At 38.0% G+C, this 72,089-nt stretch overlaps 3 protein-coding genes and 1 long non-coding RNA gene across 4 annotated transcripts; all 4 read left to right on the top strand.

The window, feature by feature from the left end:
* The first annotated feature begins 1,080 nt into the window (after positions 1-1,080).
* On the top strand, positions 1,081-1,515 carry LOC118482604. The gene has a single exon (XM_035978153.1). The coding sequence runs from the start codon at positions 1,081-1,083 to the stop codon at positions 1,513-1,515; it is 435 nt and encodes a 144-aa protein (XP_035834046.1).
* Positions 1,516-16,667: 15,152 nt separating this feature from the next.
* Positions 16,668-18,284, top strand: LOC110880800. The gene has a single exon (XM_022129250.1). It carries the CDS (start codon positions 16,668-16,670, stop codon positions 18,282-18,284), a length of 1,617 nt encoding a protein of 538 aa, XP_021984942.1.
* Positions 18,285-21,203: 2,919 nt separating this feature from the next.
* On the top strand, positions 21,204-22,601 carry LOC110880961. Its single transcript, XR_002559525.1, has 3 exons — positions 21,204-21,318; positions 21,783-21,836; positions 22,372-22,601. It is a non-coding gene; the product is annotated as an uncharacterized LOC110880961 (long non-coding RNA).
* Positions 22,602-29,383: 6,782 nt separating this feature from the next.
* Positions 29,384-34,786, top strand: LOC110884225 (potassium transporter 19). The gene is made up of 6 exons (XM_022131907.2): positions 29,384-29,674; positions 29,859-30,078; positions 30,940-31,188; positions 31,266-31,316; positions 32,893-33,576; positions 33,669-34,786. Exons 1-6 carry the CDS (start codon positions 29,417-29,419, stop codon positions 34,526-34,528), a joined length of 2,322 nt encoding a protein of 773 aa, XP_021987599.1. The 5' UTR covers positions 29,384-29,416; the 3' UTR covers positions 34,529-34,786.
* Positions 34,787-72,089: the final 37,303 nt, after the last annotated feature.

Below are 72,089 nucleotides of genomic sequence, written 5' to 3'. Positions count from 1 at the left end.
CCCAAAAGCGCAAGTACATCTCATCACATTGAGAAACCGTACCGTGGGCCCCGAGGAGGCTCCATTACCTCCAACTGAAAAGAGCTGATCTAGCCAAACCACAACTCCACTAATGCCCCAAAAAGAGACGGCTCCTCCACCAAATCAAGAGCCTACCAAGAATCCTCCGGTTCCGTACCCCGGTCGGTTAATTCGCCAAAAGACCGATGAGCAATTCACAAAGTTCAAAAAATTGCTAAAACAATTGCATGTTAATATTCCATTTATTGAAGTCCTAACCCAAATGCCTAAATATTCAAAATTTATGAGGGACTTCCTCACTCACAAAAGGAAAATTGAATCATTGCAATTAGTTAATTTAAGCGGCGAATGCTCCGCCTTGCTACTCAACAAACTCCCGCAAAAGAAGATTGGCCCTGGAAGCTTCACAATCCCTTGTTCGATTGGGGAATCTCCCATTCGCAATGCACTAGCAGACCTCGGGGCTAGCATCAACCTCATGCCGGCATCAATGACAAACAAAAGGTAATAACTTCTTTAGTGTTAATTAATAACTTGCAAATAACTTTGGTTGCAAAATATTAGGATTAATTGCATTTTTTATCACAGGGTCTGATTCCAGCTATGCTAGCTGTTTTTCCTAATGGTGAGCACAGATTTTGTTTGAGGCACATCCATGAGAACATGAAATCCAAGTGGCGTGGAGATCTTTACAAGAATTTGCTTTCGTCAGCCGGAAAGAAGACATCTATTCCATATTTTAATAAAGCTACGGAAGAAATTAAGACAACATAACGAGCTATGTATGACTGGCTGAATGAGATCCCATACACATCTTGGTCAAGAGCACATATTTCTGGAAGAGCTAAATGTGATATGTTACTGAACAACATATGTGAGGTTTTTAACAGACAAATCATAGGAGCAAGGGACAAGCCGATTATCGCATGCCTAGAATTCATTAGGGAGTACATGACCAAGAGGATAGTGAATGTCAAGAAATTGCAAGCAAAGTGTATGGGGCCACTGACACCTCATGCCACTTAGGTCTTCGATGAGATCAAGAAACAGGCTGCTGAAATGTCCGTTTTAATGGTTGATTCAGAAGAGTATCAAGTAACAGGTCCAAGATCACAGTGTGTTGTGAATGTTAAACATAAAACTTGTGCATCCAGGAAGTGGGATTTGACAGGGATGCCTTGCAAACATGCAGTTGAAGCCATATGGGACATGTTAAGGAATAGCATTGATGCTAGCATACCAGAAGAGTGGGTTTCTAATGTGTATTGGTTGTCAACATGGAAGAAAGTTTATGACAATGTGATAGAGCCAATCAACGGGCCGGAGATGTGGACTCCTTCAGAGTGTCCAACAACACTCATCCCACCAAAGTATCATACACAAGTTGGAAGGCCAAAGAAGAAACGAAGGAAGGCATTTGGTGAAAAAGAGCTTGAGCAGGAGTTCGACAAAGGAGGTAAAATGACCAGAAAAGGAACCATCATCAGGGGGTGAACAATCCACTGCTTCACAGGAATCACACACTGCCACTCAAGGTGCACCAATTTACAATCTTTATGAGTGACGGATGGTTTGTAACCTTAGACTATGTTTGTTTGTTTGTCAAGTTTGTTCAAGACAATGTTTGGTTTGTAACTTTAGACTATGTTTGTTTGTTTGTTTGTTCAAGACAATGTTTGGTTTGTCAAGTTTGTTCAAGACAATGTTTGGTTTACAATCGTTATGAGTGACGGATGGTTATGTTGTCATGAACATGTTTGGTTGTTTGAATATAGTTTGTATATGGCTGCTTTAGTACAAATAATGTGTTCAAATAGAATTTTGGCGGAAAGTGATTCGATTACATTGCAACATTTAGTACAAATAAGAGGTCCAAAATACAAACATACAACCAAACAAATCTAGCCTATTTCCAGTGACAATCATCCAAACAAGACCAATCCGAATCAGAACCATGCTCCCCTTCATATGGGTCAAAGTACCAATCATCCTCTTCATCCCAATATGTGTAATCCCATGCATGTTCCAGCACTCCAGGGTCATAATCCTTTGTCGGATCTCCGAATATCTTTTCATAATCAGTTTCTTGCTCCATGTAAGGTCTGAGTATCTCAGAGTCTTGATCCTCAAAGTATACATAACTGTCTGGTTCTTCAGCTGCAACGACGTCTTCATCCTTAGCAATATCTTTCTCATTCTCAACTATATCATTCTCTTTGTCAGCAATACTTACAGAATTACAAGCAGGCTACCAAAACAAACATATAAGAACTTGAAAAGGACCATTGCATAAACTTAAAAACTCATAACTCAAATACAGTTAGAGTCAAAATACACAAACTAATCCAATTTCTCCACATTTAACTACTTAAGCAAAAAAAAAGTAGAACAATCAAGACCCAAGTAATCCCTAAGTACATCTTCAGTTTGAACACATCGCCATTCTTGTATCGAGCCAACTGGTCTTTGCACATAGCCAACTCATCCTTATCTTTAATGCTTTGAATTAAAGCAGGCATTAGCTCTCGACAAATTAGACATCCCTTTTCTTCACCAACATCAGCTCATCTGAGGAATCCACCACAAGGACAGATGATGTCTGAAGCTTGAGTTTTGCCCATTATCTCCTTGAATCGAAGAACAGAGGAAGAAGATGAAGACAGGTTCAGCAAGAGCGATGAATTTGGGGGTCGATTGAAGAATTGGGAGAGAACAACGTTTAGGGCAGTGAATTGAGGGCTTCAAGCTTCTTAATGGGGAAGACAAAGGGTACTTTGGACATTTCAATACACACTAACGGTAATATTAACGTTGACATGGTCCGGGGGTAAAGTTGTGACATAACCCCAAACGTTGGGGGGTAAAATTGCATTTATTTCCTTGGGGGGGGGTAGAGATGCCAATTGCCCTAAACCTCAGGGGGTAAAATTACCGTTTACTCTGAATAGAATCAAACACATAAACTCAAGAACTGTGAAAAATCCATTGAAAACCTCTGTAAATGACAGAGCCTTGAAGAGAGGAAGAGATGACCTTCTTGTAGAGAGGGTATGATGGCGGCTGTTGGAGAAATGTTGAAATACTAGGGTTAATAAGAAGTACCATTTACACCCCTTTAGGAATACAACTTACAACACTTTTAATACTTTCTTATTTATATTTTAAAAATCCAATCCCTTAATATGTTATTTACTTCAATTTAATACAATAAATTAATCGTATGTAATTGCCATAAAATAAGTTTTCACAGAAACACAATATGTTTTTTTCTTTAATATTTACTTTTAGTTAACAAATACTAAAAATCATAAGTTATATTTTAAAAGTTACAATATCTATATAAAGGGTAAATAAATTATTTATAATATCATCCGGTTCTTAAGTCCGGTCCAACCGGTTCAACCGGTCCGACCAATGAACCGGTAAGACGACCAGTTCCATGTCCGGTCCGGTCCTGAAAACATTGGTTATTCCCCTATCGTCTGTCTCTGTTACTCCTCCATCATCTGGCTGTAGTAGTCCTACACACAATTTTTTGAATTTTAATAAGCTAGAATCAAAATCGCATGTTATATCTGACACCGCATGTGTATATGAAATCAAATGTATATATGAAATCGCATGTGTATATGAAATCGCATGTTTACCTTCTGATTCCATGTGTCTCACACTATCCACAACATTGGCTATGACTTCTTGAACTTATGCATTCCCTCTACATTCTTCATTTGCGTTATCTTCTTGATCAACATCTCAAGCTGCAGATTCAGGCTCTCGAACTGAATCAGGCAACACACAAGCTGGTGTATTTCGAAGCGTGTCTTCCCACTGCTTACACACTTGCATAATTTCCAGAACCCAAAAACACTTTGTTTTTGCATCTGAAACCAAGTTGTCCATTTCTTGAACAATTGCATTGTATTTTTTGATATTGCTCATCATTCGTTTCAACAGATTCTGTAATATTTTTGGTACAATAATCCACTTAGAATATCATCAATGTTTGTATGTAAAAATAAATGAAATTAATTTTGATGGGCATACCCGTTTATTGATGTTCGAAGCCTCTCGTTGTTGTTGTTGTTCGGAACCGTAGATTACAGTAAGAGAAAGTTGAACAAGAGTGTTGCAATAGTCCATCATTTTCTGTGTCTGTGTTCCAACTCCCATCACAAGGTTCAATTGAAAAGTTTCCGGCATGTCAATGCTGAAATCAAGTATATCATATGTGTGCCCGCAAGGGTCCTCTTCGTCTTCTATTACAGGCGCAGTTCTTTTTCTGCAAATTTTTGTGGCGTCAATGGGTGGTATTGTATACTCTTCCGTTGAACGACCCTGCTCTTGCTCTGGTTCAGAATCATTTTCGTTTTTATTATCCGTCAGAGGTCCGTTATCGGAAATATGTTCTTCAACTTTATCAATCAGCTCAGATGTGATATAGGCATCTTCTACAACCCTTTTTTTCTTGTTGTTGTTCACTTTCCTCAATGTGGATATAGGCATCTCAAAGTCATCATCATCACCAATTTCTACAAAATCGCATGTTACTCAAAAAAGACTTCGCATATTATAAGAACCACACTAATATTTACACATGTATTTTGCATGTTATAAGAAACCACACTAATAGTTTCGATCACATGTATTTCGCATGTTTTGTAAAAGCATGTTTTAAAAGCACATATATATGCAATGTATAATCAGAATTCGCATATTAGAATAATCCAAACATAATTATTACATCTATTTCGCATATTATAAGAATCATAACCAAGACATAACCTAATAGTTTCACATGTATTTCGCATATATTGTAGAACCCTGTTTTCAGAACACAGATATATGCAACGTATAATCCAAATTCGCATATTACAATAAACCAAACATAATTTTTACATCTATTTCGCATATTATAAGAATTATAACCAAGACATAACCTACTCAAAACCCCCTAATCATATCAAATCGCATGTATCACACTAAACCATTATCAAAACCCCCTAATCATATAAAATCGTATGTGTGAGATAATAACCCTTATCAAAACCCATCATCAAATCGCATGTATCGTACAAAACCCTTATAAAAACCCATTATACAAAATCGCATGTATCGTACAAAACCCTTTTCAAAACCCATTATTAAATCACATGTATAATCAATAACCTGGATTCATCTTCTTCGATTACGGTTGATCATTGTTAGTCTTGCTTCGTTTCTCCTTTACAACTCCCAAATCAGTAGTCCTCATTAAAGTTTGATGAAATCGCACCTGAAGAGTCGAACGGAGGTTTGGGAAGAAGAATGTAAGGTTTTTTATTTTGATTTAGGGTATGATTTTGAAGTATCTTCCCTGATTTACAGGGATTATGATTTCACAATGACGATTTTAACCTTCGCGATTTGATTTATATATATTAATTTGATTAATTTAATTATATAAATTAGTTTCGCCCCCATTTAAATGATAGAAGATCGTACGACTGTGGGCATCGCGTACATATTGTACGATAATGGCCATTGTACAATAATCGGCCTCAATATATATATATATATATATATATATATATATATATATATATATATATACATATATGTATGTATGATGTTTAATTACTTAGATTATGCTTGGTTTTGAAATGATCATCTCCATGCTTGATTTTATGCTTGATCATAATGAAAATTGGTGTTTTGATGGATTATGTATTTGATGTTGTTCATGGGTTTATGCATGAACATGAACACATAAATTGGGTTTGTAAAACTTGAACGTGATTGTCTTGAGAGATTCAAGTCTTCATAACCAAAAAACCAAAAAGTGATTTATAATCTGGAATTTTAAGAATTTCTAAAGTGTTTTTAATCTTACAAAATGATAACGAAACTTGTGTTCCGTGATGATGATCATTATGTATTAAGTGTCCAAAAGTTAACTTTTATGTGATTAAAAGAGTGATTTTGGAATGATTCATTTGATTCTTGAAATATGGACATAAAATGAAGATGTTATGCTTTGATAAACATATTTTTTATAAACAAAAGGAAAAAAAATGGTGGGTTGATACAAAATAGACAACTTTTTATACATAAAACTAAGGCTAAAAAATATGCTAATTTAGTAAAAAATTGAGGGTTTCACTAAGGTCTGGTTTTGGACAGAAATAAACCATGTTTTTCAAAGGATAAAACTTGTATAATATATGTAAAAGTGTTTTATGTGATGTATGTGCTTTAGTATAGGGATGAGCATTTGGGTATCGGGTACCGGTATCTATTTTCCTCGTTTTTTGGGTACTAGTACGGTACGATATTTACGGGCAAAACACCGGTAAATACCGGTATCATACCGGTATATTCGTTACCGTTACCCACTTTTCCCGTTTTTTGGTACTGGCACTTTTGGACCCGAACGGATACCGTGCTCATCCCTATTTTAGTATAGTTGTAACTTGCTTAAGAAGTCGAAAATTCGGCATTTTCAGTATGAAAATACAAGTATCTTAAAAACTGTCTTAAAATAGAAGATAAAACGTATTTTTAAGCATAAGTTTGGTGCTGTAATACATATATTAAGGTCATGGATTAAAATATGAATGTAGACGGTTTTCGTCACATAAGTTGACGCGACAAAGTAAAAAATGGCAAGTATAGGTGATTTTTAACTAAATTTATGTAATACTATTTTTATGGCTAAAATGTAAAATTTGTATGCATTTTATGTGAAAAGATGTTTATTTGACAAAATGATGAATTTTAAATAATAATGTAACACCCCAAAAATATTTAATATACATAAGTTAAATGTAATATTAAAGGATGATGCCTAAATTTAATTATGATGAAAATAGAGGGATCAAAGTTGTAACTATCTAAAATTGGATTGATAAAATAACAATTAATAAAAACCCACACACAGTACGTGTGTGGGAGTTCTGTGCGATCGAATAAGGCAGAGGAGAGGGGAAACCCTAGTTCAAGAAATCAAGCAATCCAATCCAAATTCTTAAGCTAATTTAGTGCATGATCCCTAAATTGTGATTAACTAACCCTAATCTCTTAAGTGCTAAGTTCAATTTCTGAAAATCTTGATTTGTAGAATGAGGGGATTAAACCCAATCTCGATTTCTTGAATCAAAATGGGGAAATCTGAGTTATAATTGCCTTCTAGAGCAAGAATTATGCTTGATTTTAGGTTGTATGAAAAGTGTAGTGAAAACCCACTTTGTAAAGATTATGTTACTAATAGGAAGCTCATAATGATTATGATCATGTGTTAGTTGATATATGAATTTGTTGGTGATGCTTGAATGCTAGATAAACTGATTTAGAATGAAAATCTATGTAAATTCAAAGGAAGGTGATTCTTGTGTTATGATGAACTAGTAGGTATATGCTTAATAGACTTGTACCTTGTACCTTAATTATGATGCCTACCAAGTGTTCGATGAAATACCTAAAAGATGAATGTATATGAAAATGGTAGAATGAATCGATAAACTAAATGAAAGAATGAATGTTCTAATGTAGGCGTAAAGGAAGAAGGTACAAGCACCAAGAAAACGGAAGGAGCGCAAGATCGAGGTATGTTTCGTTGCATACAAACCCTTGTCATATTCTCTTTTTATTTAAATTTGATATAGAACTATCCTTGTATAACAAACGTGACAAATAGCGAGTAAATGACAAATCCTTGTGGATTTGGGTATGCTAACGAAAGTTGTGTTAAGCTATGCATTTTGACCGATTGAAATTGTAGGATCGTTCTCGGCCCTGTTTGAGTCGATCAGAGAAGTTTTTATCCAAATCAAGAGGCGGAAACTAATGATTCGGTGCTATTCTAGCTATATTCACTTTAAACTTGCTGTATTATTGATATTGAACGCGATTACAAGGTTTGACAGCACTTCAGCAGCATGCCGGAACAAAAACACCTTCAACTATGTGTTCTAGGTCCGCTCCAAGGTCCCTATATATAGACAGACATGGTCCGCTTATATGTACATGCACATATAAGCGGATCTACAACGTTCACACGAGCGGATCTACCTACTGGACCTAAGAGCGAATCTGATCTAAACCTGACACATAAGCGAACCTAGAAGTGTACATAAAAGCGGACCTATTCCAAACTAACTTTTCTAGGTTTCCGTGCCATATCCGATCTCTTCATCTCTAAGACTCGATGTAAGACGTAGTCGACAGACGTAAGTGCACCAACAGACTCCCCCTCGGATGTTGACGGAGTCTTCATAGAGTCTTCGCACAAGTCAATCTACAATCTTCATCAGTCATCAATCTTCCTCTGAAATATCTGTCGCTTCAAGAATCCTCATTCTCTATCTTCATCATCAACAAACTCTTCTCTCTTGAAAGTTGACACGGTGTCTTCAGACTCCCCCTCTCATACAGCTGGGATCGTAGTCTGGAATTCACAACTTCATCAGGTTCAAGATCGTAACCTGGCACTTTAGCACATAATTGTCACCTGACTCAAAGCCTGCACAATCTCTACCTAACCATAAGTTTCTTCAAAGATTAAAACTTTCCAACAATTCAGAAACTATATTGATAAGCTTATAATAATGATTTTGCATTCAGAATCAATTACCAGGTTTTTTCAAACAAATTTACCATCTTCACATACACTCTCCCAAACCAGTTCTTCAAGTTTAGCACTTTGAATTTCGAAAATCAGCATCTCAACACCAGTTGTCGAAAATCTTTTTGAATTTTTCAAAAATTTATGCTAAAACACACCAAAAATCTTTTTGAATTTTCTGAATGAAAGTAGAAAAGCAGAAAACAACTATTTACAGACAATATTTTTGTGAGATTGTGCAAGAGGATCATATCCGTTATGAAACATATCACTAACACCGTTAAGCTTGATTACATGTTCAGTTCTAAACAATTTACCTAGATTGTCAGTATGTTTGTCCACTTAAATTTTCACACAGACTTCAATTGATTCGAGATACGATATTAATGTTTTAGAGACTTAAACTTAATTGTGTATCACTCCACTTGAATATACTCCTGTATCCAGATCCCAAATATTCAGTCTTACAGGTGAGTATACCACAGATGATATCTGTAAAGGGGTAGATGCGAAACCGTGAGAGCTCAGGTCAGAACTTCCGTTCAGCAGAGAGATGACGGCTCGACTTTTGGTGAGTCCCCTTTAGAGGATCTTTTATTACAACAGCAAAGATTATCAATTTTATTGTTTAATCAGATTGTTGAGGGCGAGCTTGTATTTCAAAGCTTTTTGCAGAAAGTATTATTCGGGGACTAGGTCAGTATTTCCATACAGCAGAAGTCCCGGAATAATACCCCAGATATCACTGAGTATAAAGACCTAGTATCTCAGAATACGGGACCTTTCAAACAAGATTTCGGGGGTTACCCATATATTCAAGAATAGTTACCCACGAATTAAGTAAGTTTGATTTAGGTTTATATCTCGTTTCAATTTACTAAATGTGTGAAAATCTACTGACACATCCGCAATAAGATTGTTTATCACATTTTGGCTTTACAATTCTTTAGCATGCTGTGATAGTCCACTGATGTACTATCATTTCCTCTTTTATGCAGCAAAACTCATTTTCAATTTTATCATGTTTTTGGCTTTTTCAAATTTTCTGATGTTTTTGGATTTTCTAAAAAATTCTTACTCCCCCTAAAATTCAAATACATCTAATGAAAATTGACAACAAACTGTACAGAACATGACAACTGATATCGAAACACTTCAATTCTCCATCCGTTTGGCTTAAACAATCAGAACTCCCCCTCACAAAAAACTATTTTCCCATAATGATTTCAAAACACTTAAGTTTGTTTTAATCAGAATGGTTTTTCCGGAAAATAAGTTTAGTTGTTTTTACCTTTTGTAAAATTGGGGTTCAAATCATCATATTGTTTTACCAATCTTATGAATGATAGTTAACTCAAGTTCAAATTAATGACCTTGATTTAACCACTTGTACGATCAACTAGTTCTCATTCTGAACTACTTATAACATCCACAAACATACAACTACTTGTAGATTTAGCAATTAAGCTATTCAAACCTGTTTTTCAACCAATTACCATCTCTTGGTTGAATTCTCAAAATGCCGATTCCTACTCCTCGCTTACAAACCTGGGAGTTCCGGCAAGTCCTGCAAAACCTCAAACACAGATTAAGAAGGATGCCGATTCATGATCCACGATACCAACTTGGGATCTCCGGCAAGTCAGGTTTTTATTCTTTGAAAAATATATCCACCCAAGCCTGACCTTCCTTGGGTGTAACAACATCTTCTTTATCTTTACTTTCAACAGGCTTGTAAACACGTCCTTTGGAAGCATAAAAATCTTCGATGCTTTTGGCCTTACCATTGACCATTTTTCCAAAGATACGTTTTACATTTCCGTTGAAAGTTTTTTCAACATCAAATTTCTTCTTGTCAGAATAAAATTGATTTGAAATTTCAACTTTTCCGATTTTAGATTTGTAATTTTTAGCATTTAGTGGCGGAAAATTCACATCGTCCACTATCGGAATTTTCTTTTCAACCTTTTTCTCAACACATGGCACCTCTGATTGTATGGAATCAGATTCATCACCAGAACTATTACCTGAACCTTTCACAACCCATTTCTGATTTGGCACATTTTCTTTCCTTTTTGAAGCACTCTTTGAACATTCTCCTTTTTCAAAAGTTGAATTTTCAAAGCCAGTAAACTTCCGGGTTGACAGTTTAGTCTTTTCAACAACTTTTTCTTTCATTTTCCCAGAGACTTCCTGTTTTGGCTTGAAAGTCTTCGGACAATCCTTTGCCACATGACCACCAATCTTGCACTGAAAACAAGTTCTCTTTTCAATCTTCTTTGGAACTTCATTCTTCTTTAGTTCTTCTTGCTTCTTGGCAAGGAATTCCTGATTTATCTGCTTTCTGAATGATTGTTCTTTTTCAGCCTCTGACGTTTTCCATGAAACAAACATAGTTTTTGGTTTATACATTTTTTCATTTTTATAATTTTTCGGTGGAACAAAACCAAGACCTTTCTTTTTGAAATTACAATTATGGTTTGGTTTCTGTCGGAAACTATAACCACAATTGTAACCCATTTTCTTGTTGATTCTTTGTTGATCTCTTGAAGTGTATTGTTTAGGTTTTCCATTAAGATTAAAATCTTTTATTTCAGAAATATTAATTTCTGTTATTTTGAAAACCTTTTGAATCATTTCAAGTCTGACACTTCTTATTGGAAAACTTTCATCTGAATATAATTTGTCAGAACCTTTCAAAGTATATGCCACTTTGACCGATTCATCATTCAAATTAGATTTCGAAAGTAAAAACTCTTTGTCATAAACCCGTTTGTCCTTTTTATTTGTCGGCTTTGACATATTTGACCCAGACTTTGACTCGGGTTTGGACTCCGGATTTGACTCCTCACTGTCATCTTTATCTAACACCTGATCGACCACACTTTTTATCAACTTTGACTCATGATCAGTGTCTGATGACGTATACGTAATATCAATATTTTCTGGCAAGTTATCCGATGGCCCAGACTCCCATTGCAAATTGATTGCTTTATTGACTCTTTCAGAATTTGGATTTCGAGGTGAATATCCATTTTCGACCGGGGGCGGACATCTGTTATAGACCACACTTGATTTCTTACCAGAAGTCTTTAACTTTTCTTCATCCTTTGTCACGGATTTTCCTTCTTCAGATTTCTTCGTTTCTTCAAACGTCTTCAAATCTTTCACAACTGGATAAATCCTATCAACAACAAAAGTAGAACATGAGTAACTATCTAATAATTTCTTAACTTTCTCAGTTTCTATCTTTTGTGTTGCTAACTCCAGCTCTAGATCTGCACACTTCTTAATATGAAAGTTCGCATCATCAAGCTGTCTAAGGTACGCAATCTTCAGTGTATTCATTGCCTCAGCTTGTTCTCCACTCGAATATGTATACTTGTTGATCTCTCTGTTCATCGTATCATACGATTCTTTCAACTTGTGAATATTGTGCAACAACTCATTGTTTTGTTTGATTAACGAATCACAGTTCAGACACTTTTCTGAAACTTCAACTTGTTCTGCATCAATTTTTACTTCAAATTCAGGAACCTCGTTGACGGTCCTGTATGGTTGTAAGAATTCAGCTCTTCTCCTTCTCTCAGCTTTAGCTTCAGCTTTTAATCGCTCTTCCTCTTCTTCCTCTTCTTTGTTCTTCCTTCGTCTTTCTTCAGCAGCTTCCATGACTTTTCTGCACCTTTCTGCACATTTCAAATCATAAGCATTAGCAAAGAAAGCATGAGAAGTGTTTTTAGACATCTCTTTGGCCATGAGATCTTGATCCGGACAAAAATCATCCCATGTAAAACCTTCAGCCAACTTCTCATCATCTTGTTCAGCCAAACACACTTTGCTGTCTTTTGAAAGATACTTTTCCCAGGTAAAATTATCATATTTACCCTCACTAACAACACATGCCCTTTTATCAACCATATCTCTCCCATGAGCTGTTTGTGCCTGTTGCTGTGCTGGTGGTGTGATTTGATGATAGATGGCCTTCTTGTGATAGTCGTTGTTTCCGAAAGGGTTCTGGGCTCCGGTAGCTTCATGATTTTTACACTCCCTCTTGAAATGCCCCTTCTCCCTGCAACGAAAACACGTAACTTTAGATTTATCAAAACCCAAAGCTGAAACGTTTGCATCACGAAAATCATCACGGCCTGTAATTTGTTTAAACTTTTCAGCACGTCTCATCACACTCGCCATACACCATTTGATATCCATCAATTCCATTTCCTCAGCATCAATTTGATCGTAATCCTCTTTCGTGAGCATTGGATTTCCGATCTTTCCTGCAACAAAGCAACTATAAGACTCTAAAATCATCCCTAACAAAGACATTTGATTTTTTGTAATTTCTTCAGTGTAGTCTTGATCATTTTCAAGGCTTAACACAATATTACACTGAAGTTTTCTACCATTCTTTGTTACAAAAATATTAGGATCGTATGATGAAAATCTTGTGCTGTTTGATTCTTGGGATGTCTTCTTTTCAGGAGAATCCTTAACACTATAAGCAGTTTCAATCTTTGAAGAATACTTTGGAGAATCAGTAGCACCACTCTTGTAGTACAAACTGATATCCTATTCTCCATCATAGTTCTTCATCCTAGCGATCTTTCTTTGCTCCATCTCTGAGCTTCCAGATGCTTGATAAAATCTCCCAATGTCATTTTCTTATATTCTGCTTTGTTTGCTCGCAGCATCATCAGAAATGTTCCCGATGTTTCATATGGTAATGCATCTGCAAGTTTTTCAATTAATTCATCAGTATCTTTCTTAACACCAAGTTTCGTCATATTTCTTACCAAGTTATAATATCGATCAATTATTTGCTTGGTATTTTCATTTTTCAATCCCCTAAACAAATCAAATTCCTTTTTCATGAGAGACATTTTATTCCTGAGCATATCTTCACTTCCAGTAAACTTTGCTTCTAACTCTGTCCAAATCGAATATGCAGTTCCATCATGTTGAAGCAAGATCAAAATATCTTCTTTTATCGCTTGCTGAAGCAGACTCACCATCAATTTCTCATCTCGATATTTCTTTTTATCTGCAGTACTCATCTCTCTAAGTGTTAATGGAGTACCATTCACAACATTGTTCTTTGTGGGCTTAACATATGGTTCCTCAGTGTATTCCCACGCATCAAGGTGATAAGCTTCAACCCAATTTCCAAAACATTCAGACCACACGTTATAGTCATCAATATCCATGAGTTTTGGTGGTTTCTGAGACGTTCCGGTTTCGTTTACAATCAAAGCACTTTGAGTAATCGAAGTCGGAGTAGCAAAAGCGTTATAAAATTCCGTATCCATTGATCAAATGTTCAAATGTCACAAAATTTTCACAACTTATGCAGACTGTTCAAAAGAGCGAAGCTGTTACAAAAGCGAACCAACAAATGTTCCAAGAGCGAACCAAACAAGTGTTGTATGAGCGATACTATCACTGTCCTAAAAGCGAATCACCACAAGTGTCTTATGAGCGAACCACTCTTTAATCACTTGAAGCGAACCAGATGAATGTCCAATAAGCGAACCAGTGATGCTGATCAATGAGCGAACCAAAAGAGATATCTTGGAGCGAACCACAGATAGATCTATGAGCGAACCAGAAATTAGCACTCTTGAGCGAACCAGAAACTGTCACTAAAAGCGAACCAAGCTGAACTTTCGAGCGAACCTAACCCAAAAATGTTCTTTGGAGCGAATCTAACAGGTACACTGGAGCGGACCTAAATGATGATGTCACTATTTGTCCGAGTACGTATGAGCGAACCTATTAAAAAATAGCTTTCTAGGTCGATTTTAGTTCTGAAAACTTCAAGGGTTTGTTAATTCATGATTCCGAGTGCACTGTGTGATTTTGAGCTTGTTTTACCGTGAAAATTTTTGAAAAAATGAAGAAAGTGTAGAAAATCAGAAGAAATGCAGCTAAAATGGCAAGAACTCCTCCTCCTGAGCTCTGATACCAATTGTAGGATCGTTCTCAGCCCTGTTTGAGTCGATCAGAGAAGTTTTTATCCAAATCAAGAGGCGGAAACTAATGATTCGGTGCTATTCTAGCTATATTCACTTTAAACTTGCTGTATTATTGATATTGAACGCGATTACAAGGTTTGACAGCACTTCAGCAGCATTCCGGAACAAAAACACCTTCAACTATGTGTTCTAGGTCCGCTCCAAGGTCCCTATATATAGACAGACATGGTCCGCTTATATGTACATGCACATATAAGCGCATCTACAACGTTCACACGAGCGGATCTACCTACTTGACCTAAGAGCGAACCTGATCTAAACCTGACACATAAGCGAACCTAGAAGTGTACATAAAAGCGGACATATTCCAAACTAACTTTTCTAGGTTTCCGTGCCATATCCGATCTCTTCATCTCTAAGACTCGATGTAAGACGTAGTCGACAGACGTAAGTGCACCAACAGAAATTAAATCGTGTCAAGTAAAGATGAACGCCGATCTTTACGCCATCCGTTCTAACGGATAGCTTTGAATACTATAATGAATGTGAAAGTTATAATCCGTTATGCGGATAGAACAAAAAGTAATGTTGAAAGCAAATAACCCAATTAAACGGGTTGAATGTGTATGCTTAACTCTCAATGAGAGTGTTTATGCTAAACTCAATTAAACGGGTCGAATGTGTATGCTTAACTCTCAATGAGAGTGTTTATGCCTAACCCAACTATTTGGGTAGTCGAATGCGTAAAAGTAAGAATGTTTTTGTATGGATAAAGCTAAAACGAAAGGATTATGATTTAACTAGGGTGATAACTAACCTTTTAAAATTTTGATTGTTAATGTAGGTAAAACTCCGCTATAGGCGATTTGGAGATATGGAGCGAGCACGTGTTCAAGCCTTATTATACCAAGCGCTTCCGCTAGTTTATATGCATACTTTTGGGTCCATGTCTTGTTACTTTTTTAAATCTTGTTAGAAGTCTTACACTTGAAAACTTGTTGTTTTTGTTTGGGGTAGTTTAATGCTAATAGGGTCGTAGGTGAATGTTGTCTATTATGTCAAAAACAGGGGGCATGTCCGTTTTACGAACGGGTCATGCCCAAATTTTGTAAAATTTCTATTATGTGTCAAAGTTGGTATTTTGATGTCCGAAAAATTATTCTTTTGTAAGTAATCTAACATTATGGAAAAGCGGACCTTACAAGTTGGTATCAGAGCCAAGGTTTGAGGGATTCGAACTTTTAACGCCATGCTTGAACTCAAACCGATGGCTCGTTCGAAGTGTGCTCGCTCCAAGATCGCCAATGAGGTAATAATGTACGTTTTCGATGAATGCTAGTATATGTAATGAGTTTGAGATGTAAAGTTGAGTTAAATATGTGAAGTAATAATTATGGGTAGTGAAACAATAAATTCCGGGGACCGTACAGCTGAAAACGGACCCGAAAAAAAAAGAGTTAGAATGCTAAAAAAACGAAGCTGCAGCGGATTAAAGAATGGCTGGCCGACGGCCAGACAACCCGTCGCCGACGCCCCTATGTTGGTAGACGGCTTAAGTTCCTGCCTACGGACTAATGTAGGCGACGCACATATCTGAAGCCCGTCGCCGACGGGGCATGAAGCCGTCGGCGACGGCTAGCGGAATTCAATCCGTTGATTTCTTTTTTTTATTTCACGTATTGTGTTGCCGGGCTATCTGAAAACTTATTTTATGACCACGTAGAGTCCATAAAAGGCTTAATAAGTGTATGTAATCACAATTAGTGATTACAACCAGAATGAACTCGTAATAATAAAAAGTGATGAGCCGAACGACATGAGATGGACTAAGTAAATGTTGATTGAGGAATAATGATATACTGAAAGTCTGTGATTTGTATTAAACAAAAATATAACATTTTGTAGATGGCTGATGCAAGAAATATTAATGATGATAATGATGATAACAATGATGTGGCTAGACAAGAAGCATTTGAAAGCAAAGTTAAAGAAGTAGCGGAAGGGGTCATGCAAGCTAATCTTCCCGATTAGCTCAAGAAGTAGAAAGCCGAGTTTTGGGAGTCGTGGATGCTATGATGACCAGTAAGATCGAGGAGTTGAAAGAACTAACTGAGGGATCCAAAGGTAAAGGCAAGGAGCGAAGGTGCACATATAAAGGCTTTATGGCATGCCATCCGACAACATATGACGGTAAAATCGATCCAATCGAATGTCAAAGATGGATCTCTAATATAGAGGCAGTGTTTATACGAAGTCGGTGCGATAAGGAAGATCAAGTGATGTTCGCTACCGGTCTACTAACCCATCAGGCGAAAGATTGGTGGGATGCGCACAGTAAAGAAGTAGGCGAAGATAGACTTCAAATTATGACTTGGCAAGAGTTTAAGGGGCCCTTCATGAGATATCATTGTCCTCAGTCGGCTATCGATAAGATTCAGGAGGATTTCTTACGCCTCCGGCAGAAAAATGAGTCGGTAAATGAAATCTCAAACGCTTTCATGGATAAGATGAAGTTCTGGTGGGAATTGGTAACAACCGAAAGAATGAAGATAAATCGTTTCTATGGCGTGTTAAAGGCAGAAATTATGGAGTTCATCACTCCCTCAAAATGTGAAACCCTCGATGAGCTCATTAATTTAGCACGGGATAGGGAGATTGAAATTAAAAGGCAAGAAGAGCGAGGTGAAAAGAGACCAAGTGAAAAGGGTGCAAGTTCTAGTCTATCTAAAAAAGGGAAGTTTCAAGATCAAGGAAGGAAGGGTAAGTCGAAAGGTGGAATTACTCCATGCAAGACTTGTGGGAAGCTCCATACCGGAGAGTGTTTGTTAGGCAAAAAGGGATGCTTCAAATGCGGTAAGGAGGGACATTCGTCTTATCAATGCCCGAACAACCCGAAGACTTGTTTCAACTATTTCGAAAGGGGGCATATCAAATCGGAATGCCCGAAGCTTCAGCAAGAGTCAAAGAAAGAAGATAAGAAGCAAGAGGGTTCCAGGGCGAAAGGGAGAATGTTTCAAATCACATCTGAAGAAGCAAAATCCCAGCCGAATGTGGTCTCAGGTATCTTTCTAATAAACTCCATACCGGTTTATGTTTTGTTCGATACTGGAGCCACTATGTCATTTATTTCGAGTGGAATTGTACAACATCCATCATTTAAGACTGAACGAATGCCAATGCCCCTAGAAGTAGAAATAGCCGATAGTAAGGTCTATATGTTACATGAGATTTGTAGAAATTGCAAATTCACCATAGAAGATGAGGAATTCGATATTGACCTTATACCCATGGTTTTGGGGGAATTTAAAATGATAGTGGGAATGGATTGGCTGGCGCGACACCATGTAGAAATTAATTGTGAAAATAAGACCATGCTCGTCCAAGCTCCAAGTGGAAGGCAACTGAGTATTCAAGGAGAAAGAAATGTGGAAACCAAATTGTGCACCCTTGTCCAAGCTTTCAAATACGTACTTAACGGGAATAGTGCATACCTAGCTTATGTAATAGATACCCGACAAACCCTCCCGAGGTTTGAAGACATTGAAGTCGTGAATGAATTTCCGGATGTGTTTCCGGAGGAATTGCCGGGACTTCCTCCCGAGCGAGAAATAGAATTTCGTATCGAATTGAATCCGGGTGCGAAGCCGGTTGCAAAGGCCCCCTATAGGTTGGCTCCCACCGAAATGCGCTAATTAATGACACAACTATAAGATCTTCTAGATAAGGGCTTCATACGCCCGAGTGTGTCACCTTGGGGAGCACCTGTCTTATTTGTTAAGAAGAAAGACGGGTCGATGCGCATGTGTATCGACTATAGAGAGCTAAATAAGCTGACCATAAAGAACCGCTACCCTTTACCTAGAATTGACGACCTTTTTGATCAATTACAAGGGGCGAGTTGGTTCTCCAAGATACACCTACGTTCAGGGTATCATCAGGTTAGAGTACGAGGAGAAGATATTCCAAAGACCGCATTCAGAACCCGTTATGGGCACTATGAATTTCTAGTCATGTCTTTTGGATTAACGAATGCGCCGGCTGCATTTATGGATCTTATGAACCGGGTGTGCCGACCCATGTTAGACAAATCGGTAATCGTGTTCATAGATGATATCTTAGTCTATTCGCGAAGCAAAGCTGAGCATGCAAAGCACTTGCGTGAAGTACTTGAAGTTCTCCGCAAGGAGAAACTTTACGCGAAATTCTCAAAATGCGCCTTTTGGCTCAAAGAAGTACAGTTTCTGGGGCATGTAATCAACTCGGAAGGTGTGTTAGTAGATCCGTCAAAGATCGATGCTGTAATGAAGTGGGTTTCTCCGAAGAACCCGACCGAAATAAGAAGTTTTCTGGGCCTCGCTGGATACTATAGACGGTTCATACAGGATTTTTCAAAAATAGCCTTACCCTTAACAAAACTGACGAGGAAGAAAGAGAAGTTTGTATGGGGTAAAGAACAGGAGGAGGCCTTTCAAACATTAAAAGAAAAACTATCACGTTCGCCGGTCTTGACATTACCAGATGGGACTGAGGACCTGGTGGTCTATTCAGACGCTTCACACCAGGGATTAGGCTGCGTTTTGATGCAAAGGGGAAAGGTTATCGCTTACGCTTCACGACAATTGAAGCCACATGAAGTGAACTACCCAACCCACGATCTAGAATTGGCAGCGGTAGTATTCGCCCTAAAGATATGTAGGCATTATCTATATGGCACGAGATGCACAATTTACTCAGATCACAAAAGCCTCAAGTATTTCTTCGAGCAGAGAGACTTAAACATGAGGCAACGGAGATGGCTGGAACTTATTAAAGATTACGATTGTGATATCCTATATCACCCGGGAAAAGCAAATGTGGTGGCCGATGCGTTAAGTCGAAAAGAATATCCACCTCCCATCCAAGTGAAGTCCATGAAGATGATTGTTACGCCCCGTTTATTTGATATGATAACAAATTCCCAAATAAAGGCTCTCGGAGCGGAAGATTTAAAGAAGGAAAGACTAAAAGGTGTGGTTGATAAGCTAGAAGAAAATTCGACCGGACTCAAAGTAAGGTTCGGCCGAATTTGGATACCTCGTTTCTGTGAAGTCAAGGCAGCGCTACTTGAAGAAGCACACAAATCCCGATACTCGGTTCACCCAGGGGCTACTAAAATGTATCAAGACTTGAAAACCAATTATTGGTGGCCGGGTATGAAACGTGATATTGTTAAGTATGTCAAGAAATGCCTGACTTATTCCCAAGTAAAAGCTGAACATCAAAAACCATACGGGGAATTACAACCTTTGGAAATTCCGGTATGGAAATGGGAGGAACTAACAATGGACCTGGTAACCAAGCTTCCTAGAACAAAACGGGGGCATGATACAATATGGGTAGTCGTAGATCGACTTACGAAAAGCGCACACTTTCTACCCATCAAAGAAGCTTATTCTTCCGAGAAGATGGCAGAGATTTATATGAATGAGATCATATCCCGACATGGCGTGCCTGTGTCAATCGTCTCGGATAGGGATACTATATTTACTTCTCGCTATTGGCAAAAGTTTCATGAGAGTGTGGGTACGAAGTTACACATAAGCACTGCATACCACCCTCAAACTGACGGCCAGTCAGAAAGAACCATTCAAACACTTGTCGATATGTTGAGAGCGTGTGTCTTAGACTTTGGGGGAAATTGGGATGACCACTTACCACTAGTGGAGTTTTCTTATAATAATAGTTACTATAGTGGAATTCGAATGGCACCTTACGAACTGCTTTACGGGAAGAAATGTAGGACCCCGGTGTGTTGGGGGGGAAGTGGGACAAAGAGAAATTGCTCCAATTGACTTGATATCATTAACAAATAAAAAGATTGAATTGGTTAGAGCTCGACTGAAAGCAGCCCAGGACCGACAAAAAGCTTATGCGGACAAAAGGAGGCGTCCTATCGAATTTCAGGTCGGAGATTATGTTCTATTGAAAGTGTCGCCATGGAAAGGTATAATCCGTTTTCGAAAACGGGGTAAGTTAGGCCCTCGGTATATCGGGCCGTTTAAAATCTTGGCTCGAGTTGGGAGGGTTGCATATCGATTAGAATTACCGCCTACTCTAGACGGAATTCACAATACCTTCCACGTATCGCAGCTAAGAAAATGTCTCGCGGATGATACTGCGCTGGTATCACTCGATGATATTGAGTTGGACGAAGGATTGAACTATGTTGAAAGACCGATAGCCATTAAAGACGTCAAGGTGAAGAAACTCCGCAACAAAGCCGTTAAACAAGTGTTGGTCCAATGGCTTCACCGAAAAGGGTCGGAGCTTACGTGGGAATCAGAAGACGAAATGCGTAGACATTACCCTCTCCTTTTTGGTATGTCAATGTTTAAATAGTTATGTGTTCAGGTTTCGGGGACGAAACCTCTTTTAAGGGGGGTAGACTTGTAACACCCCAAAAATATTTAATATACATAAGTTAAACGTAATATTAAAGGATGATGCCTAAATTTAATTATGATGAAAATAGAGGGATCAAAGTTGCAACTATCTAAAATTGGATTGATAAAATAACAATTAATAAAGACCCACACACAGTACGTGTGTGGGAGTTCTGTGCGATCAAACAAGGCAGAGGAGAGGGGAAACCCTAGTTCAAGAAATCAAGCAATCCAATCCAAATTCATAAGCTAATTTAGTGCATGATCCCTAAATTGTGATTAGCTAACCCTAATCTCTTAAGTGGTAAGTTCAATTTCTGAAAATCTTGATTTGTAGAATGAGGGGATTAAACCCAATCTCGATTTCTTGAATCAAAATGGGGAAATCTGAGTTATAATTGCCTTCTAGAGCAAGAATTATGCTTGATTTTAGGTTGTATGAAAAGTGTAGTGAAAACCCACTTTGTAAAGATTATGTTACTAATAGGAAGCTCATAATGATTATGATCATGTGTTAGTTGATATATGAATTTGTTGGTGATGCTTGAATGCTAGATAAACTGATTTAGGATGAAAATCTATGTAAATTCAAAGGAAGGTGATTCTTGTGTTATGATGAACTAGTAGGTATATGCTTAATAGACTTGTACCTTGTACCTTAATTATGATGCCTACCAAGTGTTCGATGAAATGCCTAAAAGATGAATGTATATGAAAATGGTAGAATGAATCGATAAACTACATGAAAGAATGAATTTTCTAATGTAGGCGTAAAGGAAGAAGGTACAAGCACCAAGAAAACGGAAGGAGCGCAAGATCGAGGTTTGTTTCGTTGCATACAAACCCTTGTCATATTCTCTTTTTATTTAAATTTGATATAGAACTATCCTTGTATAACAAACGTGACAAATAGCGAGTAAATGACAAATCCTTGTGGATTTGGGTATGCTAAGGAAAGTTGTGTTAAGCTATGCATTTTGACCGATTGAAATTAAATCGTGTCAAGTAAAGATGAACGCCATCCGTTCTAACGGATAGCTTTGAATGCTATAATGAATGTGAAAGTTATAATCCGTTATGCGGATAGAACAAAAAGTAATGTTGAAAGCAAATAACCCAATTAAACGGGTTGAATGTGTATGCTTAACTCTCAATGAGAGTGTTTATGCTAAACCCAATTAAACGGGTCGAATGTGTAAGCTTAACTCTCAATGAGAGTGTTTATGCCTAACCCAACTATTTGGGTAGTCGAATGCGTAAAAGTAAGAATGTTTTTGTATGGATAAAGCTAAAACGAAAGGATTATGATTTAACTAGGGTGATAACTAACCTTTTAAAATTTTGATTGTTAATGTAGGTAAAACTCCGCTATAGGCGATTTGGAGATATGGAGCGAGCACGTGTTCAAGCCTTATTATACCAAGCGCTTCCGCTAGTTTATATGCATACTTTTGGGTCCATGTCTTGTTACTTTGTTAAATCTTGTTAGAAGTCTTACACTTGAAAACTTGTTGTTTTTGTTTGGGGTAGTTTAATGCTAATAGGGTCGTAGGTGAATGTTGTCTATTATGTCAAAAACAGGGGGCATGTCCGTTTTACGAACGGGTCATGCCCAAATTTTGTAAAATTTCTATTATGTGTCAAAGTTGGTATTTTGATGTCCGAAAAATTATTCTTTTGTAAGTAATCTAACATTATGGAAAAGTGGACCTTACAAGTTGGTATCAGAGCCAAGGTTTGAGGGATTCGAGCTTTTAACGCGATGCTTGAACTCAAACCGATGGCCCGTTCGAAGTGTGCTCGCTCCAAGATCGCCAATGAGGTAATAATGTACGTTTTCGATGAATGCTAGTATATGTAATGAGTTTGAGATGTAAAGTTGAGTTAAATATGTGAAGTAATAATTATGGGTAGTGAAACAATAAATTCCGGGGACCGTACAGCTGAAAACGGACCCAAAAAAAAAAAGAGTTAGAATGCTAAAAAAACGAAGCTGCAGCGGATTAAAGAATGGCTGGCCGTCGCCGACGGCCAGACATCCCGTCGCCGACGCCCCTATGTTGGTAGACGGCTTAAGTTCCTGCCTACGGACTAATGTAGGCGACGCACATATCTGAAGCACGTCGCCGACGGGGCATGAAGCCGTCGGCGACGGCTAGCGGAATTCAATCCGTTGATTACTTTTTTTTTATTTCACGTATTGTGTTGCCGGGCTATCTGAAAACTTATTTTATGACCACGTAGAGTCCATAAAAGGCTTAATAAGTGTATGTAATCACAATTAGTGATTACAACCAGAATGAACTCGTAAAAATAAAAAGTGATGAGCCGAACGACATGAGATGGACTAAGTAAATGTTGATTGAGGAATAATGATATACTGAAAGTCTGTGATTTGCATTCAACAAAAATATAACATTTTGTAGATGGCTGATGCAAGAAATATTAATGATGATAATGATGATAACAATGATGTGGCTAGACAAGAAGCATTTGAAAGCAAAGTTACAGAAGTAGCGGAAGGGGTCATGCAAGCTAATCTTCCCCGATTAGCTCAAGAAGTAGAAAGCCGAGTTTTGGGAGTCGTGGATGCTATGATGACCAGTAAGATCGAGGAGTTGAAAGAACTAATTGAGGGATCCAAAGGTAAAGGCAAGGAGCGAAGGTGCACATATAAAGACTTTATGGCATGCCATCCGACAACATATGACGGTAAAATCGATCCAATCGAATGTCAAAGATGGATCTCTAATATAGAGGCAGTGTTTATACGAAGTCGGTGCGATAAGGAAGATCAAGTGATGTTCGCTACCGGTCTACTAACCCATCAGGCGAAAGATTGGTGGGATGCGCACAGTAAAGAAGTAGGCGAAGATAGACTTCAAATTATGACTTGGCAAGAGTTTAAGGGGCCCTTCATGAGATATCATTGTCCTCAGTCGGCTATCGATAAGATTCAGGAGGATTTCTTACGCCTCCGGCAGAAAAATGAGTCGGTAAATGAAATCTCAAACGCTTTCATGGATAAGATGAAGTTCTGTGGGGAATTGGTAACAACCGAAAGAATGAAGATAAATCGTTTCTATGGCGTGTTAAAGGCAGAAATTAGGGAGTTCATCACTCCCTCAAAATGTTGTCTATTATGTCAAAAACAGGGGGCATGTCCGTTTTACGAACGGGTCATGCCCAAATTTTGTAAAATTTCTATTATGTGTCAAAGTTGGTATTTTGATGTCCGAAAAATTATTCTTTTGTAAGTAATCTAACATTATGGAAAAGAGAACCTTACAAATAAACATTAACCATTTCCCCGCGAACGACTATACAGGAAAAGTAGACCCTAAAAACGTCAAATTTACAAGTTTTGAGAACAATATATATACATTCAATATAAGTATTTGAAACTTAAATTTTAAATGTTTATAAATAAAGTTCATAATATAATTATTAATGATTTAAAAAGGTGATTTTAAGGTTTAATAACAATAGAGTTATAGTAAACATGAATTTTTAAGAAATACAAGTCTAAGGGGGTGTTTGTTTCGTTCTTAGTGGGATTATTAATGGTTCAGATCTTTTACTGGTTTAACACCTAATGGTTCAGACTCTTTGTTTTGTGAGCAGATGTCTGAATAGTTAAGTATTATACTTTGTCTGAATGGTTAAGACATCAAATCTGAATTAGTCAGATATTTTCCTCTTTGCCTCTGAATGGTTAAGCTTTATACTGCCTCTTAATGGTTTAGACCTCTTTCTGGTTCAGCACTTAATGGTTCAGATCTCTTATTGGTTCAATACTTAACCATTTTGAAGTTGCCAAATAGCCTCTAAAATAGTATTTTTTTTTAAGAAACATATATTTATACATAAGCGTGAAATAGGCTTAAATGTGGAATTTTGTGCATAAATATGTGTGTATATATATACCATGTGGTTTACGAATGGTTTTTAAAATAAACGACGGTCCTAAGTATCTTTGTGTGAAATATTAACTTTAACACTTATAAAAATATATACATAAACTTAACCAAAAGTAGAATCACCAACGGGTCGTTTGGATTGTGTTTTTTTTTAAATAAAAACATTATTTTTTATTACAATGTTTTCGAAAGATAAAGCGTTTGTTTCAATATCATAAGTTGGGTGAACAACTTAGAAAATATAATATTAGAATGGTTGTCTAAGTGTACCTTATGCTTAGGATACGAGTCGATCACTTTTATTTGTAGGCTTTTGGAAAATAATTTCTAGGACTAGCTAACGCTATTGAAGGTGATTTTCACGACCCTTATTTTTACTGTTTTTAAACATTTTGGGGGCAAAACATGCTTAAATAGTTTTATAGTCTTTTATTATATTTTATACGTGAGTCTTCATGGCCCCGCTTCAAATAAAGTTTTATAAAAAATTTTGGGGGAAGACACGTAGTTTGAAAATAGATATGTTAAATTTCCAAGTACATAGGAATATATCATTCATAAGCATGAAACCAAATTGTATCCATTGTTTTACCTTCATGGAACCTTCCGGACCGCCATAATTATTTGCCTCGGATGAGGGCAGAAGAAGAATTGATATATCTATCGGGTTTGACCACCCACGCCGCCGACCAGTCACTCTGGTCCCAGTGCGGGAAATACCTTAAAAATTGTCTAGCGGAACTATGGCTTCTGTTGATTATGAGCTTATGGTATAATATATTCTTAGCTAGATTATGAATTTGAAAAGTTGATGTTTAAAAATTTAAATATCACATGCTTTTATTGGAACAAAGAATGATGTGGTTTGCCTAGGCATTTTGTTTAAAAAACGGAATATGCGCTTGATTTGCCTTTGGTTTTAAAAGAGAGTTTCACATAATGAACTTCCTTAAGCCCGTTGATAGGAAAATTTGTATAAAATTTATATATTTTATAAAGGAAAACTTATTATTCATATATATCTTATAAAGGAAAACTTATTATGATACCTATTTAGAAGATTTTCTATTTATTACATGTGCGCTAAAATAATACAATTATGAATGTATACTAGAGCTAGCAATAAGACCCGCGTGCGTTGCAATATGGGTACATCGCAAACATCGAATGAATTAGTCTAAACGTTATGTGACGCGTTAACCATATGAAAATGTGCATTTAGACATATCATAGAAAACGTAACGGCTATAACGGAAAAGCTGATACACATAATCAAAAGAGAATAATTAGAACTTTTGAAAAAGAAAGGAAAAAAAAAGAAATCACAATTTGACTCCACTTGGTTCGAAACAAAATTAACGAAACATTCATAAAATAAGCACAGAAACACATTATATTTGAACTCACTGATTTCTCAAAAAAGTTTACGTTGAAAAATACACCAACTCGAATTTACACTCAAACGCACATAAAAGTAAGCACATAATTTTTTTTTTTAACAAAAAGTATTATATTTGATCTGACTCGTTGCAGAAAAAAGTTTACGACAAATAGAGCAATCGAATTCATACCGACGCGTAAATAAAAATGTACACATAAAAAATTGTTTTTTAAGTAAAGGAGGTATAAGGGTAAACTCGAAACAAATTTTTTTAGTAAAAAAATTAATAGGTTAAAAACGTTTGTAAAATCGCCAAGTAGCCGTATGCCACACCACAAACAACAGAAGAGCTCGTTAAACAAAATAAATAGAAAAAGGAAAAAAAATAACATTGAACGAAAACAGACATAAAATCATTGAATCACGCACACCCGTTGCGACGTGTTAATGCGAAGAAATTAGAACGAAACGTAAAATATAGAAATAAAAACTAAGTCGATTTAGGATCTACACATTGGAATGAACTTGTCAAACGGAGAATAATAGATGCGTTGCGACGGGCCTTTCAAATAGGAAAAACAGACAAAAATGTTGAACCACATACACATGTTGCATCGTGTTGACTAGCAAAATTTTGAACGAAACATAAAACGAAAAAATTGAGAAAGATGAAAATTATAGGTGACCAAAGTTGAAAATAAAAAAGTGTTAAGGTTAAATTGCAACAAATGAAAACTTTTGGTTTAACGTTAAAAAAAGAGTAAACTGCCATTTTGGTCCCTGTGGTTTGAACACTTTTGCCATTTTAGTCCAATTCTCAAACTTTTTAAATTTGGGTCCCTGTGCTTTCACTTTTCTTGCCATTTTGGTCCAAAATTCAAAAACTCTTAATTTTTACTGTTCCAACATGCTTATTTTGTCTTTTTGTTCAGGGGTATTTTTGTTCAAGTGCTTTTCATTTAACATTTTATTAATTATAAAACTAAATTAAATACCCTTATTAATTCTCCTTTCCCCATTTACATCATCTTCAACCCCCAAATCTGAAACTCAGTCTCTCTCTCCTCTCTCTCTCTCTCTCTAAACTCACCAGCCTTAACATCCATCATCTAACACAATATCATCTCCGTAAATCATGCCTCTAAACAAAAGACCCAAAAATCAACTCCAATATTCTCTTCGGTGATCTTTCTCTCCACAAAACCCTAACAATTACCCCCTACAAATCCACTATAATCCTGTTCAATTCACTCAAATGGATCGGAACCAGACGGAGAGTCCGGTGGACACCCGACAGTGGACAGTTAGAGAGAGAAACGAAGGGTTCATCTTCTCCGGCGATGTCACCGGTGAACAGTTAGAGAGAGAAACAAAGGGTTTCGTTTCGCCAGTGAACAGTTAGAGAGAGAAACGAAGGGTTTCACTTGTACCGGAATCACCCACCACCAACGTCTCCCCTCCACCACGGTACACCCACCACCATCGTCTCCCCTCCACCACCGTACACCCTCCACCACCGTACACCCACCACCACCGTACACCCTCAATACCACAGCCTCTACCCTCAGCCGCCGGCATTGAAGCCCTAGTACGCCGCTTATATCCTCAGATCTAGTATCAGAAACCGCATCAATCCACCTAAAAACGCACAGGTAGTTATCGTCATCTAGAGAACCCTTATTTTCACATCGAAACCCTTTCAATCCCTGTTTTCTCAGCCAAATAAACCTCCATTGCCGATAAAACCCTGATTGCTGATAAAACCCCCAGTTGCAGATCTGTTTGTTATCGAAAATTGAAAGATTGCAGGTCTGGGATCTTTGCGATTGAACATTCAGAGATGAAGTTGTTGTTGCGTAATAGTAGTCGCAGAGAGAGAGAGAGAGAGAGAGAGAGAGAGAGAGAGAGAGAGAGAGAGAGAGAGAGAGAGAGAGAGAGAGAGAGAGAGAGAGAGAGAGAGAGAGGATGTGTATGAGAGAGACGGGATTAGTTGTTTATATATAATTGGTTATATATAATTTGATTAGTTATATATATTTATTTTTAATTAATAATATGTTATAATAAAGGTATAATGACCAAATGCCCCTGAAGAAAAGGACAAAACAATCAGCTTTCAACAGTCAAAATATGAGGTTTTTGGATTTTGGACTAAAATGACAATAAAAGTGAAACCACAGGAACCCAGATTTAAAAAGTTTGAAATTTGGACTAAAATGACAAAAGTGCCCAAATCACAGGGATCAAAATGACAGTTTATTCTTAAAAAAAATCAAAGAGGTTAAAATTAAAAAAAAAAATAAAATCTTTGAATCAAAATAAAAAATTAAAATTCTTTTTTGAAAGACCATGCATATGGTACAAAAACATGTAAAACAACATAGCATTGAAGAAACTACAGTATACTCAAATTAAAAATAAAATAGTGGTCTATTTTATGGTGTAAAATTTTGTATATAATATCGTATGAAATGTCATAAATTTTTATGTATATAATATCATATGAAAAGTTATTTACCTATTAAAAAAAGAGAAGAAGTTTCAAAAAGAGTTACAAAGTATACATTAAATATTGGTTTTGTTTCCTTGTCACATGTCACGATAAGATTGCTTATCAGGCTTTGTTAGACTACCTCTATTTTCTTTCATCGTCACATGTCACGATAATCATGCATGTATCCATGTTAGAGTTACATGATAACTGAATGATATATAAGTGTCTAGATTAACGCAAACCATGTGTGGAATATTTTTTTTAATAAAATATATAAATAAGATAATTTAAAATCATTTATAACAAAACCCATTCTATTTTTGCCCATGTAAACATATTTCAAACCGTGTGTTCGTAAATTTATTATCGGATTAAATTTTTGATAGCATGTCATATTTCATCTGTGATCCGATTATATTAAACCGATTTGGATAAAAAAGGAAAAAAGGGTAGTGAGGATACACACAAATACAATGAATTGTCAATATTACCACATTAATATAAATTTATTTTTCTTCATGGTAAAGAAACATCCTATATATAACTACCTATATCTCTAGTCTTTCTCCCACTTCATTCCCATCTCGCCGGAATCCTTACCGCCACCATGTCAACCCCCGGTGGTAGCATAAGGAACTCCACCGTCTCCACTCCTATCGGCAGCAAACGAAACTCCAACGTCTCCACGCCTGGCGGCAGTCGACGAAACTCCAACTTCGAAGAAGAGAATAGCGATCATATCCATTCTGAACGAACACCCGATCATCTACTTTATGAAAGCGAATTCTCAGGCTTGAAGCGTCACGATTCCTTAGATATCGAGGCCGCTAAAATTGGCGGCCACCACGGTCACCATAACACTAAGGTTAGATTTTAATTATGTTGGGTACCATTCTTTTGTATGTATCACAGGAGATAAAATCTTGACCTTGCATGTTTCACTGATGAACGCTCAAGATTTTACCCCTGTGATATGTGATAGTACCCTAAAAAAAAGAAACGTTTTGTAATTTTATAGCTTGTTATTCACAATATAATTTTTTATGAAGGATTGGGGAGTGATACTAAGACTTGCTTTCCAAAGTATCGGAGTGGTCTATGGCGACATCGGGACATCGCCGTTGTACGTGTACTCAAGCACGTTTACGAAAGGGATCAAACACGAAGATGACATCTTGGGTGTTTTGTCACTGATCTTCTACACGATAACCCTAATTCCTGTTATTAAGTACGTGACAATTGTTTTGCATGCCAATGATAACGGTGACGGTGGGTTTTTTCTCTATTGATTAATTTAATTTAATTCTCTTAGGGGCTGTTTGTTTACCTCTTAATGGTTCAGACCTTTTACTGGTTCAGCACTTAATGGTTCAGACTGTTTATTTCACAAGCAGATGCCTGAATGGTTTAAACATTTGCCTCTGAATGGTTAAGATTTATACAGAGTCTGAATGGTTAAGACCTCTAACCTGAATTTGTCAGACATTTGTCTCTGAACGGTTAAGCATTATCCAGGCTCTTAATGGTTCAGATCTTTTACTGGTTCAACACTTAATGGTTCAGACCTCTTAATATTTCAGCACTTAACCATTCAAATGTTGCGAAATAGCCTCTTAGTTGATATGACCAAAGATACATAATATCCCCTAAATATTCGAGTTTATGTTAACGAAAACTATGATAAATTGGAAAAACCAATGGTTATTCTTTAGTGACGAAATAATGCATTATGCATGATAGAAAACTTAAATAATATATTAATATATTATACCTAGATGCAATGCATAATTGAAAACTTAAATAATATATAAATATATTATACCTAGATGCAATCAAAAATTAAGGTTAGATCTATATACTAGAGTAGGTGGTAACTGATTTGTAAAAACTAATAATTTTTTCTAACGAATATTTTGTGATAACGCGTTGACTACGCGAAATCTAAGTCAATAAATAAAAAGAAAAACAAGCCTTTATATATTTTAATTTCTAAATGAGAAGTTTTCATTTGTTTAAAACATAATATTAAACATATACATAAAAATGTATAAAATATAAAAAAAAAATACTGAAAAATTGCGTTAACAATGAATCGACTAGCTATGTTGATTTTTTTTTTTTTGGCAACAGGGGGTACTTTTGCGTTGTACTCGAAATTATGTCGATATGCAAAAATAGGTTTGATCCCAAGCGAACAACCAGAGGACCGGGAGGTTTCGAATTTCCAACTTGAATTGCCAAGCAAACGTAACACAATATCATCAAAGGTCAAAAATAATCTGGAGCAAAGCGGCTTTGCTAAGTTTGCACTTCTTTTCGTTGCGATGCTTGGGACTTCTATGGTCGTTGGTGATGGCATCCTGACTCCTTCAATATCAGGTGAATAGGTTTACCCTTTTTGTTGTTCTCGTGCCGGTGATTTCAATCATCTCTAACATATGTAATTCTCCGTATAGTATTATCCGCTGTATCAGGACTGAAAGAAGCAACGGATTCAATGACAGAAGGTTAGTTTTGGACATTCAACTATGACTCTTGTCTTTTCTTACACGTCAATTTCTTTAATTTGCCATAAAATACAAACAATGTATCGTCTTATTTTTAGATGCGTGTCATCTTACTAGCCTTGTTACATGGCATTTTCCGACGTAAGGTCACATAAAGACGAATAATATGGTTACCAAAAGTGGTTTCAAGTAATGAAACATGGGAAAGAAAATATATTTTGCTAAATTATTAATTATTAATTATTATTAATTAATAGTTAAATAATGAACAGCCAAAGAATATTCCAATCTTTTGAGTCATATTGGTTATGTTCATGCTTTATTGCTCCAATCTAATATTTTGGTCATGAAATTGGTTGGGTGCATTTAATAATAATAATTAATTGTTTAAACTTAGACCCTTGTAATGGGGTGTTATTTGGCCATTTTTTTTATTTATAGCGCCCCATAGCGCCCCGTACACTACGACGGGCGGCGCTATGGGGGATTTTTTTTTTTTTTTTTTTTTTTTGGGGGGGGGGGGAGGCGCTATGCATATAGCGGCATGATGGAGGTTGTTTTAAAAAATTTGACCAATCACAAAAAATCAAGGGTTTTTATAATTAATTAATAAAAACAAAAATTAATAATTAGGTAATGATAAGTAGGGGCTTTATGACGGGCTCTAGTGATATAACGCCCCATAAAGCCCCTGTGTGACGTGGCACGACACGTGTCGCATAACACCCTATAAGGGGCTTTATGATTACGGATGACCTTACAATGGTTAAATTTCAGTGTGAATTATAATTACTTGATTACTAGAGATTAAATATTCAGTTTTAAATAAATAATAGGGTTATTGGATTTTATCACCTCTAACTATTGGCTATTAGCCGCGGTCATCCCCAACTATCACTTTGACGTCCGTCACCCTCAATTTAACACTTAGTATGTTCTGTCACCACGTCGTTAATTGATCACTAACTTTTGATCTTGGTACTATACTTTTCGGAGTGTCATTGGGATCTTAGGAAGGTTTTAAGGATCTTTGTACACCCCAAAAGTATAGTAACAAGATCAAAAGTTAATGATGAGTTAACGACGTGATGACAGAACACACTTGTGGATGTCACTAACTGATCAACAATAGTTGGGGTGATAAAATTTAAAACAAAGTAGTGATCAAATTTCCTATAATAAAATTTTATAATTGATACATACTAAAATCGAATAAAGTGAGATTCAACCGTTACACATTAGGTTAACCCTTGGTTAAGTCCAAGTGTCAGTAATATAATTCTCCGATGAACATGGAAGCGTGGATCTCTAAATCACGTTTCCTTTCATATTATATGATAAAAATCCTTGGAAGTATTTAATTATTATAAGATGTAACTATTTTTTTATATGCTTAAACTAATTAAATCAATTCGTACTCTTTACTTATTGACAATGGTGTATAGTTCACTTTTAATATTTACTACTTAAAAAGTATTTAATTAAATTCATATGTCGCACAATATTTTCTTGATCAAACTCAACTAATTATTATGTGATATAAGTTTTCTAACACCATGAAAATGAATTGATGCAGGGAGGATCGTGATAATATCAGTGATAATCTTGATAATTTTATTCATGGTCCAAAGGTTTGGAACTGATAAAGTTGGCTACGGGTTCGCCCCCATTATTAGTGTCTGGTTTTCGCTCATTGCTGGAATTGGCGTGTACAATTTCATCAAGTACGACCCTTCAGTCGCAAAAGCAATAAACCCTAAATACATCGTCGATTATTTCAAACGAAACGGAAAAGATGGGTGGATTTCGCTCGGTGGAGTAGTTCTTGCCATTACAGGAACCGAAGCCATGTTTGCTGATCTTGGACACTTTACGGTTAAATCGATACAAATAAGCATGGGTTGTGTGGTTTATCCTGCTATAATCACTGCCTATAGCGGCCAGGCAGCATGGCTAAGAAAGCATAGTGAATTAGTGGGGGACACATTTTATAAGTCACTTCCAAGCGCTTTGTACTGGCCGGTTTTCGTGGTGGCTGTGATGGCCGCGATTATAGCAAGTCAGGCTATGATATCTGGGACATTCTCCATCATCAAACAATCACTTTCGCTAGGATGTTTTCCTCGTGTTCAAGTCGTGCATACTTCAGCTAAGTATGAAGGGCAAGTTTACATACCTGAAATGAATTATCTTTTAATGATTGGTTGTGTTTTAGTAACGGCTTCATTCAAAACTACTGCAAAGATCGGTAATGCTTACGGTAAGAGTTCCAACCATTTATTTATTTATTTATTAAAAAACATCAACGGTTTTGTGGTATTTGACTAATTTCTAACATGTTAAACTATGTAGGAATTGCGGTGATATTTGCTGAGACTCTAACCTCTGGATTTTTGGTGGTGATCATGCTTGTTATATGGAAAACCAATATACTTCTCGTGATGTTATATGTGCTTGTGATTAGCTCCACAGAATATCTTTACTTAAGTGCAGTTTTCTACAAATTCGCGAAAGGTGGATACTTGCCATTTACATTTGCTCTCGTGCTAATGTTCATAATGTGCACTTGGAACTATGTTTACCGAGCAAAATACAACTATGAGCTTGATCACAAAGTGTCACAAGAAGCCATAAAAGACATTGCTACAGACCCGAACATTAGTCACATGGGAGGACTTGCAATTTTCTATTCGGAGCTCGCCCATGGCATTCCACCAATCTTCAAACACTATGTTAACAATGTGCCTGCTTTACATTCGGTCATAGTGTTTGTTTCCATCAAGTCGTTGCCAGTTAGTAGAGTGGCACCAGAAGAGAGGTTCTTGTTTAGAAGAGTGAAGCCAAACGAGATGTATGTTTTTAGGTGTGTGGTTAGGTATGGGTACACTGATGTCCGCAATGAAAAAGAGTCATTCGAGAAGATTTTGATCGAACGCCTGAAGGATTTCATTGCATTTGATTTTGGAACTGACCCACAACAAGGTCGTATTGCGGATGAGGATGTTGTGAAACTAGACAAAGCTTGGCGATCTGGAGTCGTGCACTTGGTGGGCGAACACGAGATTGTGTCGAGGGACGGGTCTTCGCTCGGGAAAAGGTTCTTGATCAATTATGCTTACAATTTTATGAAGAAGAACTTGAGGCAAAGTTATAGCGTGTTCGATGTTCCTCATAAGAAGTTGTTGAAGGTTGGAATGACTTATGAGCTTTAAGGAGAATGATTCCTAAATGCTTGGAACTTCCTTATAGATAAATATGTCATTAGTTTCAATAGAGACATGACACAAATTTACTTTATAGATGTGGTTTTTTACGTCTTTCGTTATAAGGTTTATGTTTTTCTTTGTGTTTTTTATTTTTGTTTTGTTTTGCTTTGCTTTGCTTTCTCTTATTACTTTTTTTTTTTAAAGGAAAAACTTTATAATGAAATTGTAAATTTCTTAATGTAATAAAGAAAGTATTATACATAAGTTTTTATTTATATTGACATTTACATGGAGGGTTGCATTTAGATATGCTATGTGGCATGCACAGACTATTGGGCCATAAAGACAATAAGACATATGTACAAGATAAAGGTAGCAAAGATGAAGATTTTAAGGTGGATGTGTAGCACATGAGGTTATACCAGATAAAAAATGAGGTTTTGTAAAGAAAATGTTTGGAGTGATGAGTATATTGAATAAGATAAAAGGGGAAGATTGAGTTGGTTTAAGAATGTGAATAGGAGGCAGTCGACATCGCTAGTTAGAGTAGTGGAACCCTTAATTGTTGAGCGGATCAGGCATGATTTGTTAGAGTCGCATATCTCTAAGGACATGATCAAGGATAGGGGTTTCCGGAGACGATTAAGGTTTGGGATTTTTAAGAGATGTTTCATTCATGTCTTAGTGTTGTGGTACATGCTTAGATTTCCTTAAACTTTGGGTTGACTTTGCATGTAATTGTTTTTCTGCATATATGTCTAATGTCTATATGTAGTCTTATAATTCTCTATATCTTTTTTATTTTCGTATGTTACTTCTCCACCACTTATGTTATTTGATAGATCTCTATTTCTATATTTTTAGGCCTGGTTGTTTGTATAGAAGCACCCTTCCTAGACCGTACCAATTATTGGTGTCAGTGGTCTCTATAGAAACAACCTCTATATATCCATAGAAGCACCCTTTTTAGACCCTACTGATTTTTTCTTTTTTGTTATTTGTTGGATTTATTGGGTATGGTTGTTGTTGTTTATATTGGCGTTTGAATTATTATAGTTTTGATGGGTGTCTATAGTTGTTTTTATACCATATATTTGATCATGAAAAATCGGGGTCTTTTTTCCATTTGAAGGCAATAATCATTTGAAATTTATACAGTGAGCAACTTATTTGGTCAATAAGTAGCCATTAGAAATACAGTGACAACTTTTTGCATTTTGTCTCCAATCAAATATCAAGGGACTCATAGAGATGAAACAAGAGCACCTGATTCTTTTAGTCACGGAATTCTTACAATAATTGTGTTGGTAACACTCGCAACTCGACGACATTTAGGGTGGAATTTAAGCACCATTAATCACACATATAGACTGAGGAACGAAAGGGGTAGATCTATCGGGTTTTGGCGAGCTCCACTCTTGGTCCGTGAGACCTGTCAGAGTGCTTTTGCGTCCCAGTCGAGGGTAATCGACACAAAAATCGTCAAGGTTGGATTGCTTCCTATGTCGGCACACATATTAATGTCATTGCAAAACATTAATGATCAACGATTTCATAGACGCTTTACATACCGGGTTTTCTATACAAGAACTTTGTCACACCCCCAAATCCACACGCGGAGTACCACCGCTTGGAGGCGTGACATGACCAGGATCAAACCACCAATCATATTGAACATGTAAGTAATAAGTAAAAGTAAATGTAATTCAACCAAACCAATATGAAAGGTGTTCAAAACATAAGTATAATATCAATGTTTAGCGGAAGCATAAAAGTAAACCCAACATAAGTGTAAGTATGAAATGTCATAATGCTTAACAAAACATTCACGATCCTTGTCCACAACAACCGCGCCTCCCAGTGCAAGCTCCAACTGTACCTAACGACCTGCAAGGCATGTAACAGAGAGTCAACAACTAGTTGAGCGAGTTCACAGTGGGTTGTTTAGTAATAGTTTTATTTCGTAAACGTTTGCTTGTTTAGTAACCCATATATCATTTATATTTAAATCGCGGCCCTCCAGGCATGTTTGCGAAGATTAGTGGGGGTTTCCCATGTATTTTAGACTAGTTTTATTTGTATCGCGGCCCTCCAGGCATGTGTGCGAAGTTTAGTATCAGTATCGCGGCCATTCCAGGCATGTGTGCGAAGATCAGTATCAGTATCGCGGCCATTACAGGCATGTGTGCGAAGAGTAGTAGGGGCTTCCCCATGTATCACTAGTCTAGCAGTATCTGTAAGTGACCTTTCCCAACCAAGGTCAGTAATCCATAATTCCCAATAACAACGTAAGTACAGATAATCATCCAGTCCCATTCCCTACCCCGGGAATCCCATGCCTTGGTAAGAGTGTGAACTCACCTCGATTTGCTTGGCAGATAGTTTACTTGTTTAACAGTTTTGATCAACCACGTCCTATTTATGGTTACCAAGTTTTAATCAGATTCGCATACAAGTATTTCACGTATTGGCACATATTACAAATCAAGTAGAATACAAGGTACACACATCACATGAGTACGCATACGGTGTATATAATTAACAATAGTTTAGATAGCCAAATGTATAACACAAGGTGTGTGGACTAACTAGTTTATTACCCAATACAGGAGTGTTCGGCATAGTCTATAGTGTGCGGTCTAGCAATTATAACCAGCATTAACATGCACGTATATTATATTTACAAATATGGCCAACGCATACAACAGACTCGAAGAGTGCGAATTAATGGTTCGATGATCACACACATCAAGAGATTCACGTGCAAAGGGATGAGCACATCATCGATCATATATTACTACACGCATATATATACAAAAGAATGGGATATATTATGATCACAAAAGTCAAACAGTTTTACATATCAAACCTCAATTATTTACTAGCAACTAATCACCATATAACAACATCACATAATCCAACTGTTACATCAAACTTCATCATCGACATTAAGGAACGCTAACAGATTTCAACCAATCTAAATATATTATAACAAGTGTATTCATTTAGTAATCATATTAACATTTAGACCAAGTACCAGCCGTATCATTGAGTAACAATCATGATTGCCCAGTATGTGTGGTTTGCTAATACCCCTAGTCGTTACCGAACCGTTGGCGTATAATAATTACTCAAATCAAATCAACATAATCTAATAGATAACAAACCTGTTTTTTTTTCGGTTGACCCTAACAGCCGTTTACAACTTTATACATGGATCAATCATGTTCAATTCACTTTGCAACTAATATCCTAATTCATGGTTTAATCCTACGTATGCACTTACACTCAACACCTCATGCACCACTAGAAACAATCACAAATAATAATATTAATATACCAACCGATTGCATGCACCACTAGAAACAATCAAAAATGATAATAAGAATATACTAACCAATCGCTAGGCTGAGGGAAAGTCAATTACTTCAAAGAAAAGAGCTGCCGTCGTTCGTGAGTGGGGGAGGAGTTTAGGGTTTGAAATATTTTGCAAAGAGGTTGAGTGTATCCCTTTTCATACATTCACGCATGCAAAAATAAAAAGAAGATGGGTTGGGGTCGGTTGGGCTTAGGGGAAACTGGGCCGAGAATGTGGACCAGGATGATGTGTGCGGTTTAAACGGGGTGTCCTACTCCAAGCACTAATGTACGGCTAGAATGTGTGCTCATATAATCTAGACATTTACCATTTAATATGTAACAAACTCATAATCAGTATATCATAGTAATTCAATGTATTCAAACAAATTTAACAGGTCTACGCAACGTAGGTATAATGACGACGTATAGTAAAACATAAATAGTAGCAATACAAGTCAAGTGTCATGAGATTTTGACAATGCTAACCTTGGGAGCACGGGTTGTCACATCATCCCCAATTTGAAAGAAATTTCGTCCCGAAATTTGACAAGTAGTTACTGAGGAAGCTAGTTAGGTTGCGTGGTTTCCTGGTTTTCCTGGAGTGTCACATCATCCCCCCGTTGGTTTGGAATTTCGTCTCGAAATTTTGTAGTAGCTTCAGCCTCAGTAGTAGTTGTATTGTTTTTGAACAACTGGGGATACTTGAGTTTCATTTGGTCTTCTCGTTCGTAGGTGAATTCTGGGCCACGACGGGAGTTCCAACGAACTCGAACAAGAGGTATTCGGGTGTTCTTGAGGACCTTAACATCCCGGTCCGTGATTTCAACTGGTTCCTCGACAAAATGTAAGTGTTCGTCGATAGTGAGTTCCTTCAAAGGAACTATGAGGGTCTCATCTGACAGACACTTCTTCAGATTCGACACGTGGAAAACGTTGTGAACTGTGCCGAGTTCTGCTGGTAAGTTCACTTTGTAGGCCACTTTGCCTATTCTTTCTATGATTTCGAATGGTCCGACATATCGTGGATTGAGCTTGCCTCGTTTGCCAAAACGAACTACACCCTTCCAGGGTCAGGGTGAGATTTTGAGTAGCACTCGATCCCCAACTTGGAACTCGAGTGGTTTCCAGCGCTTATCAGCGTAGCTTTTCTGACGGTCACGAGCCGCCGCCATGCGTTGTCGTATCTGTGCAATCCGTTCAGTAGCATCAACTACCATTTCTGGACCTGTGATCTGACTATCACCCACCTCTGCCCAACAAAGAGGTGATCGGCATTTATGCCCGTACAGTGCCTTGAATGGAGCGGCTTGGATGCTAGTGTGGTAACTGTTGTTGTACGAGAACTCTACTAACGGGAGATGTTTTTCCCAGCTGTTGCCGAAGTCGATATCACATGCCCGAAGCATGTCTTCTAGAGTCTGGATAGTGCGCTCAGGCTGCCTATCCGTTTGAGGGCGATAAGTTGTGCTCATCTCTAACGAGAGCCAAAAGATTTGTGCATCGCTTGCCACAGTTCTGAAGTGAATCGTGCATCACGATCTGAGATAATAGAGGTTGGCACTCCGTGCCTAGAAACCACTTCTTTCAAGTAGATGTCTGCTAAGTTAGAGAACTTGTCTGTTTCCTTAATAGCCAGGAAGTGTGCAGACTTTGTGAGTCGATCCACGATCACCCAAATAGTATCGTTACCACGCTGAGATCTAGGCAGACCAATAACAAAATCTATGGAAATTTCCTCCCATTTCCATTGTGGTATCCTTGGTTGCTGAAGTAGGCCTGATGGTTTCTGATATTCCGTTTTGACTATCCCACAAGTAAAGCATTTGCCGATGTAAGTTGCGATGTGGGCTTTCATGCTAGGCCACCAATACGTAGTTCTGATATCGTGGTACATCTTATCCGAACCAGGATGTACCGAGTAGCGGGACTTGTGTGCTTCATCCATTACAAGTTCTCGTAAACCGCCATATAGTGGAACCCAAATATGCCCCGTTACATATTAGGCGCCGTCTTCCTTTCGTTCTAATCGTTGCCTTGAGCCGCGTAGGGCTTCAGCCCTGACGTTTTCTGGTTTCAATGCTTCTACCTGAGCATCTCGTATCTGTGCAGGAAGACTAGACTGAATAGTAAGTTGTAGTGCTCGTACGCGTCTAGGTGCAGTATCCTTTCGACTGAGAGCGTCAGCCACAACATTGGCTTTGCCTGGATGGTACTTGATGGCGCATTCGTAATCATTCAGTAGTTCAACCCATCGACGTTGACGCATGTTCAAATCCTTCTGCTTGAAGATATGCTCGAGACTCCTGTGATCGGTATAGATGGTGCACTTGGTACCGTACAGGTAATGTCGCCATATCTTAAGCGCGAAAACAACAGCTCCCAGTTCTAAATCGTGTGTAGTGTAGTTCCGCTCGTGAACTTTAAGTTGGCGCGAAGCGTAGGCAATGACTTTATCCCGTTGCATCAATACACAACCAAGACCCTGAATTGATGCGTCGCAGTAAACCACAAAGTCGTCTGTGCCCTCTGGCAATGAAAGAATAGGTGCGCTGCAAAGTCTATCCTTTAGATGCTGAAAAGCGGTTTCCTGTGTATTTCCCCAATGATAAGTAACACCTTTCTGTGTCCGTAATGTAAGCGGCTGTGCGATCTTTGAGAAGTCTTTGATGAACCTTCTTTAATAACCCGCCAAACCCAAGAATTGGCGTATTTCCGTTGGTGTACGTGGTGCAGGCCAGTTCCTGATCGAGTCTACCTTGGATGGATCAACATGAATCCCATCCTTGTTTACCACATGGCCTAGAAAGTGGACTTCACGAAGCCAGAAGTCGCATTTTGAAAACTTGGCGTACAGTTGTCCCTTTCGAAGAAGTTCCAAGTTAAGTCGTAAATGTTGCTCGTGTTCCTCCTGACTCTTAGAGTAGATCAGGATGTCGTCGATGAAGAAAATAACAAACTTGTCCAAGTAAGGTTTGCACACCCTATTCATAAGATCCATAAAGACCGCAGGCGTGTTTGTTAACCCGAATGGCATAACTAGGAACTCGTAATGGCCGTAGTGAGTTCTGAATGCGGTTTTGGAGACGTCCTCCTCCCGGACTCTCAGTTGATGGTATCCTGACCTCTGATCAATCTTCGAGTAGTAGCTCGACCCTTGCAGCTGGCCAAATAAGTCATCAACACGTAGCAGAGGGTAGTGATTCTTTACGGTCACCTTGTTGAGTTCACGGTAGTCTATGCACATACGGAAGGTACCATCCTTCTTTTTCACAAATAGAACTGGAGCTCCCCAAGGCGAAGAGCTAGGACGAATGAAACCCTTATCCAAGAGTTCTTGCAGTTGCTTAGACAGTTCTTCCAGTTCAGTTGGAGCTAAACGATACGGTGCGCGAGCTATTGGTGCTGCTCCTGGAGCTAGCCCGATCTGGAATTCGACTTGGCGGTGAGGCGGTAACCCAGGTAAATCTTCAGGAAACACTTGAGGAAAATCGCGTACAACTGGTATATCTTCTAATCTTTTCTCTTTCGTTAATGCGTCTGTAACAAGTGCCAAAATGGCAGTGTGACCCTTTCGCAAACATGTCTGAGCCGTCAGAAAGGAGATGATGCCAACCACGGCACCACTCTTGTCGCCTTGAACTTCGAGAGGTTCTTTACCAGAACGGGGAATACGAACGATCTTCTCCTTGCATAAGATCTCTGCTTGTTGTTGGGATAACCAATCCATACCAATGACGATGTCGAAACTACCCAGAGCTATAGGAATGAGATCGATAGAGAAAGTCTGACCCGCTAAGACAATGTTACAACCCTTGACTACGTGTGTGGCTTCTAAACTTTTACCGTTGGCTAACTCTACGACATGTTTGGTGTTTAAGGGTGTTGGTGTATGTTTTAACATTTGAATGACTTTTGGAGACACATAACTGGTATCCGCACCCGAATCAAACAAAACAGTAACATAAAAGTCGTCGAGAAGAAACTTACCCATAGCCACGTTAGGATCATTCCTTGCGTCACCTTGCCCCAACACGAACACACGACCCCTAGCATCGTTGCCATTATTGTTTCCCCCGTTGTTGTTCCCATTGCCCTGATTGTTGTTATTGTTGTTGTTGTTCTGGTTCTGGTTTAACTGGGGGTAGTCACGTTTGAAGTGGCCTTCAGCACCACATTGATAGCATCCCCTGTTGCCGCGCTGCTGTTGCTGCTGCTGCTGGTTTCGTGGAGCAGGTGGTTGTTGTTGTTGATTCTGATTCGCAGGTCGTGAGCTCCTGCAATCTTTAGCTTCATGACCCATCTTGAGGCACCGCTGACAACGATCCTTGTTGCACTGGCCGTTGTGGTGCTTGTTGCAAGCATTACACCTTGGAAGGTTTCCCTTATAACCACCCTGTCTTTGATTACCCGAAGATTGCTGACCAGGGCTCTGGTAGTTATTAGTCTTTCGTTGCTGAACCTGAGACTGAGCTGTAGCTGAACCCTTGCTGGAATCCCCATCCCATTTCCGCTTGTTGTCACTGGGAGTAGCGGAAGTAGTAGCATCGGTAGCGCTGATACGTTTAGGCAGCCTGTTCTGTTCCACTGCCTGATCTGTGAGGCGATGAGTAAGACGCTGAACATCCTGGATATTATTATGGTTGGCCGATGTCACGTGGCTTTGAATTTCTGGTGCCAGCCCTTTGAGATACAACTCTATAGGCCTGATGGGAGGGTCCACCATAGTTGGACACAGGACGGCCAACTCGTTTGACCGTTTAGTATATGCCTCAATTTCCGACCCAGTCATCTTCAAATGAAATAACTCCACTTCTAACTTGTGGATGTCGTCACGTGTGCAGTATTCCCGTTTAATCAGCTCCTTGAAATCATTCCAAGGGGTGGCGTTAGCAACTGCCAACCTTAAAAGTTGAACTTGCGCATTCCACCAAGTCAGCGCAATTCCTTCCAGCGTACCAGTGGCGTACTTCACCCTGCGAGCCTCAGGGCATTCACACATCTCAAACACCGACTCGAGCTTTTCAAACCAATGGAGGAGTCCCACTACTCCCTCCATGCCACTAAATATTCTAGGACGATAGTCCATGAAATTCTTGAAAGTGCAAACAGGTGGCTGAGCGTGTTGCCCTGTTGTGTATAAGAATAGGACAAGGTTAAGCACAAGGGTTGGTTTAGGAGTGTAGGATCTAAAGATCCTAGTGTGAGTTACGACTGCAGGGTATACCTCCTGCTTGTGCGGCTGCAAGTGCCGCAGCAACTTGTTCGTTAATGAGAGCCGTCAGCTGGGCTTGTGTCAAGTTAATGCGTCCAGCCATGATCTTCATAGCAAAAGTAACATAGGTGAGAGAGCGTTCGCGAATAGTGCGATGACAGAAGAGAGTAAGCACACAAGTGTTCTCAAGCAATAGCGAATAGTAAGCAATGTAATCTAAGCATACCACGAGCAAAGTTCTATGCAATCCTAGCAAGTAGGCAAAGTAAACATGAATAGTAGTACCTATGGTGTTGAGCCTTGCACGTGGAGCGAAGCGTCGTTGTGGATCGTTGAGCACTGTACTGGTTATAGTCTGGTTTTAATAAAAATGTTTTCCCCATATTAAAACCAAGTTCTCTATAACCAATGGCTCTGATACCAATCTGTCACACCCCCAAATCCACATGCGGAGTACCACTGCTTGGAGGCGTGACATGACCAGGATCAAGCCACCAATCATATTGAACATGTAAGTAATAAGTAAAAGTAAATGTAATTCAACCAAACCAATATGAAAGGTGTTCAAAACATAAGTATAATATCAATGTTTAGCGGAAGCATAAAAGTAAACCCAACATAAGTGTAAGTATGAAATGTCATAATGCTTAACAAAACATTCACGATCCTTGTCCACAACAACCGCGCCTCCCAGTGCAAGCTCCAAGTGTACCTAACGACCTGCAAGGCATGTAACAGAGAGTCAACAACTAATTGAGCGAGTTCACAGTGGGTTGTGTAGTAATAGTGTTCATTTCGTAAACGTTTGCTTGTTTAGTAACCCATATATCGTTTATAATTACATCGCGGCCCTCCAGGCATGTTTGCGAAGATTAGTGGGGGTTCCCATTTATTGTAGACTAGTTTTATTTGTATCGCGGCCCTCCAGGCATGTGTGCGAAGTTTAGTATCAGTATCGCGGCCATTCCAGGCATGTGTTCGAAGATCAGTATCAGTATCGCGGCCATTACAGGCATGTGTGCGAAGAGTAGTGGGGGCTTCCCCATGTATCACTAGTCTAGCAGTACCTATAAGTGACCTTTCCCAACCAAGGTCAGTAATCCATAATTCCCAATAACAACGTAAGTACAGATAATCATCCAGTCCCATTCCCTACCCCGGGAATCCCATGCCTTGGTAAGAGTGTGAACTCACCTCGATTTGCTCGGCAGATAGTTTACTTGTTTAACAGTTTTGATCAACCACGTCCTATTTATGGTTACCAAGTTTTAATCAGATTCGCATACAAGTATTTCACGTATTGGCACACATTACAAATCAAGTAGAATACAAGGTACACACATCATATGAGTACACATACGGTGTATATAATTAACAATAGTTTAGATAGCCAAATGTATAACACAAGGTGTGTGGACTAACTAATTTATTACCCAATACAGGAGTGTTCGGCATAGTCTATAGTGTGCGGTCTAGCAATTATAACCAGCATTGACATGCACATATATTATATTTACAAATATGGCCAACGCATACAACAAACTCGAAGAGTGCGAATTAATGGTTCAATGATCACACATATCAAGAGATTCACGTGCAAAGGGATGAGCACATCATCGATCATATATTACTACACGCATATATATACAAAAGAATGGGATTTATTATGATCACAAAAGTCAAACAGTTTTACATATCAAACCTCAATTATTTACTAGCAACTAATCACCATATAACAACATCACATAATCCAACTGTTACATCAAACTTCATCATCGACATTAAGGAACGCTAACAGATTTCAACCAATCTAAATATATTATAACAAGTGTATTTATTTAGTAATCATATTAATATTTAGACCAAGTACCAGCCGTTTCATTGAGTAACAATCATGATTGCCCAGTATGTGTGGTTTGCTAATACCCCTAGTCGTTACCGAACCGTTAGCGTATAATAATTACTCAAATCAAATCAACACAATCTAATAGATAACAAAACTGTTTTTTTTTTGGGTTGACCCTAAAAGCCGTTTACAACTTTATACATGGATCAATCATGTTCAATTCACTTTGCAACTAATATCCTAATTCATGGTTTAATCCTACGTATGCACTTACACTCAACACCTCATGCACCACTAGAAACAATCACAAATAATAATATTAATATACCAACCGATTGCATGCACCACTAGAAACAATCAAAAATGATAATAAGAATATACTAACCAATCGCTAGGCTGAGGGAAAGTCAATTACTTCAAAGAAAAGAGCTGCCGTCGTTCGTGAGTGGGGGAGGAGTTTAGGGTTTGAAATATTTTGCAAAGAGGTTGAGTGTATCCCTTTTCATACATTCACGCATGCAAAAATAAAAAGAAGATGGGTTGGGGTCGGTTGGGCTTAGGGGAAACTGGGCCGAGAATGTGGACCAGGATGATGTGTGCGGTTTAAACGGGGTGTCCTACTACAAGCACTAATGTATGGTTAGAATGTGTGCTCATATAATCTAGACATTTACCATTTAATATGTAACAAACTCATAATCAGTATATCATAGTAATTCAATGTATTCAAACAAATTTAACAGGTCTACGCAACGTAGGTATAATGACGACGTATAGTAAAACATGAATGGTAGCAATACAAGTCAAGTGTCATGAGATTTTGACAATGCTAACCTTGGGAGCACGGGTTGTCACAAACTTTCAATTGTTTTAAAGATTCATTTGATACAAAACAAACACATGAATTCACCAACATTATGTTGAGTTTTCAAACTTACATGTATTTCAGGTAACTAGTGGATCCTTGCACTTCATGAAACAAGAACGAGCATGTTAAGAAAGCGATGTCATCCTTTTGGAGGATTTGGTTCACATCTCCCGCCCTTGTGCGAAAGATGGAATGCAAAACCTCATCTGTTAAATCTTTATTTTGGTACAAGTCTTTTTATAAAACAATATAACTTGTGATGTCTTTTGAGAAAAACTTACGACTTGTAAACTATTTCTTGTTGATGAATGGATGCACATTGTACTTATTTTATTCATATAGTTTGTTTACTTACATCGTATGCAATGGAAACTAATCAAGTTCACACCTTGCGCTTCCGCCTATGAGTGGGTGTGATAGTTATTCCGTATCTTAAGGGTACACTTGATCATGGCTTGCTCATTTTCCATGACTCTGGTTCTCATCTACAAGCTTTTACTGATGCTCACTAGTAGGACTCCACACCACGGGCCTTTTAGGATACCGACTGGGCTTTTTGTCCAGATGACTGTCGATTTACGTGGGGATTTGTCACACCCTGATTTCCCTATGGGCCCGGACTTGGGGTTTATGCGTGACAATTGATAACAGATATTCACATATAGCACAATGGAAGTCTTGGAATTATAAATTAATTATTTCAAGTACAATCGTCAAAAAAGTTCAAAATAAATATACAGATGGAAAGTCTACTAAAAGATCCACAGGCAGATCGGAAATAACAAAAACGAATGTCAAGATTACTAGGATTTGTGTGGAGTCGCAAATTCCAATATGCATAAACTGAGTAGCTCCAGCCTATTCCATATTTGAAAATACGTCAGTTTTCATTGGTAAATACAATTAACCGACACGTTTTGAAAATCTTTTCAAAATCATTTTATACCATTTGGTATATCATTTTATATATAACTTGCAGGGTGATCTCTTTTTACCAGTTTTACATACTTTTCAATACATATGGGGCCTGGAACTAAACTCCGATACATGATTAACCGACACGACACATTTTCAATAAAAATATAATATAGCATTTGTGACAACTGTCAAAATTCCGGGTATCCGTACAATCATTAAACAATGATTAGTGCTTAATGACTGTGCTGACTTACAATTTATGACATGAATTGCTTTCTGATTATTGTTATCATACATACCTGTGCATCATATATTGCAAATGTCATATCATTATTGCATGCAAGACGTTATTGATTCATATGATGCACGAAACAAAGGTAGCATTGTTGTCAGACAAATCAGAAAAATACTGACGGAGTTCAGTACATAGACAGACATGGTATTGAGACACAGAATGAGCCAGAAACCAAGGGTTACACTGGTATAGTGTGTAGGAAAGTAAGGATCACAAAACTGCCTTCCTAGTTATAGTTTAAGTGCCGGAAAGTGCCTAAAATTCACATAAACTGTAGAATTCTGCAGAATTCAGCAAAATTCAGCATTTAAACAAACTAATATCATGCAGAAATATGGTTAATTGGTCCTGGTTGCTTTCCTAAGTGTCGGGAATCAAAACTGTCACAAAAGGTAGCATAAGGCACACTAAACTGCGTAGTTTAGCACCTTAACAGACCGGTAACCAACCGAACAACTACCCGAAACACCAAATTTTCACTAGAAGCATTGTTTTAACATTACCAAGTTAGTTATGGTCCCCGAACATCATAACACATCATATAACACCTAGTAACTAACTAACCTAACTAATACTTAAATTTCAACTAACTTATAGTTGAAACCTAGCCTAAGACATCCCCACCTAGTTCACGGCCCAATAAGGGCCCCACATATTGATTTTATTTACATTTGTTAAGATCTGAGTTTCTTATGATTGTGTTTTTGTTTGAGAATTATGAAGATGAAAGAGTAATTGCAGCGGAATTAAAATGGAAACAAACTTTCACACACAGTCAAATAGAAGAATTGCTTTCAACACACATGTTTATTCATGAAATTGAATGATTAAATTTATTTCAATGATTCAATTACACTTGTATGCATGCATTACAATCTCCCCCTCAGCCTGAGCTCACACAGTTTGTTCGTACAGAATGACTTGTGATAAAAGAGCTAATAGAACAGTACAGGGTACTGTTCTATTTATAGTACAGAACAAACCACTGAAGCATCTTTGTTGACATCACCATGAAAGTGACATCTAACCTCCTAACAACCTGTAACCACTGGCCTATACACACTACTGCTATTATAAACTACTGATTACAATACATTACAGAGACAAGCTAAACTACTGCTTCTCATTCCACTGTAATACTCCTAGCAGTGCTTTGTGTCTTCAGCAGTACTTGAACCATGACAGTAGATTGAGCATCAGTGCTTGCACTTCTACAGACTTTAGGCTTGATCAGTTGTTGAAGATTAGCAGTTGTTGTAGACGGACAGTAGATAGAGGTTATCAGTTGTTAGGGCCACTTCCAAGGGGAAAGACTGATGCAAACACCTGCTTATTCTGAATCCACTGATCTGATCCAGTTTTGGCTTTATCAACTGTTCCTTTGGTAAGGTTCAATCCCAACAGTCTCCCTCTGGAACAGATGATGCCAAAACCCTTCATTATTCTTGAATTTTTATTGCCTCATCAATAATTCCCTGAAATTTCCTTTGAATTGTAATTCAAAGTCCAAGGAATCTGTATCATCCTCATCCCTGCACAATGTAAGCTCAAGGAGATCTTGCAGATCTTCAACACCCAGCCCAAGTGCTTGTTCCCTTGATATGTGCTTCACCTCACCATTGGATTTGAGAAGAGTCAATACATGGGTCTGTTTATCAGATTTCCACTTTAGTATTTTTGAATCCAATGGTTTCTTGGGAGAGTCTTTATTGTTGAGGAATTTGGAGATTGTGGCCTGGTGATGACTGGTTGGGCAGTGTTTGTAGTTTTTGCCAATTCAGGATTTTCTGCTATCATCTGCTGAAGGACCATTTTTATAATGTAATCCCCTTATGCTATATCCTCTGCTGTTTCTACATCCATCTGCTTTTGTTTCCTTCTTTGATAAAGGATGGCAGCAGGTGGAGCAGTAGATCTTTTGATAGGCAGTTTTTGTTGTCTAACTGGAACCGCTGCTTCAGGATAAGTAGGCTTTTGAGGAGCAGTGAGATCTCTTTTTCTCAATTCTTCCAAACTTTTGTATGTGGCCAACACTTTTTCTTCTTTCCACCTTGTCACCTGATTCCTTGACCCATAGTCAGCAGCAATAAGTTCTTCTTTCATTCTCTTCAGCTTTAAAACCCTATCTGGTACATTTTTCTTGTACTTTGACCAAACAGGAGGAGTGTGTTTTACTTTGTCATTGTTCATCTTTTGCACTCTTTCTAACTCCTCTTTTAGCTCACTGATGGTCCATTCTTTATATTGAGCTTTTTCTGCCATGGATCTCTTGAATACCATGATGTAGTCAATATAATCTTTTCTCAGGCTTTCATCATCTTTTTCTGATAGTTTCTGAAAGAGATCTTTTGAAAACTGCTCCAAAGTTCTGACTTGAGTTAGCAGATATTGGTAGTTTCTTTGAATCTCTTTGTCAGACTTTCCTTCTGTATTTCTTTTAGAGATATCCTCTGCTTGTTGAGCCTTTAACTTCAAATATTCTTCAATGTTATTAGGCCTAGGATATCCTTGAAGAGATGGCAGACTCCTTTTTGCAGGGTCATCTTCAGAGTAAAAGGATTTGATTTCCTCCCTTACTGCTGGAAGATCTAATGGATACAAGACTCCTGCAGGAGTAATGGCAGTGTTTAGATTAAGAGCTTGTACTGAAGAGAGTGGAACAGGGTTTGGAATGGTAGCAAGATTTAGTGGTTGTAAAGATGTTGAAGGTGGTGAAGAGTCATCATCCAGTATTATCCTTCTCCTTTTGGGTTTTGGAGAGGTTGTTGGTGGATTTGTGGGTTGAGTGGTAGTGATTGAAGTGGTAGGTGGCTGACTAACAGCTGTTGAAACAACTGGTGCTTCAACCACTGTTGTCATCACAACAGATGATGTGTCATCTGATGTCTTCTGCTTTTTGGAAGGTGGTTTTTGTGGTGGTGATGTGATTTTTGGAGGGACAGTGGATTGAAGGTGAATGGTGGTAGTAGTGGTGGCAGTTGTTTGGTTAACATCGGTTGAAACAACTGAAGTACCAACCGCTATTGATACAACATGTGTTTTAACATCTGTTTGTTTGGAAGATTGATGAGAGGAGCTTTTGGGAGGTAGAGAAGTATGTTTTATGGATTTGGGAGGTGTGATTTTGTGTTGCCTCACTTTTCTGGTAGGCCTTCTTATAGGCTTAGGATTTTCTTGATCATCCTGGGGCTCAGAAGTACCCCGTTCTTCCATCTCCATTAAAACTTTCTTCTCCTGCTCAAACCTTTTGGACCCTTTGATCTCCAAAGTCTCTTTTACACTTGCTTTTGCTGTAGCAAGGGCATTTTGAGTTACATCAATCTTTTTAGAACCATCTGGCTTAGGGATATCAACAACCATGCTAGATTTTGCATCTGGTTCAATGTATAGACCATCTTCCCATCCCTTCTTCTTTTTCTCCCCCTTTTTGGCATCATTTGGAGGATTGTCAACAAAGATAATTGGAGGAGGAGCAGTGCCAGTGGTTTGCAACAGATGGGCCTTGATTGCCTTGATATCTGCTTGTGTATCCTTGAACCTATCTTCCATCAAATTTCTAATCTTTTGAACTTGAATTTCATGTTGCTGATCAGCATATTGTCTTTGTTGAATAAGCATAGGTTGGAAGAACTTCCAGAGCTCAGCAGGGGATGTAGTAGCTGTTGCAGATGGAGCAGAGGTTGCAGCAGTTGGTGCAGCTTTTTGAGCTTTTAACAACTATTGCAGCATGTCTTTGATTTCTGCAACAGATGTATCAAGCTTATCCACCCTCTCCGTCAATTCTTGGTATTTTAAACCATCACCCAAGTTAATGGGATCATCTGATTTCCCACTAGAGGTGGTTGTATCAGTGGTTGACTTAGGGAAATTTTCCCAAAAATCATCCACTGATGCCCCTTTTTCTTGGTACTGGGGACTTCTTTCTTCTGCAGAGGTTACCATTCTAAGCTCATCAGTGAATACAGGATAGACACCAGTGGTTAGGATGGTTCCCATAGAAGAAATTGCCTTCAAGGGAGTCTTACTTATGAAACTACTGTCCAAGTGTAAACCAGTGGGTTCAACACTTGTAGTAGATGCTCCACTTGAACTACTGACAGGAATTACTTATAATTCCTGCAGTGTAGCCTCCTCAACTATTGGTGGGTTAGCAGAGATTGAAACACCAGACTCAGTCACTTGATGTGGCATATTCTCATTGACAGGTGATTGAGAAGGACTGATTTGTGTCTGGGCCAAATCAACTGCATCCAATAGAGGTAATATGGTTGGTGAAATTTGTGAAGTGAGGATAGGGGTGGAAAGAGAATTTGCCCCGGGAGCTGGGCTATTGAACATAGATTCAAGTGAATCAAATGTTTCATATTGTGGTGTCCCTTGGCTTACAACCTGATCTTTTTGAGAAGATGCAGGAGGAGTTTTAGGCTCAGGTTGAGATCTTTCTTCCAACTGCTGTGAGGAAGTAGCAGCAGTGGTTATTGGTGACTTTGGTGTTGTCACTAGTATAATCTCTGGGATCTCATCTTCCAGAGTTACCTTTTTAGTGGGTTTGGGGGGCTTTTGGATGTTTTTCTTTTGGGGTCTTTTGGTGGGTTTAGGTGTGGGTTTCACAACAGTGGTTGTGCTGCTGTGATCACCTTGAGCAGTGGGCTCAACAGCAGGATCCTGAGGAGCAGTGGTAGCTGCTAAAGTCTGCTCAGGAACCTCTGTTTGTGTTTTGGAATTTTTTGACAGCCTTGTGAAGGTTTCAGAGGTTAGGCTGTTTATTGGAAAAGGATTTCCTTGGATAAGCACATGAGCATTATCCTTTGAAAATTTCTTTTGAAAATAGTAACTTAAAAACTTTGGAAATAGTAAAAATGATTTCTTATTAACATTTTTTACAAGATCATTGAAATTTTAAAGTATAGCATAACTGGGAATAGTTAAAATTTTCTTCATTTAGTATAGCATAACCCAGGTATTGAATCTTCAATGGGATTTCATTGAAAGCAATGGTTTTGTTTGACACTCACATTTGGAGAGTATGAAATAAAAACCTTGTGGTAGGTGGAAAACTACCATTTTGTAAAGTATCTTTTTTCATTTCATCTTCATACCCCCTTTCAAGGAAATCCATTTGATACTCTGTTTTTGGGAAAGATGTTTTACCTTGAAGATCATTGAGTTCAAAGACCTCTGAGATGGTTTGAGGTGTAATGGTGACTGAAATACCCTTTATAGAAGAAGTAATGGCTAAGGGCTTTTTATCCTTAGTTTCAAGTTTAGCATTTTGCCAGAATTCTTGTTGGGTATCCAGGTAAATCGGAGCATCACAGGTCAACAAAGTTTTGTACTTTGAAGAAGACAGAGCATCAATGATAGAGTTGAAGGTTGTGGTATTACTTGGTTTTTCAAGTAGACCCACATTATGGGGAGTTTTGAATGGAAGAGCCATGGTGATTTGAAGGTGATGAAGAACGGATGAAGAAGATGAGTGATTTTGAGAGAAATTGATGGTAACTGCTTTGAGAAAGGAATTTTGAATTCGATTCGATAGTGACAACCCTGTTTGGGGTTTGGATCCAGGTTTTATAAGAGGAAAAAGTGAATGCTGACGTGGCAGCGGTTACAAAAGATCTGACCGCTATGTACTGTCCACGTGCCAACCTCTGATGAGTAATGGGAGACAGTTGTTTATGGAAACCACTGATGGAGCAATATCAGTGGTTTGCAACGGTTACAAATGAAAACAATGGGTGACTTTAACTATCAGTGGATAGCCTATCAGTGGATTAAAACACTGATATTTGATCAACAGTGATTAACAAGGAAATGAAAGAACAGAGGTTGACTTTCAGCAGTGGACAACATTTAACAGAACAGATGTTTGAACCAAAAATAGTGGTTATGGCAGAATTTTAAGGATTAATGAAAATTTTCATTTTTAGCTACTTTTAAGGATGGATTTTTGATTTTCTGAAAACATTTTAATGCTTTTATTCATAGAAAAACAAGATTTTGCCTGTTATTCCATGTTTAGCATACCAATCCTAGAGATCAAGCTTTCAAAGGTAGATGTGTCTAATGCTTTTGTTAGCACATCTGCCAGCTGATCCTTGGTATGAACATGATGCAGAGAAATCAAACCTTTTTCATAGCAATCCCTCACAAAGTGATGTCTGATGTTAATGTGCTTGGTGGTTGAATGTGAAACTGGATTTTTGATGATATTTTCTGCTGCCTAACTGTCCAACATGAGAGGTGTCTTTAAGGCAGTGATACCAAAATCCAGTAATTGATTTTGAAGCCATAATAGTTAGGCTGTACAGCTTGCAGCAGCTATATACTCTGCTTCAGCAGTGGATGTTGAAGCAGCTGCTTGCTTTTTGCTTTGCCAAGATACTAAGCAATCACCTAGGAATTGGCACCCTCCTGATGTGGACTTCCTTGTTGAATTGCACCCAGCAAAGTCACTATCTGTGAAACCTGAAAGCTTAATATTCCTATTAGCAGGGTACCAGATACCAAGTGTGGGAGCAGTTTTTATGTATCTGAGTATCCTTTTCACAGCTATTAGATTAGACTTTCTAGGGGCTGATTGGGATCTTGCACAAACACATGTTGCAAACATGATGTCTTGCCTAGATGCAGTTAGGTACAATAAAGACCCAATCATGCTTCTATATAGTGTTTGATCTACCAAATCATCCTTTTCATCAGTCATGACTAGCTTGGTGGTTGCCATGGGTGTACTACATGGTTTACAATCATTCATCTCAAATTTGTTTAAAAGTTCTTTAGCATATTTGCTTTGATGAATGAATGTTCCATTTTAAAGTTGTTTCACTTGGAGACCAAGGAAACACTGTAGTTCACCCATTGCACTCATCTCAAACTCAGCTTTCATGAGTTTTCTAAACTCTTCACACATTTTAGAACATGTGCTTCCAAAAATGATGTCATCCACATAAATCTGGACAATCATCAAGTCCTTCCCTCTCCATTTTAAAAACAGTGTTTTGTCTATTTTACCTCTTGTGAAACCAATAGAGAGTAGAAAGGTGGAAAGAGTTTCATACCAGGCTCTAGGTGCTTGTTTCAAGCCATACAAAGCTTTGTTTAGCTTGTAGACATGATTTGGATTAAATGGATCCTCAAAACCAGGAGGTTGACAAACATATACCTCTTCTTGAATCTTACCATACAGGAATGCACATTTAATATCCATTTGAAACACCTTTATGTTGTGGTTGACAGCAAAGGCCAGGAACAGTCTGATAGCTTCCAATATGGCTACAGGGGCAAGGGTTTCATCATGGTCAATGCACTCTTCCTGTCTGAAACCTTGAACCACTAGCCTTGCTTTATTCTTGACAACAATCCCCTTTCATCAGTTTTATTTTTGAAGACCCACTTTGTGCCAATAGGACTTACACCCTCTGGCAGTGGTACAAGCTCCCATACTTGTTGTCTTCTAAACTATTGGAGCTCCTCTTGCATGGCCTCCACCCAGGTGTTATCTTTTAGTGCATCTTGGTACTTGACTGGCTGAGCTAACAACTGTTGGTGACTTTGATGATCCAACAGTGTCTTGAAATGGAGGTGGATGAATAGGTGGAATTGGTGTGGAAACATGTTGACTTTTATCCACTGTTTGAGGACTATCAACAGTGTTTGATGATGTGGCAGCAGGGGTTACAGGGCTACTTTGATCAACAATTGTTGAGGTAGCAGTGGTTGAGCTTTGACAGCTGTTTTGAACATCTGCTGCTCTGGCAATGGATTTGAAGGTTTGTTGTGGAATGATCACTTCATACCCAATGTCTGATGGATGATTTTCTGATGGACCTGCACTGTTAGTCTTGACAGAAACATTTTCAAAAGTAAATTTCTTAAGATTAAACAATTCTGCAGGATTTGCATGGATTTTTATTGTTAGTGCACTACATCTGTTGATTCCGTCTAGGTGTCTAGGATCAGGTCTTACATCGTATTGTATAGCATAGGGCACGAAATACGAGAAAACAGGAGTCTGTATAGGTTTTATAGGCTAGGACCGCTCATATGGACATAGGGTGTTAGGATCGCTTATTTGGCATGTATGAACCGCTTTTGTGAACATGTCTGGTCCGCTTTTATGGACATGTGTCACATGAGCGGACCCAGCAGCCTATATATAGGGGATGTCTGAGCGATCCTCATAACATTGAATCTGAATTCCACGCCGAAGCTCTGCCGGTGTGACGATCGAGCTGTAAAACGTTTGATATCAATAAAACAAGCAGTTAGAAAGGAGAACAAGCTACTTCTACTTGTATTTCTTATCATTCCGCATCTGAAACACAAGAGATAACCTCTGAACGACTCGTTCGGGTCAGCATCCGATCCTACAAGTGGTATCAGAGCTTGGGAGGAGGTTTTCTGCAAATTGTAGCTGTTTTTCAGTGTTTCTTCTCACTTCTACACCTTCTTTTTCTGATTCGGGAAGATTTCACGGTCGGAATTCACTCAATTTTTCACAGATTGTGCGCAATAGTATCGAGATAAACCCTGGAATGTTTGAAGCCAAAATTCGAAGTTTTTATGGGTCAAATCATCTTCGTAATGTGGACCGCTCGTAGTGACGTCATCATGGATCGCTCATAGATCACTGTCTGGATCGCTCATCCGTACACATTTAAGTTTGGACCGCTCGAAAATTGATAGTTTGGTTCGCTCGAAGTGTATATTTTGTGTCTGGACCGCTCTTAGAACAATCTCTGGACCGCTCATTTGAACGTTGTCCTAGTCCGCTCGAACGAACATTATTTCTGGACCGCTCCAAAATAATTTCTGGATCGCTTATTTGGATCAACCCGGTTCGCTCCAAAGAAATTTGTGGGTCCGCTCCAAAGAGTCATTCTGGTTCGCTCCAAAGGATTTTGTTTGTGTCGCACTTGTGAACATCTGATTCGCTTATCTGTTTAGTGTTGGTTCGCTCTTCTGTCATTTACCTTGAAAATCATGCCGAGTCAATATGGATTCCGAGTTTTACAACGCTTTTGCTACATCGACTACTCCAGCCGCGATTGCTCAAGCCATGAATTTAGAAAATTAGACGGGAACGACTCAAAAGCCCCCGAAATTGATGAGTATTGAGGAGTATTTTGGATGGAAGGATCGGTTTGAAAACTGGGTTCAGGCAAATCATCTCAGATCGTGGGAATGCATATTGGAAAAGTACACATTGCCTCGAACAGAATTGCAAGTTGTTAAACAAATATCCAAATTCGCAGAACAGGAACGTGCAATGTACAGAGCAGAGAAAATGATGATCAGTCTGTTACAGCAGGCGATTAAAGAAGACATATTCATTTTGTTATAGCACGACAAAACTGCTAAGTCTATATGGGATGCTCTTAAAGTTAAATTCGAGGGCAGTGAAAGTATGATCAAAAGCAAGAAGGCATTGCTTAAGAAAGAATTTGATTTGTTCTGTAGTTTGCCGGGAGAGGACACTAAGAAGTTGATCGAGAGATACTGTCATTTAGTGCGATCATTATCGATATTGGGTGTTGATAAAGCTCGTGAAGAATATGTTGATAAGTTGGCTGATGCGTTACCTCAGAAAGAGTGGGGAACGTATTTGATGATACTGAAAAAAACGGGTGTTTATGACAGACTGACAATCGGACAGTTTATTGAGAAGTTAGAGGGACAGGATCTGGAACAACAGAAGATAGCCAGGATGAATAACCCGAGTGGTCAACAGGATGTTAAAATGTACTATAAAGGTAGTGTTCCAGTTTCTGAAGCTGAAAGAAGTCCAAAGATTCAAACCGTTTTCAGTGCTGGAGATTCATCAGAAAAAGTTGATCAGGGTTCAAACAAGAGCAGCAGCGGGTTTTCATCATTTCCGAGTGTGAATCCGAGAGAGACTAACACAAGCTTTCAGTCTCAGAGTACAAAGACTGGAAATGGATACGTGATTCAATGCAACATAGCTCTCAACCTTCCAGAAGGTCAAAGTTTCTCTGAAGACACTGCGAAAGGCCACATGGCACTTCTGGGTTCAGTTCTGTTATCCTATGAAGGTCTTGTTGCTGGTCGGATCGGAAATCCTATGCTCACCAAAGAGGATTACGATCAAATAGACGCTGAGGAAATGGAACTAATGGATCTCAAATGGTGTCTTGCAAGTGTTCTTCGTCGGGCTGAGAAATTCAAAACCATTACCGGGAGAAATGACTTTCTTGATGCTCATGTATCTACTTTAGGTTTTGATAAATCTAAAGTTACTTGTTTTCGATGCAGGGAGAAAAGCCATTTCAAGCGGGAGTGCAAGGGAAGAGAAGCTAGCGGAGCACAAAATCCATTCGGGAAAGATGATTACTATCGCAAAGCTATCTATCAGCAAGTTGGTCAATCCCAGGAATCTCAGACAGCTCATGGGAGAAAGATTGAAGATCCCAAGAGAGCATGTTTGGTAGATTTCAGCTGAAGTGATTACATATCATCTGAAGCCACAGCAGCACACATTATCGATCAAGATGATGAGAAACTACCAGAAGGTTTCAATTGGGATATGTTTGTGGATGAGAAGGGAGAGTTTAAAGCTTTCATTGCCAAGATTGTCCGAGAGCCAGATCTGTTTACTACTTGGATGAAATCGATTGGAGTGAATGTGTCTAGTGAGGATGAAAAATCTGTTACATCTGATGAAATTTCAGATAGTGTTGATGATGAAATTTCTGAAAGATCTGGAGAAATTTTAGCAGATTCAGATGAAAGTGTTGATAATGTTGTTAGTTCTGATAAGAGTGTACAGAATGAGATTGTTTCAGAAAAGACAGTTGTATTTGATAAAACACCTTCTGATTCTGATGTTTCAGATGCTGATTCTGAAAAATCCGTTCAATTTGATCAATCACCTGATCATAGCAGCAGTGATGATGAGGAAGAAAAACACATAAATATTGCAAAAACTCATCTTTCTCCTGAAAGTTTTCATATTTATTTTGCAGAAAGAATGGAGAAACTGAAAGAGAAACGAGCTGCTAAAGATCAACAGACTGAATCTGAAGGTGATATTCAAAACGCTGAGAATGTTGCTGAGAAGATTACTGAGGATGTGCAAGAAGAAGAAAAGGTGATTAAAGTAGAGAAAGTGGTTGAAGTTGTTAAAACAATTGAAGTTGAGAAGATTGTTGAAGTCATCAAGCCGTGTGAAAAGTGCTTGGAAGCTTGCAAGAATTGTGCAGCCAAAGACGACATCATCGCTGAGTATGAGAAGAAGAAGGAGCAGTTATTGTTCAACCTCAATTATGTGAAGGAATCGTACGACGTGTTGAACAAAACAGTAACTGGTCTCCAAACAACAAACTCAGAAAGAGAACAGGCGCTGACAATGATGAATGCAACTTTAATGTCAAAGCAAAAAGCTATAAATTTCTACATTGAAGAGAGTGCTAAGTGGAAGCAAGAGTTGGAGACAGAGAAAATAGAGAATGAGAGAATTAGACGTTTATTGCAAAGTTATTCTAGTTCTGATTATCTCATTGATCGTATTTACCCAACTGTTGCAGGTTTGGAAGCTTTTCAAGATGAGAAGCTAAAAGACAACAAAGACTGTGGTAAGAAATCGACTGTTAGTTACAAAAAATGTCCACCTCCAATTTGGGATGGTTATTCACCTAGGAGACCAAATGAGGAGCAATTGGAAAAAGCAGTCAATATAAAGCTTAAAACCGAAACAACTGACGGTTTACCAGATAACATAGATATCACGTATACCTCGTCCGATACTGATCATGAGTCTGTTCTAATCAAAAAGGTGGTCGATCAGGTGTTGGATACTGATGAGGAGTCTGAGTTGAAATCTGGGTCTGGAAAGTCAAAGTCGTCAGTCAACAGTCAAAATTCGTCGGAAAAACGGTCTTATAGTAAAGAATTTTTATTGTCAAAGGCAGATTTGAATGATGAAACATTCGAAGTTGTGTATACTTTGAATGGTTCGGACAAATTATATTACAATAAGGAGTTCCCAATAATGAGTATTAAAACGGAACTAATAAACAAAACTTTCAAACTTATAGAGGTGAATATTCCAGAATTAAAAGTTTTGAAAAGTTTTGAAAAATCTAAAAAATATACTTCTAGAGTTCAGCAACGTTTAAACAAGAAAAAAGGTTACAATTCTGGTCCTGGTTTTCAAAAGAAACTTAACCAAAATCGTAGCTACAAAAAGAAAGGTCTTGGTTTTATTCCACCAGAAAATGATAAAAATATGAAAAATTCTAAAACAAAATCTGAATTTGTGTCAGGTGGAAGTGCTGAGGAGGAACAGCAGAAACCGTTCTGGAGACAGTCTAATAAAGAGTTTCTTGCTGAGAGAAAGAAGAATGGAGCTGATATATGTTATCTAAGAGAGACTAGAACCTGTTATAGATGCAATGAAACTGGTCACATTGCATGGAATTGCTCAAAAAGTGCACAATCAAAACAGGGAGTTTCTCACAAGTTGAAAGAGAAAGTTGTTGATGTTGACACACCAACCAATAGATCTAAAATGTTTGAGAATTCAAAATTCGAGGTTGGTGAGTGTTCAAAAAATAGGTATGAGAAGAAAGGAAAGGACAACCAGGTGTGGGTTGCAAAGAAAGATGAAGTGAATGTCGGCGATGAATCTGGTTCCACAAAGCCAGAAGAGCCACAGGTTGAGGAGAAAATTTCAGTAAATAATGAAGAGTTTCCATCATTGAAGTTTGAAGAAGTGAAAAAGAAAGTTGGAAAAACTGAGATTTCGAATCAGTTCTACAAAGAAAAGAATGACTTTGATGTCGAGAAAACATTCAACGGGAATGTTAAAAAGATTTTTGGGAAAATGTTAAGTGGGAGAGCTAAAGGGGTTAAAGATTTTTACGCGACTAAAAAGGCAACATACAACCCTACTGCTCAAGAACTGAAAGCCATCAAGTCTGAGAAGACTTGGATGGAAGTTTGCTTTCCATGATAGTCGAAGGACTACGCCGGAGATCCCAAGTTTATATCGTGGATCAGGAATCGGCATATTTCTAGTGTTTGAAAAGTTTGTTTGAAAGATTTTGAATAGTGTTTGAATGTTTTGCAGGTTGAAGGACTACGCCGGAGCTTCCAGGTTGGTAATTGCGAAGTAGGAGTCGGCATCCTGTTTGGTAAAATGGTGATGTAGACGTAACATTCCTACAAGTGGTAATCTTGATACCACAAGTGGTATTTGTGGTTAAATTTTGAGAAGTTTGTATACTCTGAAGAGGTTACATTTACAAGTGGTACAGAAGGTTCTTAAATGAAAATGATAAATCAGGGACATTAAATTGTACTTGATTTACTATTCATGACAAAAGATAGACAAAATGATGAACCACATCCTCATGTTTAAAAGATAAACCTACAAGTGGTTTTTATCAACACAAATTTATTTTCCGGAAAAATCATTTTGATTAAAACAAACTTAAGTGTTTTGAAATCTAAATGAGAAAATGGTTTGTGATAGGGGGAGTTCTGATTGTTTATGCTGAGTGAATGGCGATTTGATGTGATTCAGTGTCAGTTGTCAAGTTTCTGTACAGTTTGTTTTGCATTTTATGTTTTTAGTGGGTCAAGAGTCTAGAAGTTTTCAAATTTTCTTTAAAATGTGTTTGCATTTTAGGGGGAGTAGGGAAATTTCAGAAAATCCAAAAACATTTGAAAATTTAAAAAAGCCAAAAACATGATAAAATTCAAAAATGAGTTTTGTTGCGAAAAAGAGGAAATGATAGTACATCAGTGGACTATCACGGCATGCTAAACAATTGAAAAGTCTAAAAAGTGTTAAACAATCTTACTGCGGATGTGTCAGTAGATTTTCGCACATTTAGTAAATTGAAACGAGATATAAATCTAATTCAAACTTGCTTGATTCGTGGGTAACTATTCTTGAATATATGGGTAACCCCCGAAATCTTGTTTGAAAGGTCCCATATTCTGAGATACTAGGTCTTTATGCTCAGTGATATCTGGGGTATTATCCCGGGACTTCTGCTGTATGGAAATACTGACCTAGTCCCCGAATAATACTTGCTGCAAATGCTTGAAAAAGCGCCGCCCTCAGCAATCTGATTAAACAATAAAATTGATAGTCTTTGCTGTTGTAATTCAAAAGATCCTCTAAAGGGGACCCACCAAAAGTCGAGCCGTCATCTCTCTGCTGAACGGAAGTTCTGACCTGAGCTCTCACGGTTTCGCACCTAACCCCTTTACAGATATCAGCTGTGGTATACTCACCTGTAAGACTGAATATTTGGGATCTGGATACGGGAGTATATTCAAGTGGAGTGATACACAATTAAGTTTAAGTCTCTAAAACATTAATATCGTATCTCGAATCGATTGAAATTTGTGTTGAGAATTTAAGAGGACAAACATACTGACAATCTAGGTAAATTGTTTAAAACTTAAAATGAATTCAAGCTTAACGGTGTTGGTGATAGGTCTCAAAAACTGATATGATCCTCTTGCACGAACTCACAAAAATATTGATTGTAAATATTACATTTCTGTATGTTTTTTTTTTGTGTTTACTAGGAGTGTCAGATAATGTTTCTCAGAAAATCCAAAAAGATTTTTTTTTGTGTGTTAGCATAAATTTTGAAAAAGTCAAAAAGATTTTCGACAACTGATGTTGAAAAACTGATTTTCAAAATTCCGAGTGCTAAACATGATGAACAGTATTTGAGGGGGAGTGTTTGTGTAAATCTAATTGTTCTTCTTCAAGTGGTTCATCATAAATTGATTGATAGAGAGTCATGTGTTGGTGCACAGGTATTTGATATGTGATGAAATTAGAAAATTTATTTATGAGTTAAGATTGTGCAGGTAACCAGGTTTCGATTTCTAAAGATTTCTGTTGAAGGAGAGCCTAGTTTCAATCCTAGAAATCAATTCAGAAGATCTCTGTTAGAGTCAGGTTGAGTGATTCTTAAAACTTGTGTAGATCAGACAACGATCCTGAAGATGTTACTGAAGAACAAAAGAATACCAGTAAATCGAGAGGGGGAGTCTGAAGATAGAGAGAAAGAGAAAGCCCAGAGACTGATCAAGATTGAAGATGTGAAGACACGAAGACGGTGCTTGATAGTCGACTCCATCAACATCTGAGGGGGAGTCTGTTAGTGCACTACATCTGTTGATTCCGTCTAGGTGTCTAGGATCAGGTCTTACATCGTATTGTATAGCATAGGGCACGAAATACGAGAAAACGGGAGTCTGTATAGGTTTTATAGGCTAGGACCGCTCATATGGACATAGGGTGTTAGGATCGCTTATTTGGCATGTATGGACCGCTTTTGTGAACATGTCTGGTCCGCTTTTATGGACATGTGTCACATGAGCGGACCCAGCAGCCTATATATAGGGGATGTCTGAGCGGTCCTCATAACATTGAATCTGAATTCCACGCCGAAGCTCTGCCGGTGTGACGATCGAGCTGTAAAACGTTTGATATCAATAAAACAAGCAGTTAGAAAGGAGAACAAGCTACTTCTACTTGTATTTCTTATTATTCCGCATCTGAAACACAAGAGATAACCTCTGAACGACTCGTTCGGGTCAGCATACGATCCTACATTTATTGAAGAAAGTTCATTGAACTTTACATTCAAAGTCTCTTTCATTGTTTTGGTCCTTGTGTTAAACACTTTGTAGGCCTTAGCAGTGGTTGAGTATCCCAAATGATATCCACTGTCTACTTTGGCTGCAAATTTTGAAATTGAGTCTTTTAAATTCAAAATAAAGCATGGGCAGCCAAATACTTTAAAGTATGAGATTAGTGGTTTAATTTTATACAGCAGTTCATAGGCAGTTTTTTGATGCCTGGGTTGATTAAAACTCTGTTCTGGACATAGCAAGCTGTGTTTACTGCTTCTGCCCAGAAAGTTAATGGTAAACCTGCATCAGCAAGCATGGTTCTGGCAGCCTCAATCAATGTCCTGTTCTTTCTTTCAACAACCCCATTTTGCTCTGGTGTCCTTAGAATACTATACTGCCTTACAATTCCTTTTGACACACAAAACTCATCCAACTCCCTATTTCTGAACTCTGTGCCATCGTCACTCCTGAAGACTTTTACTGGCAACTCAAACTGCTTTTCAACCTGTTTTACAAAGTCTTGCAGAATGCCTGCAGTCTCATCTTTGGAATGTAAGAAATAAGTCCATGTAAACCTAGAAAACTCATCTACAATTACCAAACAATATCTTTTCTTTTTAAGACTCATGACTTTTACTGGGCCAAACAGATCCATGTGCAGCATTTGTAGGCACTTGGTTGTTTTGGACTCTTCAATGGATTTAAATGAGCTTTTATGTTGCTTTCCTTTTAAGCAGGAAACACAATGCTCAGGACAGGTGAACAGTTTTTGAGGAAGACCTCTTACTAACCCCTGTTTTGACAAAGCAGTGATTGTCTTGAGATTTGTGTGCCCCAATCTCCTATGCCATAATTCTGTCTCTTTGTTAGAGGAAGCTGAGAACAGACAGGCATCAGTCCTGGGGCTCTCTTTTGACAAATCAACTACATAGACATTGCCGCTCCTTTGAGAAACAAGTTGGGTTTTTCCATTTTTTATTATTTCTTCAATCTTTTTAACCATTTCTGGTCCAACAATCCTACAACAATCTTTAGGGAAGAATGAGCCGTAGCCCTTATCACTCACTTGTGAGACACTAAGAAGGCTGAATTTTAGATTGTCTATTAGATTGACATTTTCAAACTTAACATTACCAGACTGAACTGTACCAGACCCCAGAACCTTCCCTTTACTATTATTACCAAAAGATATATCACCCCCGCCATGAGTTTTGAATTCTTTGAGTATGGCTCTACATCCTGTCATGTGCCTGGAGCCTCCACTATCTACATACCAAAGACTATCTAAGCATGCAGAAGCTCCCTGCACATCAAGTAAAAGGTTAGTTCATGAGGGTCTCCAAAGCCAATAAGGCTTTGGATGGGGTCTCAATAGTGTCTGTGTTAAGTTCAGGTGTATGGACAGTGGTTAGCTCAGGGGTTTGGATAGTTTTGGAACTGTTTTTCTCTAACCACTGTTGGGGGTCTTGCCCTATCATCTGCTGGTACCCAAAGGGATTCCTATTCACTCTTGGTTTAGAAGGCTTTTTGTAAGCCTCATAAACATGTGGGACCCTTTGGTATGGTGGTTGACCTTTACCTCTTCGGTGTTGGTTTGCAAGAGGTGCATCAGTCACCTGAACTTCTCTTTTAATAGAGGTTTGGGTCAGCTGTTTTGTAACAGCTGTTTGAACTGGCACAAACAGTGGTTGGTTCTTGACAGATGATTTTGATGAATTCATTGGTGTTTTTGACATGTACTCTTCCTTTTTGACCTCAAAGGATTTCAAGTACACACACTGCTGAGTAGAATGGTTGGATTTACCACAAATGGTGCAGCTGCTTGAAGGCACAACCGTACTTATTTTGTTAAGATCATAAGCTTGTAAATGAAAACAATCTTTGTTCAAGTGAATTTTCTTTTCACAAAAGTCACAAAACAAGTTTTTAATCTTTTCTCTATTCTTCCTCTTTTCAGACTCCTTTGCAACAGAGTTTTGAACCACTGTTGGGATGTTCTTAAGTGGAATGACCTTGGCCTTAGGAGCTTTTACACCATCTATAGTTGTGAAGTCCAATGGTTTGTAATTTTCAAGGATATCACACTCATCAGACCATGTGGGTTTGAATTGGTACTTCTCAACCTCCTCAAAGGTTGAGGACCCCACAGATCTTTCCAAAGTGATCTTGTTACCAAGTTTATCAGTTATTTTAACTTCTTGGCCGTCCTTGTTCGTGGGTATGATTTCAACAGAGGTTTGAACAGATTCATTTGCAGCAATGTTTTCAATTTGATCATGTTTTCTAAAACCTACACCAAATTTTACCTTGCTTTTGATCTGTTTTTCAAGCATGACCTCATAACATTTGCAGGATTCCACCCATTTTTCATAAGTGATTTGGGTGGATTTCAACTCCTTTTTGCAACCTTGATATTTTTCTATCTTGGTTTGGAGTTGGTCCTTGGTTATGCTATGCTCTTGTTTGAGACTGCAGATTTCATTATCTTTTTCAGTCAATTTGTTTTTCAGTTCTTTTAAAGACTTTTCAAATTGAACTTCATCATTTAACACTCTATCCCTAAGGTTTTCATTCACCTCTTTAATGTTAGCAAATGCTATGATTCATTTGTCTGAACACAGATTTTTAAGAACCTGAGGTGATACCTTAGCTGAAGCCATCATGACACAGTCACAAGCATGCTCTTTCTCATCAGTCACCTTCTCTTCCTTTTCACCATGTTTCTTCTCTTCTTCTTCTTCAGACCAGGGGTCAGACAGTGGTTCCAACAGGGGTTCTGAATTTTCTCCCACCAGTATTTCACCAGCAACAGCAGTAACCACTGCTTCAGCAATTTCATCCACTGTTTCAGCACTTGACTGTCCTTCTTCAGCTTCCAGCCCTTCTGGTATTACCTCCAATGCTACAAAACTAAATTCATCACTAGGAACAACATCATTAGCATATAGAGCAAAACTTTCATCTCCTAATTCATCAGGTAAGCTGCTCCAGTCAACAAAGCCTTGTGTGAAGAAGCTTTGCTGATCTGGTTGAACCATTGTTAGTGCAGCTTGTTGAGGTGCAACTGGTTGCACCTGAACCTAAGGGATAGGGGCTTGGACATACTGAATTTGAGGAACAGTGGTTTGGACATACTGCACAAGAAAAAGAGTTCCATGGTTTGCATAATGAGCAATGTTTACATGGGTAGCAGGGGTATAATGGGTATACTGCACAGTGCTTTGGTTATTTTGTGGTCTTGAACTAGGGTGAGTGATAATAGGTCCATTGGTTTGACTCCTACATTCCCTAGCAAAATGACCTAACCTGTTGCACTTGTAGCATTTGATTTTTGACTTATCCAACCCTACTTTTAGATTCCCAAGCAACCCTAGGAATTTTCTCCCTGTCCTTTTGTAAAATTTACTGGTTCTAACACTCAACAGTGCAAGTTGGTGTAATATGTCCATTTCCTCTAAGTCAGTTAGATCAAAATGCTGCAGGTCATTGAGTTCAAAGCATAGATTGTCAGAGTTCTGGCTTTCTCCATTTGCTGTGAAAGCATAATTGGATGAGTGATGATTAGAGTTGAAGTTTCCACCAGCAGTTATGTCAATAAAGTGATCATAACTCTGATCCTTACTGCTGCCAGACGCTTCCTGACCCAAAAGAGCTGTGTTGCCAAATGAGTAGTCATCTACAACTTTGCCAGACTCTTGCAACTTCTTTTTCTTGTTTAACTCCCTTTCATAGGTCAGGAGTCTACCATGAAGTTGGGTCAGGGTCAGATCTTTGAACCCAACAGAATTTCTGGTCACAAAGGCATTTGTATCCCATTTATCAAGAAATGATCTAAGAAACCGGCTATTTTGTGTTGAATTAGCAAATTCAACATTAATAAGTCTTAGCTCACTAATGAGACAACTGGATTGCTCAAACTGTTGTGTTAATGTTTCACCCTTAATGGGACAAAAGGTTTCATACTGTTGATTCGGAATTTCCCTATTATTTTCAATCACTTCTTCAGTTCCCCCAAACTGTTCCTTCAGTGCATCCCACAATTCCTTAGCACTGTTATAGTGTAACAGCCCAGCATAAATTTCATTTGGTAGTGCAGATGCAACGATGTTGAATGCCTTGGCATCTAGTTCAATTTTCTGAAAATCCTGGTCCGTATTGTTCTCAACTTTCTTAGGAACAAAGACCTTTAGATCCTCAGCACTCGGCACCATTGGAACATGTGGTCCAAAGAACATCTGGTATTCTGTTGAGCAAGGATGTGACCCATCCTTCTCTGCCAGATGTTGTATTCATTTCGTTTCAACATGGGTGGTTTGAAGAGTGAACCGATGTTATTGTTAACATCTTGTGATTGTGACGTCATCCTGGTTGTTTTACAGGTACTGATTAATCAACTTTTCTCGTGATTAAACCTTACTCTGTTTTTCAACAAAACGAACAATTATAAGTATCAACGATTATGAGCTGAACTTTTACGTCAAAATGATTGCAGCGGAATTAAAATGGAAACAAACTTTCACACACAATCAAATAGAAGAATTGCTTTCAATACACACGTTTGTTCATGAAATCGAATGATTAAATTTATTTCAATGATTCAATTACACTTGCATGCATGCATTACAATCTCCCCATCAGCCTGAGCTTACACAGTTTGTTCGTACAGAATGACTTGTGATGAAAGAGCTAATAGAACAGTACAGGGTACTGTTCTATTTATAGTACAAAACAAACCACTGAATCATCTTTGCTGACATCACCATGAAAGTGACATCTAACCTCCTAACAACCTGTAACCACTGGCCTATACACACTACTGCTATTACAAACTACTGATTACAATACATTACAGAGACAAGCTAAACTACTGCTTCTCATTCCACTGTTATACTCCTAGCAGTGCTTTGTGTCTTCAACAGTACTTGAACCATGACAGTAGATTGAGCATCAGTGCTTGCACTTCAACAGTCTTTAGGCTTGATCAGTTGTTAAAGATCAGCAGTTGTTGTAGACGGACAGTAGATAGAGGTAATCAGTTGTTAGGGCCACTTGCAAGGGGAAAGACTGATGCAAACATCTGCTTATTCTGAATCCACTGATCTAATCCAGTTTTGGCTTTATCAATTGTTCCTTTGGTAGGGTTCAATCCCCACAACATTTAATATTGGATTGTGTTTCCTCTTTATAAAACATAAGAACCCTTGGAAAATTATGTGTTGATGGTTATAAGTATTAACTCCTAGAAACATAACCATTCATTTTTCATCAAACACACCAACACCCCATCTTCTTCTTCCTCCCCTTTGGTCTCGGCCGAACACCACACCCACACTACCACTTTCATCTTTCAAGTTCCATTCAATCTACATACATACAAGGGTGCTAGAAGGTGTATAAGGAAGCTTGGAGCTTGTGGAAGTTGAAGGACCTTTCTCTTGTGCTTTTATCCACTCCATTTCATCTAGTGATCATCCTACACTTGAGCTAGTAGTAAGAACACCATACACTTCATTTTACATCTTATTTTAGTGGTTAAAAGAAGATATAAGTTGTTGATCATGATGAACACTAAAAATCTTGAACTTGAAACTTGAACATAAGCTTAAAATCACAAGAAATCATGATGTTTATGCGTTGTTGTGCTTGTTGATTGTTGTATACTCATGTTTTTGATGTTGATCATCATATGATCTTGCTAGATAATGATTAAAAACATAATCTAGCAAGATGAGAGGATGAAAATATTAAAGATCCATAGATAATCCTCATGTAAATCATGAGCTTGAAAGAATAAGTTGTTTTCTCGTTAAGTGATGATCAAAGTGTGTGTAAAGTCTTGTAAATCTATGATTTCAAGAATGGTTTTTCAAGAAATCAAGTTAAAAATACAAAGTTTATTTAATCTTGGTTCTTAAAGAAATAAACAACATTTTTAATGGTTAATAAAGTGTAGGATCATGTATTTAACAAGAAAAATCCAAGAAGAAACATTTTTAGAAAATTTAATTACAAGTTGTGAAGATCTAATTTCTTCAAAAATGAAGTTTTTAAATAAACAACCACACTTTAAAGGGTAACTAGACTTACTAAATACACTAGTAAGTTACTACACATTTTTATTAATTTTCAAGTTAATGAGGTAGTAGTTTATGCTTGATTTTGGCAAATTGGTGAGTGTAGATTTATTTGTTGTTGATTGTGTTGATTTATAAAAGAAAATGATATGCTTTGAAAGCATGGAAACCTCCATTTTTAGGGGAAACTATTGCAAAATTTTTCTAAAAATTAAACACTTAGAAAAATATTTACAAGTATATTTTTATCCATGAATTTTTATATAAAGTTTGCCATAATTTTTGTTACAAAAAGTATAAATATTGGAGGTTGGTTTTTATAAATAAAAGTGACTAAATATGTATTTAAGAAATATATATTTAGAAGTCACCATGTGTGTGATTAATTGTATATTATGTGTATTAGTTATATTATTTTAGGACTTGAAATAATATAACTGATATTCGCTAATTTACACATATTTTAGTCCCCCGTTTTACCCCTATTTTATGCGTTTTCGGCCGTAAAACCGTCATTCGGATACTTAATTATCTGCATTTTTGTTTACATGCCTAAAACAACATACCAGACAAGATGATAGCGAAAACGAGGACTTTCCGGATAAAACGACAAAGCTGCGCAACTTCTGTTACAAAACTGACCTGGGCGTCTGGAACGGTCGTGCGACCTGATGCACGACCGTGCATATCCGACAAACTAAGAAAGGCCCAGCAGTGAACGATGGTGCAACTCCGCGTGCAAGGCATTGAAGGCCAACCCGGGAACGCATGGTCGTTCCATATCTTGCACCCCGTGCGGATCCGACGATCCAACAAGACCTCGGAACTGAACGACCAAAGGACCAAGCGTGCAACCAGACCTCGGAAAGGAACGGCCGTGCCAATTGAAGAACGGCCGTGCGTGTCCGAAGACCAGTCAACGATCTGTGACGTCACGCAGTATGGTGGACCACCACCAATAATTGCTTAAAGTGCACGGTCATGCGATCGGAGAACGACCGTGCGACAGCGAAAAAGCATAAAAACAGAATAGAACCATTCTGTTAGTAACTCTGGAATTTTGGAGAGCTTTGCAGGCGATTTTGAGGCTCCGAAGGCTTCTGCTTTCACTCGGATTCAAGCCACATTGCCCGGTTTTGCTCATTTACTATCCGAATTCTTAATCTTGTGCTTGTTTATGGTTGGGTTTTCTAATCTTTCCATGTTTTTGTTAATCTTTCAAGCATTTAGATTAATATTTATGTATTATTGTAGCTTTTGGGCAAAAACACAACAATCCCTTGCTTGATTATAACCATTAGTATGTTAATCTATGTTTGTAATGAAATTTGGAAGTGTTTTCTATGATTATCTTTGATGATTAGTTTGCAACCTTGTTATTGATATTGATTTCTTGATTATAAGTAATTGTGTTGGATGATTGGTGCTTGGTTAGGTAAGATAGTTGAAAAATGAAGCTTATTTAATCATGTATTAGTAAACTTTTAATTTAGTTAACTAGCTTAACTTGGTTAAAATGTGGGCATCATGATACTCTAACGGGTTAGTGGTTTAATAAAATGTAATTATTATTAATCAAGAAAGCTTGCCCTCACGGAAGGACTCTAACGGGTTAGATGGTGTTGTTACGAATTCTTGCCATGATTTGTTAGCTTAGTTAGTAGTTTCGGCCAAAATTGCTATCTTGGTGAATTTATGTGCAAGATTTGTAAAATGAACTCGGTTGTGATTTAATCCAGTTTATGCTTGTCTCGGTGGTTGCATTGTGTTTATCGGTGTTGCTTTCCTTGATTAAGTGAGGTTAGAAAACTCCTAACGGATGATTAACTTATTTTTAGGAGATTTTTGTAGACATTAATCAATCGCACGGTAAAGAACAATTTTAGGTGGTTAAAGTGTGTTTATCGTTTTAAATTTCCGAATGATTGTCATGTTAGGATTCCCGAAAGGGATACTAATTATCTCGAAATGGAAAATTGACCGAATGCTTCTAGTGCCAAAACTGACTTAGATGACATGCTTTGGTTGTGTATTAAGCAAGGCTATTTATATATAATTTACTATGTTTTATAAGTATTTATTTATGCTTACTTTAGATTAATTAAAACCAAAACAACTTATGTTTTTACCGGTAATTTAGTGGCAAAGGTCTAGTATTATTTCTCCGCCCATTTCCGTGGATCGATACTTGGTTCTTACCGATACTTTACTACATATATGACGGGGTACACTTGCCTCTTTCGTGTGTGTTTTGATGTAAAAGTAATAATCACTTTTATAAATTTAAAACCAATTCGTGTGTAATTTCATTGTAAAAATATGTACAGTCGCGCACGTACCAAGTTTTTGGCGCCGTTGCCGGGGAATGGTGAGTTTTAGGAACGACCCGAGTCATTGTGTTATCGGTGTATATACTTGTTAATATTTGTGTATATTTTCGTGATTATTTATTTGTTTATTTATTTGTTAATATTTCTTGATTTTAATTCATTTCATTCGTTTTAGAGATTATTTTATACACTTGTGAAATTTTTTTTTATTCCATTTATTTGTTCGAATTCGGACTCATTATTCATTTATTCTTTGAGTTTTTGGCTCCGAAAAAAAAATCATTTTTATACTAGCCGATTCGATTAGTTTCATTTCTTTAATTTTTATAAAATTTCGGGCCCATTTTCAGTTTTTTATAATTTTTTCAGCCCATTTAAAACAATATTCTGTTTCTTTTCAGCAAAAAAAAACAAAATTATTATAATAATATAATATTCATGTGTGTTGTTTTTCATTTGAGGTTGTTGTCCTCAACCCCCGCTCCCGACGCTGCTGAGCCTTCAGACGAACCCGAGCGTGATCTGAGGAGACGTCTTCGTGAGAGATCCCGTGCGGTTGCGCTGCAACTCGTAGTAGCTGTGGACGAGCAGGTGGTACCCGCTTAGACCGAGGGCCCAGCCGATGAAGGACACATCATCATGGCGGACGACAAGACAAGAAGCGTTTTTATGATAAAGGCATGCCATTTACCGGTTGAGTTGGAGCATAAAGCGATGTGGGCTCTAAAAACCGCAAATCTGGACCTAAAAGCCGGAGGTGAAGCCCGGTTTCTCCAGATTCATGAATTGGAAGAGTTGCGACAACGCGCTTATGAGAGCTCCGTGTTGTACAAGGAGCGCACGAAGAGATTGCACGATAAACGCTTGAAGAACCACAAAGAATTCCAAGCGGGCGATCTTGTTCTTCTTTACAACTCGCGGTTGCGCTTATTTCCCGGAAAGCTTCATTCACGTTGGACAGGCCCATACACGGTTAAAGAGGTATTTCCGTATGGGACTGTTGCAATAGAGAACGCGGACGGCGTTATTTTCAAAGT

Source organism: Helianthus annuus, chromosome 10 (assembly GCF_002127325.2).
Source record: "Helianthus annuus cultivar XRQ/B chromosome 10, HanXRQr2.0-SUNRISE, whole genome shotgun sequence".
Classification (NCBI taxonomy): domain Eukaryota; kingdom Viridiplantae; phylum Streptophyta; class Magnoliopsida; order Asterales; family Asteraceae; genus Helianthus; species Helianthus annuus.
Note: the sequence above shows the minus strand (reverse complement) of the source record. Positions and strands in the feature narration are given on the sequence as shown.

Excerpts from the sequence above, each read along its gene's own strand:
- LOC110884225 (XM_022131907.2), top strand. The coding sequence starts at position 29,417 with ATGTCAACCCCCGGTGGTAGCATAAGGAACTCCACCGTCTCCACTCCT. Across the intron at positions 30,079-30,939 it reads TGCCAATGATAACGGTGACG|GGGGTACTTTTGCGTTGTAC; the intron begins GTGGGTTTTTTC and ends TTTTGGCAACAG. Across the intron at positions 31,189-31,265 it reads CCTGACTCCTTCAATATCAG|TATTATCCGCTGTATCAGGA; the intron begins GTGAATAGGTTT and ends TTCTCCGTATAG.
- LOC118482604 (XM_035978153.1), top strand. The coding sequence starts at position 1,081 with ATGTCCGTTTTAATGGTTGATTCAGAAGAGTATCAAGTAACAGGTCCA.
- LOC110880800 (XM_022129250.1), top strand. The coding sequence starts at position 16,668 with ATGACCAGTAAGATCGAGGAGTTGAAAGAACTAACTGAGGGATCCAAA.